The following is a 71,058-nucleotide window of genomic DNA, read 5'->3' as shown; positions in this document are numbered from 1 at the left end:
AATTTTTAACTTTTTGCTTCATTTCAACTTTGTATGACAAAGAGCTCACAGATCTTTTGTCCTACAAGTTTAGAAAAGCGGGAAATAGAGTAGAAGTTTCTCCATTAAAATCTCTCATTAGGAGCACAGGTATAAAACACAGCAGATTCCACTGGGAAGAGAGCCCTCATAAATGGAAAAAATATTTCGGTTGGGTCTTGTGCTGCCTTAGATAACCAAAATCAGTTTGCTTTTGTACACCAATCAGAGGTGGTTGCAGCTGCTTTAGCCGAGGTGCTCACAGCACTACCTAATTACGTATCACTCAGACCACTGTCATCAGAATTATGTCTCGGAGGAGTGAAACCAGGGACCTTGCACCGTGAAGCATTGCAACGATAAGATGTTGCCACTACTGTGCTCTGCCTCTGCTCCAGCTTCCATGAGGCTGAGGCAACGCTTCTATCAGCTGCTGCAGTAGGAAAAGGGAGGGCCTGGAAGTGAGGTGTTTTCTCTCCTTTTATCCTGCTCATCCATGCCCTGGGAGCACACTGGGGTGGGGCAGGGCCCTCAGGCAGGCAGAGGGGAGTGTTTGGGTTCATAGAGGGGAATGGGAGGTGGAAGATCCTGTGCTCGGGCAAGGCTAGGTCTGTGGGAAGAGAGAAGAACCCAGTATCGCCTTCTGCTGGTCTGTTATCGTAGGGTGAGGTCCCCTTGGAAACAGTCCCTTCCCAACAGAAGATGGAACTGAGTGCACAAAGTATGTGTGCGTGTGGAGAGGTTGGAAGAGGCAGCAGGAAGATGTTAATACCGGGAGAAGAAGAACCTCAGCTTTCACCCAGAGCTTTCCCAAGCCCCATGGATCTTTTATCCAAAGCTTTAAGTAATACTGTAGATTTAATGGTATCAAGTTATCTTACAAAAGATTTCATGATACACGTAAGGAAACACCTTTTCTGGGTAAACTGGTTGAACATGAAATAAATTCTTCCAAGCAGAGTCTTTCAATTGTGTAGCCACTCCCATCACTAAAGTATATTCTAACCTGTGTTTTCAACCCTGTGAATCTGCTTTTCCCACAGCTCTTTTGCTGATCCATGCATATGTCTAATATTAAGTATACACAGTAAGGTTATGAACAAGGACACAAATGGGCTTGTGCATACACAACCCACATTTTTTCTGTCTGCATGTTGTAGTTCAGGTTGGAAACATTCAGGCAGGATGTGGGCAGAGCTGAGATAGTGGCCTGGACAGTAGCACAGGTGATCCTGCCAGGCAGTGAGTACAGATGAGCAATGAGATATGGTATGGTGCCAACGGTGTTTGGGTTCTCCCCCAAAGAATTCAGCGTAATGCCAAACCTGAGCCACTGAATGTCATATCAGTTTGGAAGCATCCCTCATCTTTTCTGTGTTTTCTTGGTCAATAGAGCAGAGTTGATAATAAGAAAAGGCTAAAGATGGTATGAGCCTCTTTTTCTGGCTCTGGCAAGCTCTTGCCTCTCCTGTCTCTTCATTTCCATAAATTATATATAAGGACTCAGCTGAAGATTGATGTGCTTATACTAAGTGGGGGATATTTGGGAGCCTGGCACTTTCTCACTGGTCATAACTATGTGTCCACCTCCAAGATTTTATTTCTGTTGCCTGTTTCTACTGGTCAGTCAGAATGCAGAGTCCTATTGGCCATTCGATGGCTTTTCAGACCTGCTACACTGCCTCATGCAGTTCACAGTGATTTACTGGGGATTCCTGCAGAGTACTAACTGATGATTTTATCAGTTTTTTCACAAAACTAAGTCCCTTGTTTATTGCGACTGGCAGCTGTGTGAAGAACACTGCAGCTCCTCTCTGGGGCATACACCCAGATTTACTTTGCATGAAATCCAGGGAGCAAGAATTAGGAGAAGCAGATGCCCCTGAGTCTTGTCCCATTTTGGACTCAAGTCATAACTATGCTGTACTTTTGGAACCAGAAATGGGGAAATACTCCTGTACACATGCATAGCCAAGTGGCAGGGTTTTTATGAGCTCTGACAAGAAGGCAGAGCCAAAACATTGTGAGATTAAAAATAAGGGGTGGGGATGTGGGGGGAGAAAAATGGAAATCCTTGGGGCGAAAAGCTGTGCCAGGAACTCTTTTCCCCAGCCAAATCAGGTTGCAAGTGCCAAATAGCTCTCCCCTAACATTAGAACCAGTGTTGAGAAAGCTCTCTGCTGTTGCGAGTGACAGTTTCTCTTTGTGTCGACCCAAAATTAACATGTTTAGTAAATCATGTGGAAACAGAGTCTGAAGTGCAGGCTAGCATCAGATAATACAAATGAATAACAATACTTTTTGAGTGATAGAGTTATTGTAGCTGTGATTTTTCTAAGACGTAGGCAAGACAAGTTTTGTAGATAGAAATCTTTTGTTAAACCACCAGTAGTTAGAAAAAGTAGTGCCCAAACACTGCTTTTTCCAACAATACCAGTTGGTCTAATAAGAGATATTATCTCTACTTACAGAACCAGCCTTACTTAATATTATTGAAACAGACCAAAGAAATACTTTTTTAAAAAATATTTCCATATAATCTGTACTTAAACTTTTGAAGATTACCATTACAGTATATCATTAGACAAAAAAAGAGCAAGGTTTGCAAAAACACAAGCATGATCAGAGTCCACAGTAATATTAGACAAGAATCCAGCATTTATTCATTTATTTTTTGAAGGAAGGGTGATAAAGCCTCATTGTTCAGGATATAAACCAAATGCTGTCTGAAGTCTAAGGGAGATTTCCTCTCCTGAGGAAATTATTCCACAACATGATTTTTTTTTTACCTTCCTCTGAAGTATTTGAGACTGACAAATATTGCAGTCAGGATACTGGATTGAATGGGGCAACCTGCTGTAGTAATGCTTGTGGGTCCATAACAAGGCAAGTCTTTGCTAACAGTATTGTGGTAGAAACCAAATGTTGTTCCTAACAAGATATCCATTAACATATAAAAAGAAATTCACTTCAACTCAGTGAAGTTCTGAATTCAAGTCAAGCAGCAAGTCAGGAGTTGACCCTGGAGTGCTCCTGCTAACACCTAAGCTATTAATGTTTTGGGGGGTGGAGTGGGGAGGTCTAGCCTTAGGCTGGAGTTCATATTAGCACAACTGATAAAACAGCAGTCTGGTGTCAGTGTGCTGCTAATCCAGTCATGTGGTGTAGCTGGAGAGTTTTCTGCCTTGTGGCTACTCCCACTGGAGCTGGTTTTATCTAACTGTTGCAGTGAAGGCCAACCATAATGTGACATAACAAGGATAAAATACTTGGTAACAGAAGCCACTGCCCCACGGGGAAAAAAAGAAAATCCTGTTTACTCAGGAAAATGCTTTACTGTCCTGCAAATTTAGTCCTCCACCCCCAGTTCAGCATCTTTAGAAAGAAGTTAATATGGTGGATTTTATATATTTATTTTGACTACATCCAAGAAATAGGAACTATCTGAATTAAAGACATCTTTCACAGCAGCTTTTAAGCTGAAAGTATCACATGTATATTGAGACCTCTGACCCCAGATCAGCTGAATCACCAGCAACAGATTCTGATACTTACGATTAAGAAAGTTAATGTCAGTTTCGACTTGTATGAACCACTAAAAGGCAAAATATGACAAATGAAATCCCAGTAGCTTCCCGTGAGTGCTGCAGGTGGAAGAGAAAACATAAAGCAGCTTGCTCACTTGCAAATTTTAAATCAGAGGACAGACATCCACTGTTTAATAAATATGTAACAGCTCTGGCAGGTCATGGCCATGCCACCTCACTGCCAACAAGCAATAAATTACTGGGGTAGATTTCTGGTAGTTTCAGAATAGAAGCACAAACTGTCTACACCCTGGTTTCTAAGTGCAAAAGCTATATGTAGGTGTGGTGCTGAAGGAGACGGGACTAGTGCTTGAGCAAAACACAATATATCAGTGAAGGTTAAAGAAAAATCAACCTGCCAGCCAGGAAAGCAAAGACAGAATAAGAACTCTAAAAGCTTGTTTTTTCCCTGTCATGTCATGTCATTTCCCAGCATGTCATTTCCCTGTTTGCAATGATTTCTTTAAGGCTTGTGGGCTTCCATTCATGTTTTAGGTGTCTTTTTCCAAAGGTGTCGCTCACTAGTTTTCAAATCCTTTCAGCTCCTTCCTTTGCACTGCATCAGATACAAACTTGTCTTCAGCACCAGAGTACAATGTTATTGCCTCAGTCTACATTTCTAAGGCAGTCCTGTAAGAGATCATGTGCTCATCTTAGCTGACAATGCTGGCCTCAATGCCATTTCCTCCATTTCTCCTGCAACTACCTTTGGGACATTTTCTACAGCTTCTTTTAGATGTGACATGTCCCCCTAGTCTTGGTCCATCTACATTTTTATTTAATCTTTCCTGATCCAAAAGAAGCCATTTAACAAGTATCAATACCAAAAGATCCATTCTAGATAAAGTCTCAGGCAGGTTTCTACCAACACCTTCTGATGTTGAATTTATTTGCTTACATCCAAGCTCTTTGGACAGAGATTGTTTATATTCTGTATCAGTGTGATTGCAGAGTGGAATCTTGGTCCTTAGCAAGTAAAAATATAGCAATAGGATGAATAATAGTGCATAGTCCTGGAACCATATTTCCATTTTACCTGCAGCTAATCAGCCATGATGATGAAGAGGAAGGTATGGTAGTATTTGTGAAGAATGTCCTAGTGATGCAAAGCAAAGGAGCACTGGTGCCACCAGATGACAGTTCCAGGAAAGCTGCTAGGACATCTGAGTTTCCCTCAGACCATAACAGTTCCTTCACACTCCTGGCGCTGCATCAACCCCTCCTTTTCCTCTGCCAGCACAACTGGCACCAAATTTGTCAAGGAAATCAGAAAATCACAGTCATACCCCAGTCACTCCCCTCAGCTGTCAGTTATAGCTGCCCTCCTCAGAAGGGTGTAGGTCAACCTGGCAATATATCAGATCAGCCTTTAGACCTGGATCCACTCTCTGTCCTGGGGATTTGAGTATGGTTGTGGTATCTGGGAAGATCTGCTTGCCCCTCTGTAATGACCTGTTGCGATATAAAACAGGAAGCTTGTCTGAGACAAGCAACTTTAGAGACAGATGGTCTAGTTAAACCCTTGATTTACCAACAAACAGGAAACAGTGAGAAAGAAGAGCGGCGTGTATGAGGGCAGATGCTGGTGCCACGCTCAGAGTAAGGCAAAGTGAGGGCACGCGGGCATGTCCCTAGAGGCCCGCGTCTGCGGGTGAGTCTGGTGGCCTTTATTTTTATCCCCTAGACAAGTCATCTGTGAAACGACTTCACGGCAGCTGTGGCTAAGTTTGAACCTTCCCGTGGACAGCACTAGTTCCCCATTGCCTCCTGCTGCAGCCTTGCTCCCCCTCCAGGTCACGCATTTCTGAACAGGGGCAGCTGGTTCCTCAGCAACCCCTATGCATGCAGCAGATCTGCTGGTGGGGACACTGAAGTCAAGTGTGCATCAGTCACCAGAGGACCAAGCTCTCATCCAGCATTAAAAATCTCCCTCCACTCAGAATGACTGATGCAGCAGGGTATTCCCACGTTAGAATTTTTTTTAACCCGCCTCTTCAGGCTGGTACCACCACTTGCTGTTCCCCTCACAGATACCAAGATAAATTATGCGGACTGTCAGCCAGTGTGCAAAAGCAGAAACTAAGACTGCTTCAAAAATAAGAATCGAGGTGGGACAGCAAAAAGTCAGCTGCATCTGATTTACCCAAGAAAATAGGTTTCCGTAGAAGTGTGAGCTAAGGACTAAAGAGGCAGAAAAAGCCTCAGCTACCAGCCCAGGACTAGCTAGCCTGGCTTGCGCAGTGATCCTCTCAACAGAAGGAAGACGTTCCCCGACCCCAAGAGAGGCCCCTCTTCTCCCCCTGTCACAGCCATTTCCTTCAGGCTCAGGTCTCAGCTCCTCACTTTTGAAGAAGTGGTTTCATTGTGGGCAGTGACGTGCACCCTTAAGACAACCACCTGCACTGCTGGGTTTCACTCACTTGGGTCTGGGGACAGCAGGGCACAGCCTGCCTGGCCACCATGGCAGCGCACTGGCCCCCAACCTGCCCCTCCAGGAGCCCCTCACAGCTGCTGGGTAAGGTCTCTTCTCCCTGCTGCTCGGACCCTTTCCTCTCTGCTTCCCATTCTCTCACTCCATCCCCTCACATTTTTCCTCTTTTTCTCCTTGGACTTCTTATCTGTTAGTTTTCTCCTGCATCTTTACTTCCTTCTCCTTCACCATCCCACCTTTCTTCTCTCCTCTGGGTCTGCTCTTTTCTCTCCCATCATCTCAGTCTGTCCTTTGCCCAGTCCAGCTTGGCTTTTGCTCTCAGTGCACCTGAGGAATTTCACATGCGAGGCAAAAAGTGTCAAAATACTATTTGTTTTTTTTTCCTGGTGTAAAAGGTACTAGCTTGATCTGATCACTTTAAAGAATATATCTGCAGTTTCTCGTAAATAATCTGTGAATGAAGTACCTTGGTAGAGTGAAATATTACAAGACATTTGTGTCTTATTTGGTTTTGTTGTTGTTGTTCAGTAATCTAATTAGGAGATGGCATGATACTAATATTTAGAAAATGCCTCTGTATTGTTGTTGTTAGACTGAAGATTTGGGGATTTTAAAGCTTGATTTCCTCTTCTGAAAAACTTCCCAACATTTTAACTGCTAAGAGAAAAGGAAATGACTTTTTTTTCCATCTCATATGCCTGAAACTGTATTTCTCTGGCTTTAAAATAAGTGCCTTGCTCTTATCAAACATGATCTTGCTGTTTCAAAATTCAGGACCGAGACAAAAAGAGAGGGTTTTTTTTCTAACTGATGTAGTTCTGATGCATTCCTGGGAAAGCTATTTTACAATTTGTGGTCCAGTTTCAGTTCCATATACAATGATAATAATGTTTACTTCAAAGACCAATTGTTAGATATGATTCATTCATGGTTGAAAGTCTACATGAGTCTATTTGAAAGTCTGTTTGAAGAGAAGGTTGAGTAAAAATGAAAATGAGTATTTTATGATCTCCTGCTTTGCATGACTACTGATACCACTACCAAGCAAACCCCATCAAAGATGGATTTCTGTGTTTTCTTCTTGAATGAGCTCTGCTAGTCCTGTAGACTGCGTAATAAAGTAAACAAAAATTATTAGTATCTGGGATGTGATAGTGCCCAAAGGCCCCTGCAAAGAATCATATTCCATGGGGTAAGAGGGTCGTGAAGAGAGAGCACAGGGTGTGTGAGCACCGAGGTGTGGTTATTCTCCAGGAGGACTGTTGTTCATTGTGCTGAGATATTATTTAGTGAAGGTGAGGTATAGAGGGAGAGGTAGTATTTCTTATAAGGCCATCTGAAATAGGGGGGGAAAGCAGATGCTTTTGGACATACAACCTGGATAGCGTTTGGAAGTTCAGAGACATAGCTGACATCAGAAATCCTGGGGATTGCTAGCTCCATAAGTCTCTCTCTAGCAGATGACTCTTTAAGAGTAGTTTTAATGTAAAAATGTTGATAGTTTAATGAATTGTATGTAATTTCTTGAAAAAGGGAGTGTTTCCTTTAAGGATCCACTTATTGTCCAGAGGTAGGACCCAGTAAAAAGTAATGCAGGCAGACAGACTTTATCCATATGATGAACCAAGATCATCAGAAATTGCAATACTTAGTCAGCAAAAGAGAAGCTAAAATGCAATAACATCTAGAGGAGAATGTCCACAATATATATATAGACTTAACATGCCAGCTCTGTCTTTAAATTGCAAACCTAGAATGGCAAAAGTTGCAGGACAGGAAAACCATCTTGCCTGTGTCATCTGATGGAAAAACTGAGCCCCAGCAACAAGGAATATAATTCCAGAAACTTTAGAAACCAATATATACAATATGATATATATGTACATAGAGCTATAGACATTAAAAGCATTATTCCAGTTCCTCATCCTCTTACTTTTTCTGGTCATCCTAAACAAGAGCTTGTGGTTAAAAATAATATTATCTAGAGTACAGTTAGCCTTGCTTTAGTGGAAGGAATGGGAGGGTGGATGAGGCCTGGGAACTGGGGCAGTCCTAGTTTCATGTTTTACAAATTGGAGAATTCTGTGATGAAAAGAGACTTTCGGTGACCTTTCTCATTAGGAGGAGTTTTCCTTTAACAAGAACCCTTGCTCCCTTTATTTTTGTTGCACCCACTCTTATTGAGAGCTGTTCACAGGATCACCTGCAGTTTTGGGCACCTGAGAGAAATCAAGTTATGAGTTGCTGACAAAGATGTCAGTGTGGCTGATAAATGAGAGGGAATTTTATCTGAGCAAGACTGCAGACTCAGGCCCAAACAAGCTCTGGATTAGATTACGGTGTGTCTAATTGCACAAAAACTAAAGGACAATAATGTTGAAAAACTCCTCACAGAACATACAGATAAACAAAAGTACAAGCCTGTCACGTTCCTGCAGCAGACAGCCAGGAAATATGAGACGGGCCAACACACTTCTACTTTTTAAGGAGAATCCCAGAAATGCTTGGGATGCAGCTGTGTGCAGGATCTGTCCATCTCACAAAAATACACTGATTTCTCTCCAGCAAACCAGCCGTCAAGCATTCCAGAGCATGTTCAGGCACTAAGCCCTGCCGCTGGCAGAAAGGTGAAATCAATGAGCACCCCAGGGTAAATCAAGTTTGATCCTGACCAGAATCTCTTTCCCAAAGCTTGCAAAAACCTTGGTGCAAGCCAGCTGTGAATGCTGGATAAGGCCAGTATGCAATTTGCTTATTCGGGGAAACACAGTAGTGCCCAGCAGAACACATTTTCATGGTCCTCCATTGTCACGTATTTCATGGATCAGAAGATAAGCTATAGCTTTTGAAGTGAAGATTCCTGAAGGGGAAAGATTGTTCAAGAAGAGGGTTATTTTCCAGTGGAAGTAAATGCAACTCCAAACTATTTATGTTTTCTTTCTTTGGGGAGTTGACCTCATTTGCTTTTTCCCCCTCTTCTGCAGCAAATTGCTCAGGCTGTTCCGCTTTCGAGCTACTGAGTAGCTGGAAGATACCCAGAGCAGGCAGACCAACTGCCCGCACAGCTCCTGTGTGCCTGCACAGCGGTGCAGCGGTACAGTGGTGTGTGCTCTGTGCCTGTGCACAGCAGCGGCAGGTTTGCCAGAGCTGCACGCTCCCCTCTGCAGCACCCACTTCAAGAACCTGTCCCATATTTATTATCCCAAAGACAATATAGCACTGGGTTGAATCCAAACTCCCTCATCTCCTCTCGTTCACAGGATTCCCAGAATATAGCTTTCAAAAGATCTGAAACTTCATGGCATAAATTCATCCATATGTTTAGAGTCTGCACTGTTAGCCAAGGAGCTATTTTGCCTCATTAGGATGAGTTAGGTTTTCTGAAAATCTTAATGGAGATGTTTGCTGCAAAAGGTGGGGATGAAAAAATAAGGCAAACATAAGTGGAAATGAAATTGGAGAGTAAAACAGTTACAGAGCAAAAATGTGGAAGAGCAGGAGTGGATGACAGATGAAGGCAGAAAGCAACTTCAGTTTTATATATCAACACTAGAAAATGACAAGGTCTTCAGTCAGGATGATCACACACTTAAAATGAAAGTGGGGACCAAAAAGTCAGCCCAGGGCCAACAAACAGCACCTTTTCTCAGTTGGGAAGGAAGATCTTATTTCCCATATGGCTTAACACTAACCCTGTTAATAGGAATACATTTTAAAAGATGCTGTAAGACTCTAAATAGAAACATGGTGCAAAATGCTTGCTTAAGGAATATGTAACCCTTAAAACACAGACAATCTCCTAAAAATTGCTGATGTGTTTGAAGGATAGACTCTTCTTTTCTTTTCTATATTTCATGTGCCATAAGAGGATAACAAAGCTAGACAGATATCTGGATAAATGTATGCCCATTTCCCATTCAAGAGAAGGAATTTAATTTTCTAATTCTTATTTTTTTAAGATCTTTCCTTAAAAACTGCTGAAAAAAATGAACAGGGTGAACAGGCAAAGAAGCAAACACAAAAACCAGTATATTACCTAGATAGTTAGTTCTATTACTGTTGTAAAAGTAGGACATTATTTACCCCCTCCTTTGTAGTCTGGGCTTAATTATATAGATAAGATTTCTAATGGGTGAGATACAAGGGCTGGTTTGACAAACACTTTGTTATTACAATGTACTCTTTAAGGAATGAGTATACGAGAGTTTACATTTATGCAACCACTTGGGAATTACAATTGTTCTTTAACTCTAACCTTATAATGATACAAATAACACTCACTAGTATTTATAATCTTCTTCTGATTCCTCTTTGTCTTTTCATATTTTGTAGCAAAACCATTCTCTCCAACTCTCCCTCTTTCTGTCTTTATTTCCCCCACCCACCTTTCAGGCCTTCCCTGTTCCCTCCCTCACCCTCTCTTCCAGCAAATGAAGGACAGTATTATATACCCAACTGTGGAATCTGTTCTTTTAATTTAAAAGGGAAGTTTTACAATACTAAGATGACAAGGAGTATTATTTCATTATCTGCAATCTTCTGTTTTCATTTCTCTTTTGGGCAGATCCTTTTCTCTTTGTTGATGAGTTGCCGGGAATCTTTCCCTGAAACTACTGAACAAAAGTAGCTCTTGCTTGCAAAATATTGATAATTCAGTAGCAATGCTAGAGTATGTCAGATAATAAGACTGGAGTGCTTAAACATAGAGCAGTTAAGGAGTTAAACAAAGCAAACTTACTTATGCTGTTTTATGAGATGGATCTGTTTGTATGTTTTGCTGCAGGGTTATCTACCCGCTTTTTTTATGACACAAACATGTGTCATCCCCGTGAGTAAAGATCCTCTAGAGGACAGTCAAGAACAAGACAGCCCAATGCCTCTTTCTGATTAGTGGGAGACCTCTGCGGTGGCCTCACAGCCATTACACATTTGGGAACATCAGCGTTCCTTTGCCCACAAAGTTATCGCTTTGGCCATCGTGCTCCATGGGGAGGAAAGGCCTGGCTGATGTGGGAGACAGAAAGAAGCTCCCATGTGAGGATGGAGGATGTGGGTGAGAAGCAGAAGAAGAACCAGCCACAGTGTAGACTCTTCCCCAGAAAGTAAGGTTGCCATGACAGCTGAGGTTCATTGTCTTTTCAGCCACTTTTCAGCCACTTCCGAAACTGGGGTATCTTCAGCAGCGTCACTTACTCTTTGTTGCAGTAAGGTGGGCTGCAAGTGGCTAGTGTGGTGTGAGCTGGGGGTGGAAGAGCAGGGGTTTCCCCTGAGCGCATGTGAGCTGCCCATGGAGAATTCAGCATGGGATCGAGAGCTAGGGGCTCGGACCTTTCTGCACAGGGGAAGAGCCGTCATTCATTTAGCCAGGCCCATGCAAAGCTCGTTTGGATAACAAGCAAAATAACAGTTCAGCTGTTTGAGCAATGTCTTTGTATCAGACTCATAGGGAAAGCTGGTGGAAAGTTAAAGGCAAATAAGGGTTTGAATACAACCCTTCAGTCCTTCCTCACGCAAACCAGAAACAGAAGAGGCAGGGCAGGAAGATAAAATGAAGCTAAATATCTCATTTGCTTCAAGCTTCAGCAGTTGCTTCATGCTAAGGAAACGCATTGTTTTCAGGTAAAAACCATGAATCAGTGGCAGAGACTGAAGACTCAAAGAGGAGACTTCAAACCAAATCTATAGATTAAGGAGCAACATGGTGATGAGACCAGTCAGTATTTATCAAAGAAGCCTGAAGGAGCTAAAGCGGTTGGACTGATCGTGAATGTATACAATCACTCATTAAAAGCAGCTCTGATTCCCAGAGGAACAGCAGTTCTGTTGTACCCAAGAGGGCAGAAATGTGACTAGAAAATCTGAAAACTGAGAGAAATATAAAAATAATTCAAAACAGATTCTTATTCTTTCTGGCCTAAATGAATGATGAAATAGCAATATTAATGATAGAGCATGAATTGGATATCTGCAATAGAAGTTAATGGCAAAAGTAGTCAATAAAGTTTGATATGTAATGGTGCCATGTGATAAATATGCCTGGACTTCATGCCATCATTAGCTTCTTTTTACTACACAGGGCACTGAAACAAAGAGATCTGTAGGTAATCAATAAAAGAGCAGGAGCAGCTTTGCTGACTGTCAACTACTTGTTCTGTTGAGAAAGGGTTCTGTTTAGTTCTGCTGACAGAGCAGCATAAAATACATCCCTAGTGTAATACCTGATTTGAAATCTTCAGCCATCCCAATTATTCATTAGTAAAATCTCTACATAATTGAAAACCTGGCTGCAATGAGCCATAGGCAGGGCTGCTAGCCATCCTCCTATAGGGGAAAAGATATTAGCACTGAAGGGCATAATTTTATCCCAGAAAAATGAAATCTGCTGAAAATCTGTACCAAAAAATATGTTAGGACATAACAAGATGGAGGACAATTTATTGGAAACAGTGGCCAGGAAGAGAAGTCATTAGATATAAAAGGAATGTGGAAGAATATAATTGTCTTCCTTTCAGCTGTTTTCATCTGGGACCTGAGAATGGAAGGTTGAGGAAATGGTGAAGAAAGAATTAAAAATGTAGAAAATTAATTTATGGACAGTATCTTCCCTATCACATGTAGCAAACCGTGTTGTAGTAGGCTGTAGTAGTCTTGGCAGTGATGTTCCTGGGGTAGACTGGGCAAACCTCTTCCTTTTTCTTCACCTATGTTGAAAGAAGATCTCTTAGATTCAGGCGTAGATGAAATTTTGAAGGACGGGGGAAGCAAAGTTCTTAGGGAGAAGCAGTGAGTTTTACTACAGAAGTTGACATAAAGTGGACAAGTTGTCAATGAACAGATCCCTTTGTTGGCATTTGCACTGGACAAATTAGAAATGAGTCTGAATCCTATCTGAACCATGCAAGGCTGGCTGTGGGATCTTCACAGAAAGGGTCAATATTTTAAGGTTTCCATCTTTCATTAGAAAATCAGAAAATGTTTTCTGGAGACCACTAGGTAAAAACACCACTGTGGAAGAAACAGCTATTTGTCATCAGTGATTCGATTAATTTAAGAGAGAATTTACAAGGAATTTTTGATTCATGTTTCGTTTACTAAGGATAAAATAATAATAATAATAATAATAATAATAATAATAAGGAATGCTGCTCCGTAGCAAGCAGCAGGAGCCCGAACTGGTTGAGTTGGTTATTAGCTGGGAAGATACCCCTGTACTTCAGAGAGCGAAGCGTATGTTTAGTGCTTTATTCTTTTGCCTAACGCAAGTCCCAGAGAAGGGCGCAAAGGGCGTTTGGTCGCAGGCTGCGCGGTAGCTTTCGCCTACCGCACTCGCCGCGCCGGCAGCGGGGCGGCAGCGGGGCGGCAGCGGGGCGGCAGCGAGGCGGCAGTGGGGCGGCAGCTCCCTCTCGCGGGGGCCGCGGCGCCTCCGCCGGCCGCTCCGCACCGCCGCCGCGGCCCCGCGGGAGGGCGGCGAGGCCGCGCAAGGCTGCGGGAAGTGGGGTGTTACGGATGCTGGGATTTGCCGCTGTAACGCGTGCGGGAAGTCTCGCAGGAGAGAGGCTCCGCGGCAAGTTTGGCAACAGAAGTCTTGAGAAGAAACGGCGCCGAATGTCACAGCCTGAACAGCTTCAGATCGGGAAAATAGCGGAGAGAGTGGTGCCAGCTGGAGAAATAATTCTTAGCAAATGCCAAGTCAATGCTTTCTGTTATAAACAAACGAGATTGGCAAATGACTGTAGCGTTCCTGGATGCTGTACAATCTCAGTGTTTCTTTTTACTCATTTTTGATTCAGTGCACAGAGCCTAATTAGGCCATTTCTGAAAACATATGACTTCCCTGTCTCCTCTCTTCTCACTGGTCTCCTGCTCAGATAGTGATTCAAGTTCAGAGATTCGTTGTACCCTTCCACTAAATCCTCCTGAAGGGCAATTGCACTACATAGACCTCTTTTTCCTCGCAAATCCCAATCATGCTTGAACTTGACTGTAAATAATCAAAACAGTTTGCATGATGTTTACTGTAATTAACTGGTAAGACCAGATAAATGACTAGTCCTAACCTGGACATATCCCATCTAGTATTACAACAACTAATCACAATTAGCATGAACTTCATCAGAGGCATCTTGTTGCCTAGCTTGTTTGTTAAACCTTTTTCAAATATGGTTATTATTCTGCAACACAGAACGACACCCCCTGCCTCATCATCATGTGAGAATAAACTCTCACGAGAGTTGCATTTTTTGGAACCATGGAATTATTTAAGCTGCAATGATGAAGAAGACTAGGAAGGACAGTGTACTAAAAGGTGAGCAAAGAGAAAATAAAGTTTTACTGGAGAGAAATAACATTTGGGTAAAAGGTAGAAATTTGGCAGCTAAGGTCAGCTCTTGCTACCTGTCATACTTCCCTCTGTTTTTTGTCATTTTTTTATTGAGTGAAATTCTGTCTTCTGGATCCACTGCTTTGGAGGTGACGTGGGGGTGACCACACATGCAAAGGTGTGGTTTTCTCAGAGTTAATGCATGTGCATCAGGCTCATCTGTGGTGCCACTTTTAGAGACTTTTGGTGAGGTTTTTTCAAAACCTTGAGTTATTGGCAGCACATGACTGTGGGAAAACTGTAGCTTTCCTGGAAAAAAAAGACTATTTCTACTTTCCCTGATCATGAAGAAGATTTTGGAAAGATGATCCTGAGATTCTCACCCAGAGAAAACAATCAGAAGCCAAATAAGAAACAAAACATAGTTTGTTTGCTTTTTGTAAATCTCCCGACCTGTAAAGCAGAGTGGGAGATTTTTCTGTGTCTAAGAAAGGTTTGATTGCTATTTAAAATACAAAGCACACTGAGCTGAACACAATACACAAGATGCATCTGTGAAGAGAAAGGTTCTCTCTTCATCTTTCAAAATGCTCCAGTTTCTCAGCTATTCTTCTTTTGATAAGTTCTTCCTTTAGACCATTAATCTATTTTGGAGTGACTTTCTCACTTTTTCAAAGGCTGCTTTGGTCATCGCCCCATTTGAAAATAAAATTGCATAAGTAGTTCTGTTAGGCCGACCATCTGACAGCTTAACTAGCTTAAAATACAGCATCTTGTTTTGATATCTGTCCAGTAGATTTATACCTTTCTTCTCAGTGCCAGCACTGTTATATGCAAGCCTGCATTTTGACTTGTGTGGTCATTTCCCCATGTATGTGCCTACACTTCTTGATGAAGTCCTGAGTTTATGGCTGCTAGAGGTTTATCAGACTTCAGTGAGAACAAGATTTCTCCTACTGCATTTACTTTTGTATAACCTATAAAAAGATGATGAAGAAGAAAAGCAGACATGAATAAACATTTTTTAGGGGCAGCAATTTGTTTCTATTTCAGTTTCCATAGAGTTCAGCAATGCAAGATATGCATGTTACAAATTTGGTATTCTTTGCCCAGTGCTCTGTACAAATATTTTATATCTCTGCAGTTCTTACTTTGGGCTTTAGGGAGGATGATTGACTTGCAGACAGTAACAGCAATCTGAACAGGCCAGCTAGCAGCTGAAGAATAAAGATGGTGAATCGGGCTGTCGCCATTTCTCAATATTTCCATTCTTGATTCCATTTCTGCTGTAAGGCTCATGCATGTTCTCATTTTCTTCTAGATCAGTGTAACATATTTCTCTAAGACCTACGCAAGTTTAGACCACTCAGTGTCATCTCATGTAACTACTTCTGCCTATCTCCTCATTCTTTTTTTTTTTTAATTGTAAAGCAGTTGGAATCATCTCATGTTCAAAATATCCTTTCTTACCCTAAAAGCCTTCCTGGACTTGCTCCAGGTCTCCTGTGTTATGGTGGAGTGCACAGGAGTAAAGGTAGAGGACAGCAGTGTCAAACTCTAGCAGTCAGCAGGACAAGGAAACCTGTTTTCTCTTATACACCAGGTTCTCAGGATCTTCACTACTCCCCCTTCCAGCATGTACTCCAGCATACCCTCCTTTACAGATGCAGTGCCAGCTCATCAAACATCTAGTTTGCATGTCGCTGTCACAGTTTGGTTACTACATCCGTCTGCTTCTGCCTACATCTTAGCTGAAAATGTTTTCCCCATTGGCTTTTATCTTTAAGTTTCTCTTCCCCTTTTACTACTGAGGCAGTAGGCATCCTGCTAGCAAGGAGGTACTGCTGTGAGCAAAGTAGAGTAATGCCAAGGATAAATTGGCTCAACTTGTACGATCAGAAACTAAAGCTATTTTCAGATCAGAAAGCTGAAGTGAGAGACTGCTCAATATGCCCTGTGAGTTGAACTTTTGAGGCCATATTTTCAGCTGTTTTCAGCTGGTGCGTCCTTGAAATCAGTGGACCTTGTCTGTTTTCCTTCAACTGAGCCCCTGACTGTGAGTCTCTTAGATTTAAACAGACTGATTTAAAATGGAAGGAAGGTAAAGTGGGCAACAAACCAAAGTGGAGCAAGCTGAACCAAGAAGGATTTAGTGAAAGGCTGGAGAGAGAGCCTGGAAACCTGGCTTGCATCGGTGGAGTATGTATGATTAGTATAGACAGTATGCTAGTATGTGGACACCTAATGCATACCTACATTTCAGCTGCCTTCCAGCACTCACTGCCTCAAGAAGTGCCTGCATTATCTTTATAGTCAAAGAAGGAAGATATGTGCTTTTGAAGGCCTCCACAAAGGAGTCATGTACACCTTTCTTAAGGATCAACTCACAGGCAGACAGGACCTTCTTTGGAGGTTTGCGAAAACATGTACTCCATTGACTGTATATACTCTGGAAGGGTAGTGTCATTAAGTATCTAAAATTAAGTTTGTGCTAGGTTCCTGAATGAGAAAGACTGAGTTTTAAGCCACATTTGCCAGGAAGGCTGGAAAGAGGTTGTCTGAGCTGTTGTTTGGAGCTCAAGCAGTTCCAGTAGGCACAAAAGTCAAAGAGATGGCAGGAATGCTTTTCTTCCTTCTCCAGTTCTGCTGTGTCCATCACTTGCAGAGGCAGTCTCATTACTTTCTTCCTTCAAGCACTTCCTGATATATTTACCTTTTTCCTCCTTTCAACTCTGCTCCTTGCTCTATATCCAATCATCTCAAGAGCTGAGGGAAAAAAAAGAAAAAATATCAAGACCCTGGCGCTGGAATTTTTTAAGTCAGCAGCAGAGAGATGTTATTTTGTGATTCAGTGTTTATTTGTACTGTTACGGGCTGGCTTTAGGGGCTTATAGAAAACATACACATTTTAGCCAGCCAGTTCTGTAGTCTTACTTCTCTCTTTCTTGTTTATAGGCAATAGTGGGGGCATGGTTACTGTTTTGCTCCTTTAAGTCTAAATGATGACTTTTCAAGCTGCAGTCCCTACAGAAAGGCTCATATGAAGCCCTGCCAGAGAGATTATGCCTTTGAGGCAGCAGAAGTTTCTCCACACTGCACCTTATGTATAAGGCGAATGACATCTGCTCCATCCATCAGGGCAAATCAGGCTGGTAGCTGCCAAGTGAGCTGGCCAGACTGTGTAGGCTACAGTGGTGTGACAGAACCAAGAAAGCAGAGAGGAGGGAGAAGGCAGGCAGAGGCCACAGACTTATTCTTCCTCACTCTCCCGCCTCGCCTTTCTGTATCTGCTTTCCTCAAAAGAGTGGGCATTGCTACCTTGTTTGCTTCCTGGCAGTGAAACAGCCCAAGGCTGTGAATGACCGCTCAAGGGAAGGAGCATCTAACCAGTGTCTGCCTGGCTTCACAGGGCCCTGTCTGAGATTTGGCTGCAGAAAGAGCTGCAAGAGGGAGCCTGTGATTTGTAGGCTGGTTTCTAAATGAGCTTTCATAACACATAGAAGTTTTTCATCTTTAGACATTTTCTGCAATATTTTATGAGACATACTTCTAAACAGTATGCTTTTGAGAGGTTCTCTGCATAGCTTTTTCACACAGTTTTAATACACAAAAGCAGAGTGTGCAAACGCACATAATATAACTATGCACTCCTTTCGCCTTTTCTTAAAAACATAAAACCTTTCTAGGGTTTTGTTGTGTTTTATTTTTATTAAAATGGTTATCCGTGACCAAAGAGATAAAGATGATTATATTTGTTTTCTATTTTTGTTTTACAGTTCTTGTTATGACAGCACTAACTTTCACTTCTGCAATGAATCAAAATATATCTGAGATTACATGTGTATTTATCAGCCAGAAGAATGAAGGTTCAAGAACACCAGAGACATCAGTATCTCCTAAGGTGAACTAATAGAGAATGAGTTGCTTATAAAATATTCCTGTCCATTCCAGAAATACCTTCCCAGAAGCTTACAACACCCTGAACCTTTAGGCTATGGGGATGTCACAATTAAAATAAAAAGGGTTGGGTCAAATATGGCTACAGAAAGTTAGAGGGAAATACATACTACATTTAATATTTTTGAACTAGAAATAAGATAAGTATCAGTTTTCTCTAAAACTGATCTTTTAATTGCTGTCCTGTCTCACATCATGCCTTATTACTGCTAAATATTGTTGGAAATGTATCAATTAAAAAAGCTATATTCATTTAAAAGATGAATGCTTTGCAAGGATTAAGAAGGCCGTGATGTGAACTGGTGGCCACACACAGCCCAACCGAATACTTGACATGGAGTGTGTTTGCCACAGCTGCTAAGGATGGCTGGGAAGCTTTCTTCCCACCACCACACCCTCAGAAATCCCTACCTGAGCTAAACCTAGGCTTAGACACTAAAGCTACATAGGTAATCAAATAAGAAATTTCATTCTTCTCTTCTGACTCCAAGTTTCTAAATGGCAGAAGATCAGTAAGAGACAATGTACAGCTAAATTATCAAGAAACTGAGACCTACAATTAAAATATCTCCTGAGGACTGGTATTCTGAGACAGTCTTAGGAAATCTTTCTCATTTCCGAGCAAATAATCAATAATTCTGATATATAAGAAGCAGAGTAACAAATGCATGGTATTGCGGTTAGATTCCCCCCAACCCCTACCCGCCGGCTGTGCTGATGGTCTTTTAAATGTAAGAACATAATACAGTCTCTCCCATCGTAGCCATATGCATGAACATCTCCTGGCTTTCTCTGGACTGACAGTTCTATTTCTGTCATTTTACATATTTCTTCCACTGGAGGTATGGTGCTTTATGCAATATTTCACCAGCTTTCATGATCTTGTCTGTGTAAAATACTTTTCCACTTTCCAACCACCTAATTCCTAATGTGTTATTTCTATTTTGTACACCAGGGAAGACTGTGCTTTCCTTGTATCTGGCAATACAGAATAAGGCTGTACCCCTAGAAACTTGTTAGATCAAACAAGGGGAAAAAGAAGGAGCAAGGAATGAGCAGAACCATAATCATACCATTTCCTCATTACTCTCACTGCCAAGAGGCCAAGCACAGTGTGGGGCATAGGAGGAAATGAACTGGATCCTTTCATAAACTTACACCAGATACATTTCACCCTCCTGGTAATGGAGAGTTTTTAGGGCTGCTCTTCAGATGAAGCTATTTACATGCCACTTTTTGCTCAGGCTAAGCCTAGAGACTCAGTTGTCCCTCAGTGGTTTTCAGAATGATTGTAGAATATTCTCTTCTTGCTTGCAATTTTCCTTTAGCCATATATGATAGTAAGGAAATGAAATGTGTGAACGCTACCAGCCTACACTTTGTGTACCTGGTAAAGCATACCCAAAGTTGAGGGACATTGTAGCCAGATGTCACAATGACATGCAGCAGGATGCTAAAAAAATATTCTGGCCCTGCCTTTTGTTTGAAGTCTCAAAAAAAAATTATAGTATAGAATCACAGAATGGTTGAGGTTGGAAGGGACCTCTGGACATCATCTAGTCCAACCCCCCTCTTCAAGCAGCGTCACCTAGAGCACATTGCACAGGATCGCGTCCAAGTGGGTTTTGAATATCTCCAGAGAAGGAGACTCCACCACCTCTCTGGGCAACCTGTTCCAGTGCTCTGGCACCCTTGCAGGAAAGAAGTTTTTCCTCGTATTCAGATGGAACTTCCTGTGGTTCAGTTTGCGCCCGTTGCCTCTTGTCCTGTTGCTGGGCACCACTGACAAGAGTCTGGCCCCATCCTCTTGACACCCTCCCTTCAGATACTTGTACACGTTGATAAGATCTCCTCTCAGCCTTCTCTTCTCCAGGCTAAACAGGCCCAGCTCTCTCAGCATTTCTTCATAGGGGAGATGCTCCAGTCCCCTAATCATCTTTGTAGCCCTACACCAGACTCTTTCCAGTAGTGCCATGTCTCTCGTACTGGGGAGCCCAGAACTGGACGCAGTACTCCAGATGGGGCCTCACCAGGGCTGAGTAGAGGGGGAGGATCACCTCCCTCGACCTGCTGGCAACACTCTTTCTGATGCACCCCAGGATACCATTGGCCTTCTTGGCCACAAGGGCACATTGCTGCCTCATACTTAACTTGGTGTCCACCAGCACTCCCAGGTCCTTCTCTGCAGAGCTGCTTTCCAGCAGGTCAGCCCCCAGCCTGTCCTGGTACATGGGGTTATTCTTCCCCAGGTGCAGGACCCTGCACTTGCCTTTGTTGAACTTCATGAGGTTCCTCTCCGCCCACCTCTCCAGCCTGTCCAAATCTCTCTGAATGGCAGCACAGTCCTCTGGGGTATCAGCCACTCCTCCCAGTTTTGTATCGTCGGCAAACTTGCTGAGGGTGCACTCTGTCCCTTCATCCAGGTCACTGATGAAGAAGTTGAACAGGGCTGGACCCAGTATTGACCCCTGGGGGACACCACTAGCTACAGGCCTCCAACTAAATATAGTATAGTTGTTCTCTGTCTCTTCTTATGGTTCTACATGAAAGGAAATAAAAATGATAGTAAAGGACAGCCTATTTCACTAAGCGAAATGATCATGTTCCTGGCTGGAGTTGTTCTGTGACATCTGTCTGCAAAGCAGAATGAACTAATTCAACAGGAATCCTACAGTGCTTCTTCACGTAGTAGAATTGAACATATTTGTTAAATAAGTTAGAGAGTAGAAATGAAAACAGAAAGGGAAGTATGATGGAGATGTTACTGTTAGTATAATTTCTATTTAGAGTAGTAATTTTATCCTCATGCGATATATCCTGATGTGATTTGGGCATTAGGGGGCATTACTAATTTATGAAAGCTTTTTCCAGAAAAGCATCCTTTGAAAATATTTAGATATGAAAAAAAAAAAAAAAAAACCTATTTACTACCAAGTACATAGCAATCTGTCTTCTTGCATTACAGATTTCTAATATTTTGGAAGATCTTGGTTGTTATTTGAATTCTCAAGGAACAGAGAACATCTATGAACCGACTAAAAATGTGGAAGTCAATGTGTTTGAAGATATTGAATTGAGAGTGATAATGAACATTTCAGAGATCATTTCATGCCTTTGGTTCTTTAAAGACAAACAAGCTTGTAAACCCTCACTGGACTCGGAGAACCGGTAAGTCAAGGGATGTACTGAATCAAAAAGCCTTAAAGAGATCATTTCTTCTAGGATGCAAATAGGATATTTTCTGTGGGACTCTCTCTGTGTTTAATATCCTGTTATACATTATTTTCTTAAAACTTCTCGTCTTTCTTAACTATTGTCACTGGGCTGCTCTTTGCTGATTGTCATGTAAATATATATTCACACAGCATCTACACATAAGAACCTTAAAGTTAGAATAGTTTGAAATAAACTCATTCTTTTAATTTATTTTGCATCATGCAGTGGGTATCTCCAGGGACTTATTGGCATTGATCAATCCAAGCTTTGCAGTATGCATGTGAGGCAAATATCTTGATTTTAAAGTCAAAGAAACTGAAGCATGGAGAGTTATATGACTTGGCAGGGTCACACTGCAGATCAGTAACAGCACCAGCAGCAGTATCCCAGTTCTCGCAACCAAACAACTGAAGTGAAACCCAAGGCCAGATTATTCCCTCCCGCAGCAGGACATGTAGGATGGGATTGTAGATAAAGCATTTCCCTGTAGCTCTCGTCAGCTGTCCTAAGCTCAGGAAATCCATCCATCTCGAGGACAGCTCAGCATGTGCTTAGGTACCAGTGGTGGTAAGTTCCTAAGTGCTGCTTGTATAGGGTGATACATGAAAACACTTTTGGTTGAAGGACAGTATGTAAACAGTGAATGCTAGTATCTCTGATTGGTATTTTCATGCTGCCAAGCACAATGTCAACTATTTCATTGTATCTATCTTCTGCATACTGCCTTCTAGATAACAAATACAACTTTATTTTCTGTTTTATAGATATGTTACATCCTTGGCTTTTTCCCAAATAAGAGAAACACAAGCTGGAAAACACACTCTCTCGGTCATAAGCGAAAACAGTAATTACACAATAATATTTACTGTTCTTGTCCGAAGTAAGTATATCTCAGAAGAAAGGAGTCACTCCATCAGCAAGTTCAAAGGGAGAGGTTGGAGTTCACTTAAAGCACTGAAGCTCCCTCTTTTCTTTATAAGTCTTCTGTCTTCCCCAAGCCCCCTTGTCTCTGCCTTTTACTTCCCACATTGTGTGCCACTTCTCTCGCATGCTGCATTTCAAGCATGAGTACCTCATCTTCCTAGATTTGCATAGGACTTGGAGCTGTCTTGAGAGACTGAAGTCAAAAACCACAGATTGAGTTACCGCATGAGAGCCAACTTCCACTAGTCAATAAAACATGCAAATGAGCAAATAAAGATGTAAATGTGCATCAGTCCCCTTCTCTCCTATGCAAGATTTCACTCTGTGCCAAAAGGGACAAATCAAGGGTGACTTTTGCATGCTCTCAAATGCTGCGGGCTAGATTTGTTTGCTTGCATCTTAACCTATTTTTTCCCGTATTGTTGGCTGGGCTTTTCTCCATATCAGATTAAACCATTCTGTTTATTTTCTGGCTTCCAGCGCTCTGGGTCCCACTTTGTCCCACCCCACCACTTCTCCTCTCTGCATTTCTGGCACAGCCTTTCCGTTCACACTTCTTTGGGCCGGCAAGAGACTGGGGGAACGGGAGAGACATGGTCCCTCTGCTCAGCGCCAGGGTTTACTCACGGCACAGGGCAGCCAGTAGAGCTGTCTGGTTTTTCCCTTGCAGCCTGGGCTGGCATGTCCTTTCTGGTTTTAGCGGTAAAGTGCATCTGCACTGCAGCTGCTCAGCACAAGGGTGCACGAGAAGTTCATATTTTAACTGCTGAACTCAGAAAGTCGTGGCAGAGCATGTGTCAGGTGTGACTTTTTGAAAGGCTCACAGCGTGTGCAAGTTTAGTTGAATTTTTTTAAGGACCACACAAGAGACATCTCTGACACAAAGGCAACTCCCACAACAAAGTTCAGTCTTCTCTTTCTAAGTAGGGGTGTCCAAGAACTTAGAACAAAAAAGACACATATATAGACATATTTTTTAAAGAGGAGAAATACCATATTCTTTGCCTGTAAATAGCCAAATTTAAAATAAAATTCAAAAAATTTAAATAATTTTCAAAGGAAAAAAAAAACTCCAAACAGCTAAAAGCCTGGCAAAGTAATTAGGACCAAACCCTTCAAGAGAGACAGGTTTAACAACAAACATCATAACTTGCCTTGTTTTTAATAAAGTGTCAATAATCAAAGTTTTTCATTCCTTCTTTATTTGTTTTTAAGGCATTTGTGCTTGATTTTTTTCTTGCTCAAGTGTTAGAAGTGTCACCTCCAGTGTCTCTTTGTTTTATTTGAAGGCCTATTGTATGCCTTGATTACAATTTTAACAACTTTACTGAGGGGACAGGGTGTTAAGTGTTTATCAAAAATGTACCTTCTCTACCGTATCAGTGAGCCTTCAGAAGTAAAAAGTGTTACTACATGTGCAAGCAAAATAGTTCAGAACAGTCTTGGTAAAGATCTTTTCCATATCAATTGTTTGGATTTCATTCTCTTCGCTTCTGTGAATCTAATATCATAATTCCATCTGTCATCAAGTCCTTCAGGCTACATGAGATGTGAATCTCTACAGCTGAAAAATACCTTCTAGGCCCAGTTTATTAGTGATAAACAAAGAAATTCAAAAGCCAAAAGTGTTATTGTTGCCTTTGCATGTCACCTTTTAGGCAATGAAACTATGAATCCAAAGAAAATGTGAGTCTTCTTGGTGAAAATTGTAATTTCATTGTACGCCAACTTTAAAATAAAATCGGTAGTTTTCATTTTAAGTCAGATCTTTAGCAGTTTTAAAGTGTTAAATTTTTATATTTAGCTCAAATATGAGTCTGACAGGGTCAGAGGACTGGGAGTGGTCTAGGAAACTTTTCACCTCCAGCTTATGGATACAAGATGGAAAAGTCTGCTAATTATCAAAAGTCGTTATCGCCTCTTGCTTTTCCATTGTGTATCTGATCTGACTGAGTAGCATGTAATGATCCCATTTTGCAGTCTCAACAGATGTGATTTCTAAAGGTGTGTGCACTCCTGCCCAGTGAAGTGAATAGGAGCCACAGCAAATTAACACCTTGAGTATCAGCCTCAGGATGACCCTCTGTTGTATAGAGGCAGGCCTTTGATATCAGGGAAGCTGTATATTTAACAATCCAGGCTGAGAAGTTTCTAAGACTAACCCACAATATCCCTAGGGCAGAATAATTTTATTTTCCCTGAGCACTGAAATCGCATGAAATAAATTACAACCATGTCAATTAATGCACTATTTACTGAGCAAAACATTCTGTTTCAAAACTATTTCAGCAGTTCTTAAACATTTGCATGATTCTTAACAGAGAAACCAGGGAAACCCTATTTCAGGAAAAATGAAAAATTAGATGCTATACAGTGCATATCGGAGAGCTACCCCCAGCCATCTTTGGAGTGGATATTTTGCAAAACACCTGAAAAGAGGTAAGGCATGTATTTATTTGCTTATTGAAGCTCATGATTGAAAGCTTACCATCTCCTGAATAAGAAGGGGGAAGCTTTGTACTCTTTAGTGTGCCTAGTGGTTTGACTAGATAATTGAAGAAGAGCTATTGGGTCAGGTTTTGGGGGGAAGCATGCAGTGAGCTCTGCTAGGTTGCACACCCATGTGCTGTTTGAAAACCTGTGTCTGCATGACTCACTTTTGGAGTGCTGCAGCATATTTTTTTTAGAAAGGTTGGCTGTTGTGCTTTTTTTGAAACTTTCAGCTCTTCACTTGGAAAAAGTTATTCCAGATTCTAGTATTTTGATATCACCAAAGCAAATCAAATGTATCTCATTCCCCTATAGTTTTTCACATTTTTTTGAAATGTGAGTGCCTTAGACCTGTGGAGATGTTACAAGAAAACATATTTTTCCTAGCTAAATGATTGTTCCATTATGTTTACACATACAATTGGTTGTATTATGAGTGGGAATATGCTCAAATAAGCAGCAAATAAGCTCAAATAAGACAGTCTTGAGTGTGTTTGGTGGCTATAGATGGTGCTTTTCTCTGCAGTGTGGCAGTTTGAGGATCTGGATCACATAAGGCCACTGCATTTGCAGTAGCCCCCACCATCAGGAATTCAGAGGTGTAGTGTGAAAGCCCAACCTATGATTTCACTATTTTCCAGATTACAGCCATAGAATTACCTGTTTGTGAGCCAGTCTGAGCATATTCAGGTCATTCAACTCATTCTGCTGCCTAAATTATCTTCATTCATTCCACAGCTGTGATATTTTTATTCTCTTATCTTCACCTTTCCTAGTTCCTTTTTATTCAGCTATGTAAGATCCAGTTTTCCCACTATTGTTTGCATATTCTCATGGCTTGGAGATTTATCAGATTCATTTGTTTGAGCTTCACCAAATGAGTCAATGAATAATTATGCTTGTAATTCCAGTTGCCCTAACAAAATGCACGAAGAAACTGGGGAAATACATGGCATACTGAAGGTACAACATGGATTACATGAGGATGAATTATTTCAAACATACATATGGTGCTGTGCAGTTAATGAGCTGGGCAGAGAATGCACCAGCCTGTTTACAATAGGTAACTTCCCTCTAAGGTTTACTTTCATATGAGCTGGATCCTGCCATTGAAGGTAGTTGCACTACTCATCTGAGTAAGCTTCCCAGACCAAGCTATTCATTTGTAATCACTGGAACAAATCTATCTAGCAGTGAATATGATTGCTCTGTCTCACATTTAAATCCTAAATTCTAATAGCTATTTGTGATCCCTGTAAAAAATACCTTGCCCTTCTACATTTTCTAAGCACCTGTGATATTTTTTTCACATGCTTTTGGGACTACCTGGCAGTGAAATGCATTTCAAAATGTTCTTAAAATATGTAAATGCTGGCTTGTTTGTCTTTTTATAAACCTGACCTGGGCTGAACTGTGCCCTACAGACAGCTTGTAAACATTTGGTCTGAGTCATTTAAATCCACCAAATTTACTGATTTCATGTTTAGTGAGTAATTTTCCAACATCTAAGTATCTTTACAATATAGTAATAGATAGAGTTGGAAGAAAAAATCTTGATCTAAATAAGTATTTTTCCAGAGAGAGTAGCAGTTGTTGTTTCACTGGTTATGTATTCATTTTGTAGATTTAAATGAAAGACATGCAGCACCTTTACCTGAATTACTTCTTAAAGTTGGAGAACCATTGCTGATCAGATGCAGAGCTGTTTATCCTAATTACAGGTTCAGAATTAAATTATCATTTGAAAACAAAGAACTACAGCAGGTAAGAAGACAAGGCTTATTTTAAAATATGTATTATTGAGCACTAACAACTGATTAAATGCAAACCTCTGTTGAAAACTAGGATCGCCGTTTTGAAGGATTAGAATATCAAACAGATCACTCGGCGGTTCGGATTCAGTATGCCTTTGCTTCAGCAGCAGGAAGAAACGATAGTGGACATTACACCTGTTCTTCTACAGTACATCCAAATCAAACCGCTCTGATTACAGTTTTAGGTAATTCCAACCCCAAGTGTTAATTTTGTCCCATGGTTGGTTGTTTTGCTTTGTTTTCAGTGTGTCAGTTCTTTTCTTGCATGTATGCAGCATATGTTTATATTGATTTCTAAGATAAAATCCTATTTCCACTTACTGGAAGTCTAGGGAAGCCAAGAGATTAATCTCAACTGAGTTATTCAGGTACCTGAAGATGATACTTTTAGAAGTGAACTGAAATGTCACTATTTGGAAGACTAGTGATTCTTTCAATGTTATTTCTAGAAACACAGGCTGGGATTTTCCTCACATTTCTGTACGTAACTCCAGCATCCCCAGGAGTGTGTGGCTGGGAGCTCCCTGGGGGTTCCTGGACACAACAAGGTCCCGTCACTGTGCCATTCTGCCCTTCTTCACACCTCTCTTTGGGCTGAGGCCACTTGTGCCCTGCAAGTGGCTCTCCTCTCCGAAGGTATCTAAGGCCACCAACTCATATGTAGGCAGCTACAGCACAGATAAAAACAACCAGAGGTAAAACACTGCAGAAAACACATTTTCAGGAGTTGGTCAAGGATATAAAATGCTTGACCTGCCCTGCATTTTCATCTATTAATGCTCCATGTATTAGTCTGTCCACAGTCTGGAACGAGCAATGACTGGTGTCAAGTAATGTGAGACAGGACTGTCCTGTTATAACTCTAGTAGTGCAAGTGGGTTTTGAAAAGTTGTAGCCATGGCCTCAGTTGCCTCCTCACCACTTGCTCCCACTACATATCCCTTTACGCTCACATACAGGCACTTCCACCCCACCTGTGCTGTTCCCTCAGCAGGGCTGAGGTAATGCAGAGGGTCTTGCAGTCCTCTATCCCCTGCTCTGCAGTTTTGTAGGGTCCTTTCATATGCTAGTTACTGTAATACATGAGAGGACAGATCTGTATCAGGCCTGACCTGGGAAGGAACCAAATAATTGCAATGTTGCTTGCGGTGGGATCACTCTCTCACAAAACCCTGAAAAATGGGATCCAGAGAAAGCACCATTTCTTCTTATGGAGAAGGAAAAACTGACAAGTGGCCGTTTGAGTTTGGCAAGTCAAATTATTTATGGAAAAGTATATCTGGGAAAGAATTCTAGCTCACTAACTATGGAACCAATAACAGAAAAAAATCCAAACATTTGTGTTAATTATAGAAGCGCACAGAGATTATGAATAGCTAGTGATGACAGAACTAGCAAACTGCTATACAAAAGTGTGGCTACAGCTGAGACAGATATGAAGGAAAACCTGAAACTATAGAGAAAATAACTCCAGTGTTACTGGTTGTTCCACATCTTCTACTTTCCAGGCACCGAAGGGAACTATTTTCTTAGCACCAAGCTACAAAAGTCCTTATAATTTACAAAATCAAAAGCAAACCAAAGAAAACTTCATTCTGTTTAGGTAAAATATTAATTTAAAAGCAAGTAGTATTTAATTTAGTCCAGACCGGTATCAGCAGCAAACCTTGTTTCTCAGATAAAAAATAATATAATATACTAAACGTATCGTTTCCAGACCTTTCCCAATGTCTGGAAATAAGACATAAAAAAGAAACTTGTAGTCAGGGCCAAGCTGCTAAACTAGGCACAGTGACTAGGTCTCTGAGTGGCGTGCAAGGAGTCAGGGTGTACAGCCTCAAAAACTGAGCTTTCTGAGGCACTCACCACACGTTTGACCCTCGATGTAGTTGACCTTTGAGTTTACAACACCTAAGCTAGGCAGTGATAGGAAGTGAGAATACTTACCCCAGTCTCTCCAGAGTTGAGTTTCACAGTGCAATATCCTCTTTTCAGCTTCTGCCTACTACAGAGCAGGAACTTCTGTAGCAATTCACGGTAGCCAAGTATGATACCTGGCCATGTTTTCTACACACAGTTTCTTAGCAAACAGGAGGGTAAGTGGGAGGGGGTTGTGCAGAGATAGGGCAAAATCCTCCTCTTTCTTCATATTAGTGACCATAGCTCAGACATACTGGCTTCTTGGATCCCTACTAAACTATCAGCTTGAGTAGGTATCATATTGATGGGGGATGTTTGAATCTCTCTCCCTGGAGGGTTATATTTCTGAGTGATGTCATTTATAACTGAAGGGGTTGGAAATTACATGTACTATGTCTTTCTTAGGCAGCAGCATACAATTTTGTCTTCTTAACTTTTTTGACTAGGATACCATGGTGATTTTCTGTACCCTCCCTAAAATGCCTTATGCCAACAAAACCTGTGAGTGTTCATTGGCTTTGCTGATGAAAAAAATCAGTTTATTGGCTTACATGGTAGACTGCTGTGGGGGAATATTGCCATGCCTAGCTATCAGCTGTGCTTCTCTCTCCAAAGTTATAAGGGGACATCATGTGCAACACTTCAGATCCATCACAGCTTTTAGCCTAATGTACTAATGAAACCCTTTGTTGGTGTTGATTTGTGCTAACACTCCAGATTCACTTTCAGCAGTGATATGAGTTTCATTCAGTTGTTCTTATCATAGGGTAGCAGTCTCTGAAATGACCACTGGCTGGACAGGCAGAAGTCATAACCACTTTGCCCTAACTTTAAACCATCACTGTCCATGAGTCAGCAGCCATAGCTTCACTGGGAATGGTGGTAATGTAACTTTACAAAGAGAAAACCTTGTCTGCTTGGCTTACTCTGCATTGCCTAAGGAGCTTGGCCAACATAACTACATTTACAGGTGGTCTTCTAATGCCTAATAATGCCCTGCAGCCAGACAGCTCTGGTTTACTCTTTGCTACTTGATATTTCACCAACTTATCTCATTTTGTTTAGCTGGTTACATCAGGCAGGGTGGTTAGCCAACTTTAAAGCGCAACAGAGATCATGAGAACAGCTGCAGCTGCAAAGCCCTTCATGTCTGCTGTTCCTATATTCAGTTTCCATCAGCAGTGAATAAAGAGTTCTTAGTACTATCCAATCTTTATTCAGGAATATACAAGCTATTTTGCAACATGTTAAGTTTAAAGGCAAACACACAAATACACTAAATACAGAGACATGAAAGCTTCAATTCCAGTCTCAGGAATTTCAACTCACCTCTCTATCATTACGAAATAATCATGTTCACTATTTCTATGATAGAAAAACACTTAAACCTGCCAAAAAGTGGTCAGCCAAGCAAAAAATGTGCTATTTTCTTTCTGCTTCAGAAAGAAACTACTTTTTTTCTGAGTTCTTTTGCAGAGAAATGGCATACCCTGTTCCAGGCCCCTTCACACTCTGGAGAAAAAGCCTTTACACTTGGCAGATTGTGTTGCTAACAGTACACATTCAGATGACTTTCTGTCTGGAAAGATGAGGTCCAAAAGAGCATTCTAAAGATGAAGGTCCACATTATAAAAATCAGTAAGCCTTTAATATCAAAAAGGAGGAGAACAGGCATGAAAGGAATTGCTTCTTGTTTTAAAATACTGAACTTTTTTGTGGTTTCTGTGGGAATTTCCACATAGTATTTTTAAACCAAGATGTTAGAGAAAAAACATTGCAAATAATATAGAGTTACAACCAGAAGGAAAACACTCAAGAACTGTGTGAATACACAGTTCAGCAATGTTTCTACAGCTCAGTTTTTCACCATGAGGCTGACTAAACACTGGCACAGGGTGCCCAGATGTTGTGGAGTCTCCTTTCTTGGAGATACCCAAAACTCAGGTGGACAAGGCCCTGAGCCACCTGATCTAGCCAAGCTTGCTTTGAGCAGGGGGTGGACAGGAGACATGCAGAGGTCCCTTCCATCCTACATGATTCTGTGATTTTAACAGAGCTGATGCCTTTAGAAAGGCCTTCTTCCACTTTTATGTGCTGATCAGTCTCTTTGGGTGGGATTCGTTTCGCCTGGTGAGTCACCTAGCCCCAGCTGTGACCTAAGCTCCTTCAGCAGTCAGTAACAAGAGACAGACATTTCCAGAATTTACTTCAGTACATCTTTTTTGGAGGCTATTTTAGGATTAGATAAATTCAGACACGTCTCATTCCACAGAATGTAGCAGAGGTCCAAACTAAGAGTTTGGTGGGTCGCTGAACTTCAGACAGCTCCATTAGGTGAAACTAATCCCACCCTGATGGGGAAGTACCAGTGGCTCGTGATTCTCATACATTTTCAGAACACTTTTCCATGTTCCTGTAATCTTTCAGCAAATACTTCTAATTTAGATTGAGAAATAAAGGAGCAGCTATGAGATTCATTTGCAAAATCTTCAGCTTATTTCAGGGAAGGAGAAACAACTACAGTCAACATCTGATTATGCTGGCAGTGCTGCATGATTTCATTCCCTATTAAAGGAAAGCCAGGAGATGCAGGTGTTAGCACCTGGAACACATACCTAAAACAAAGTAATAATGGAACTGTTGGCCACAGCTCTGGAGGGTGGTCAGGGGAGAAATGGTTGGAAGGGCTCTGGGTCTGACCAAATCTGCAGCTCTAGCAGATTTTACACAGGCTCAGATCACCGGTCTGGAGCTGAACACAGTGACATCATTTCAATCCTATTTTGAAGCATTATCTTCTTTCTGATAAACAGGATGCCTTTTTGTGATGTAATACAGTGCTTTTTTTGCTTGTGATAACTAAAACTAAAAGCATACAGATATCAAAATTCCTCCATGAGGCAACAGAGTGTTTGTAACATAATACCAATTTTTTTTTTTTCAGAAAAGGGGTTTATAAACATAACGGACTCTAGAGAGGATTTTGAAATTGGTGAAGAAGAGTTTTGCTTTGAAGTTAATCTTACAGCATATCCAACCATTAGGTGCATGTGGCTATTTTCCCAAAAAACATTTCCATGTGAGCAAAGTTGCAGTGTGGATGGACTCAGGTACTTGAATATTTTGGTATAATTTCACAATGTTTCCTCCTTCTGTCTCCTTTGAACTGATTACTGTCCTTATTTCGTAATCTATTCATATTTTTAACAAATGGATGGGCCAAGTGATGAAGCAGTGTTACCAAAGGGTACTCAAACATTAATTTGGCTTTCAACGGCAGTTCATGTAGATAACTTACAGAATATTTTTTTCTCCATGTTATAACAAACCCCTTTATAAGTTATGCATCTCGCAACCCCTTTAGGTTATATGCATTTTGCTATTTGCTTTGTCCCTGACACAATTTTGCAGTTACAGATCTTTTGCAGTTCTCTGCCTGAAACACAAGTTCTACATGTTCCCCTTTTGTCATCCTGTTCTTGATGATGTTCCCAGTATCCTTCAAATAGCTAAAATCAAATCCAGGGCCCTGTAGTTTCCCAGGCCCTCTGTAGATCTATTAGGCTCTGTCTGTGCCACAGAAACATACCGTTCTGCTAATTACCCAGGTCATGTATTCTTCCGCTCTTGCAAAACATGTTTTGAATAAACCTGTTAGTTATCTACCTTTTCTGTTACTTCCTACAATGAAGTTCTGGCATGAATCCTGTTGAAGGTTAATGTTTTCTCCATTCCCTAGGCTTTCTAGTTTCTTGATAACATTATCTAATTTCCTTCAGAGTTTCTTTCAGAGTAGTCCCATAGCTTTCAAGGTAACAGATCTTATTCACCTTAATGAAAATAAAGCCATGCTGCTCTTTTAAAGTTTTAGCTTTAAAACTAGGCAGAGACAGGCAGGAGTTAATGCGTCTACATTGATTTCTTCCTTTGTATATTCTTAAACCTCTCTTATCATTTGCTTAAAACTGTCTTGCTAGCACTTTCTGTACTTTCTTTCCTTAGTGTTTTGGTATACTTGATTTTATCTGCTGGCTTGTCAAGTCATCTTTGCAACAGACTGGCCTTTTCATCTGGATCAGGTGGAGTGTTGGAGTCAGACCTTCACATGGTCCAGAGACAGCTCCGTTCAGATTGGCAAATTATCGTGTCCTGGCAATGGACACAGGAATTCTGTCCTTGCTGATAAAGCGAGGCCTGTCAGCAAACTTCGATAGCGTTTGATAACTGGGTTGGTGACTAAACTGCAATGCCTGATGTGGCCTAGGCAGATCTGTTCTTGTGGTCAAATCTGATTTTGGAAATGAAGTGTCACAGGACAGTCATGAGCATTTGCTCATCCTTGTCCAATAGATACCTCCGTCAAGCTGATAATGCCTAGTTTATTTGCTTTGCAGCTGGTATGGACTGTCTTTTCACTGAACAAGTGGGAGAGAGTTTTGCTTGGATGATTGGCAGCTGGTGGAAATTCAGTCCAGATAAGAAGAAGGTGCTATGGAATGGGCCAACAATAACAATTTTGGGAACTCTGCAATAGCTTAGGTAACCGCCATTAATCAGTAAGGTGCAGTTGCAGCACGGGCTGGAATTTATGAGTCACTTCAGATAGCCTTTTCAGCACAGAAATGACTCTTGCTTTCCTGAGTGGTGATCACCATCTGCTGGACAGGGAGAAGTCCAGCTGTGTCTCCCTAGTGCAGCGCATCCTGGGCTGGCTCAGCCCTGCACCAGGCTCCTGCTGCTTAACCACCCAAAGCATCACTTGAGCTTGACCTGGAAGCTGCTTCAAACAGACAGCTCAGCCATCCATCTGACTGTGGTGTTGATTAAGCACTTTTTTTCTTTTTTTAGGTTCATTTTAGTAGTTATACTTTGCATTTATTTAGCACTTTACATTTTCAAAGCACTACATAATTCAATACCTATGTAGGCAGCTAAGTTAATATCATTCTACTGATTTTATGGAAAAGTACGATAGGGAGAAAAGTACATGAATTTGGTTATTACTTAGTCAATACACAGCTACCCTCCACAGCTATCCTGTTTTGATTAAATACTAGCATTTTATAGACATATCTCACTTGAGAAAAATGAGTAGGGGTAGATATTTCATTCAGTTTGATAATGTCATCAGGAGCAGCAATGGGTAGTAAGGTGACAAGATTCTGCCTAAAATGTAACACTCCATGCTTGTAGTACAAATGTAGATTTGGATATGATTTTAAAGCAGAAAGTTTCTCAAAACAAAACAAAAAAAAAAGGTCATCACATACCTTAGCGTATTATGATTCTAATTTTGCATATTTTGGTTCACTTCTGAGTAATCCTGTGTCCCAACACTTCTACTTTGTTCCTTTCATATCCTTTTTCATTTCCTGTTTTTTCCCTTTTTTGATTTCTGCTATTTCCTTATCAAATAGTTCCTCCTGATTATAGATCATATTAAATGTCATTAATTAGCTTTGCTGCCTTCTTTAGTTTTTAACTTCAAGGGTTCATTTCTGTCAGTGTCCCTACATGTTATCAGAGATTCCTTCAGAACTTGAATTTTCTATGTGCTCTTGTTGTCTCTGTGTTTTAGGGCACTGTTGATTTTCACTTCCCTCCTGAGAGCAAATGAGTTTCCCTACACAAAATGACCTCTTTTAAATATATGGCTTGTTATCCCACATCCCCTTGTGTTTTTTATGTTTTCAGGTATCAACAACAACTTTTCATAAAATGAATTTGTCATTATTTCATTAGGACTTAATCCTTCAGACCTAGGATTTCAAAAGTGATGAATGATTTGTGGTTTCTCCTGTCTTAGGTATCCATTTTGAGACACCTTAGAACAGATCTGATTTTAAGAAATCTCTGAGTTCAGGCACATCTTTAAGGCCATTCCAAATGGAGACATTCAAAAGTCAATAATTATGTATGGAGATGTTGCCTTAGGCAGAAGGTGAAATTCCCAGTGACTCCAATGTGAGTTTTCTTCCTTTGGAAATGCAAGGTGGTGCTTGGTTTCTTAATTCACTCATATGTATCTTGTTTAATAAGAAACACCCTGTTTTTAGGTTTCTTGTTCAAACCTCGTTATTGCTTTCTCTTACACCACAGATTACCAGTATGGGCTGTCTTTTTTCTGCCTGTTACAGACTCCCTGATATGTCTGCTTGCCTTTAATGCTAAAAGCTAGTGAAGGTTTTGTAGCCCTATGCTCTCAACCAAAACATCTGCCCCCAAAATGCCAGCAACCAAATTCTTCTTAAGTGCTATTCTAATATCCGTAAACTGTCAAAAGCTGCCTTTCAAATCTGAAAACAATCCTGACAAAAATAACCTGGTGAAAAAGAATGGAAATAGGATGCCCTCTCCATAAGATGATATATTGCCTCTTTCCTGTCCCATAAACCAGTAATTCAACAGGTCAGTCATGCCTGAATCTCTAGGTTTCCCTTGTCCTCTGTCTCTAACTTTTGCCCACAGACTTGTTAGGACTCTGCCCTCACCATTTTGATTGTCTCAAGCCTCTTCCTGCATGGTTTGGGTCTCGGTTTGCTACCATCCGTCTGGCCAAAGGCCGTAGGGATTAGTAGAAGGCCATCCTTCTTCCTGCAGAAATACTTGACAGTTGGTGCTTTGTCTTACAGATGTTGAACTTTTGATGAAGATTTAATTTCTGAGTATCCATCAGCTCTTTCCTTTCAGAGAGGTTGATCTTGTATAAGCCTATCTGTTTCATTGTTATCTCCTAGTACTATTTATTGTATAGGCTAGAAGCTCACATCAAAATCTTTTGTGGAGCAGAGCATTTGATTCCTTTGCCACACTTAGCATCTGTACCAGGATGCATTATAGACCTTGTCTTTCGATGGATTTGTTACAAAATCACAGCCTTACAGCCCAGATGCACTCCAGGAACTACAAGGCAAATTGCAGAATGAAATTGATACTGCAGGAAAAACATGTCCTCTCATTAAGGCAGTAACATTTGGGGATTTATATTGTTTAACGAGAAATAATTTAGTCTGGATTCTTCGTTAGAAGATGTTGAATTGTTTCAAACATAATCTTCACTGCAGTCTTCACTGCATCTAAAATCATGCTCAAGAGAATCTTTTGTCCTTTTCCTTCCTTCTCTTTGTTCCACAGCATTTCTTCAAAGTTCTGCAACCATCAGCACCAGCCTGGGGTATATGTGTTTTATGCAGAAAATGATGATACAATCATGACGAAAAAATTCACTTTGTATGTGAGAAGTAAGTGCAAAAAAAAATCCTTATAAAGATTTGGCAAAGTCTGGAGGTGAGAATCTTGATCTCTTTGGTGTCTCTCACTAGGGATTTTGCCACTAATGTAAATGGAACTACTACATTGTTTTTACATGTATTCCCTTGCCTTTTGCTATGTCTTACAACAGAGGAGATATAATTAAATGTTCATTTTCTCCAACCCTTTTGGACTAAGGTGACTGAACCAGATTCCAGAGTGATCTCTGACTAGATATTGAATAAGGTTGTCTTTTGTTTTTAAAAATACATATATACTTGAGTATCTGAGCATTCAATTGAATATCTGTTTTCACCAACAGTAAGGCACTTTCCTAACATCTCTCATTTAGGTGCTTTGAATTGTACCTTATATAATCAAGTCCCATATTCTCTGTAAAAACTCTTTGACTTCCTGTACCACATGTCAGGGGGCAGCAAGATAGCCTAATTGAATGCATACAACTAGATCACTTGAGATATCCATACAATTAATATAATAAGATGTGAACTCCCAGTGAGAAAGGTTGGGGCTTGGGTTTTAAAATGCGAAATAACTCTAGCCTATCAGCAAAGGTGACTTTGCTCTCAGTGAGTATCCTCAGGGCCTGTTTCATCTCTGGTCCTGGTTTGCCCGAGGGGAGCACAGGATCTGTCCCAGGATTCTGAGAAAGATCTTTGGGGTGCTATTTTCTCCCAGGTTTTCACTGATATCTGGGATTTGTCCTGGCTACTCTTCTTCAGTGGACCCCAGGAGTTGCCACAGGAGATCAAGAGACAAGGAGACCTCAGTCCCAGCCTTGGTCCCAGACCAGATGTTGGTTTGAGTTAAATAACGCCACATTGGGGATGTGGTCTCCATCACATACCCTGTTAACCAGAAGCCCTGTATTGGGGTCACGCAGCCTCACACAGAAAGCCTGTTCTCCATCCCTAACCAACACAGGAGGCAGGACCCATAAACACTTAGCATCCTTCTCCAGCACCACTCCCTGGATTTCAGTAGTGCAGTGTAGACATGAAGAGAATCACTTTTTTTGTCTTGCATTCCTTCATTTTTAATAATAAAGCCATGTAAATGAAGTGGGGAATGCCAAGGAAGACTACCCTTAACAAATCTGAGGAAGAAGCGTTTGTTTGTTTTTTTACTCCTCCCTTTAATCTGCCATCGACAGTGAAGACAGAATAAGAGAAATTAGTCATATACTGAGAAAATGAACATTTCTTAGGAAAGCCACAAAGCCTATGAGGCCTGTGAAATACAGCGACATTGCTACAAAGAGTCAGAAAGTGGGACTGCTGTAGTGACCACGTGAATGGTGGAAATATAAAGTGAGAAGAAACAGTTATACTCATTAGGTGTTAGCATCCTATAGTCCATTTGTGGCATTTTTTTTCCTAATGACATTTGTTAGTTAATCCAGTTAGTCTGCAGACCCTTTGACATGCAATACATATGTTAGGTCTTGCATGCTCCTGCCCATGATTTGCAGATGTGCACAGCCTTGTCCAGCGTTCTCGGTTATCTCAGTTTTGCCTGACTGCAGCATCTTGCCATTGCTTTAGGTTAATGAGCTACAATACAGCGATCCCCTATGCACATTTTGTATGAACAAGACAGAATTTGGCTCTTGACAGAGTCCCAGGGCACAGAGCTTGTTCTGAGTTGCAAAAGCAGAAGTCGGGACTTCTAATTTTGGCTCTGCCACTGTTTGGCTCTGGCTGCCCGTACACAGAAGTGGGTGCTCTCCTTGGCTCACCCACACTCCTGTCCCACAGAACCGATGCACAGGGACTGGAGGAAGCAGGGGAACTGAGGTCTGCACCAGCTCACATGGACTTGCGGGTGGGTTATTTTGGAAACACAGGGCAGATCTTGGTCTTAGCAGATGTAACATCATCATATAAACATGATGGTTTTAGTCACTGAAGTGTTGATGAAAACTGTCTTGTATTATCTTGTTGCAGGGAAACCTAAAGTAACCATGCAGTTAACATTCAAGCAGATCTCCTGCATTTCTGACAGTTACCCTGCCTCATCCTGGATTTGGAGGAACTGTCCTGAACTGAATTCATCTAAGTAAATAATTTTCTTTCCCTTGGTTTCATTGCAAGGACTGTATCTGAGCTATCCTTGACTAAATGAAGACTGGCCTGTAACAAGCTAGGTGTAAAATGCACTCTTGTTCACTTGTAAAATGGGAAATTGTGGCCCAATCTACAGGGACCCGAATCACCAAAACTAGGGAAAGTTCTCAATTTTTTTTGTTGGAATCAAATTAAATCTATCTAAGTGTGTATTTAGGCTCTTTACACTGAAACAAACCCCACTGGGTCTATATCAACAGTTAGGGGGTTACACAGTCCCACATAAGTTTTTCTCTTGGTCTGTCAAAGTTACAAGACATTCAGGAAATGTATCAAAAAGCTTTGGGTGATACATCTGTACAGTGACCTGAAGTTCATTACAGTACAGTTAGTGAGAATGTTTTCAGTGAAGTTAGTGAGAGTGTTTCCACTTCCTCTATTTATTAAAGGCAATGAATCAGGCACTAGTATTTCAGGGAAGCTGAGGAGGCTTTAAGCTGTTTAATGAATTCTGCAGTTTTTATTTTTAGATACGCCAAAAAAAAATAATAATCTCACAGTTGTAGAAAAGTACTAAGTCAAATTACCTTCTGGAAGATTATGAATGAGTCTTCAAGTATTTTAAATAGATTAAAAAAAAATCTGGACAATTTTCTCATCCATACTTCTGCAAAGTCTTCCTAACATCAATCTATTTGTGCAGAAATGGAAGAGGAAGAAAACATCCAGCTTGTGAATTTAAAATACTCCTTAAAACAGCCTTCTGTAAAAATAAATAAAAATTACTATAACATTTCTTTTCCTGGGAACTTCCACATGTAGAAGCTAATTCTATGTGTAGAGCTGAATAAATTCTGTGTATTTACTTATGGACACTGGTGGAACATGGGAGTAGCTCAGTGGATGGGAGGCAGAGAGCCCATTCCGCCCCTGCCCATGCTGCCATGCCCATCACGCTCTCACACGGGAAAAAGTGGCGTACCAGGAGCCGCAGCAGGAACCAGACCAGTGGCTTTAAGCAGTGATGGGCAGGGCTCCCTGATGTGTCGTACTGACCAAGACACAGCAGCAGGTAAATTGGTGTAACTCTACTGAGATCTGTTGGGTTGCAGCAGCTGAGCCTTTAACCCCAAATACCTCCAAATCACCTGCGCTTGGCACCAGGGAATTAAAAGTGAGACTGGCAACTACTCTTAAATCTCACTCTAATAGTGACAAATAAAACCCACGCCCATCCATCCATCCTCCCAACACAGATATAAGACACATTTTGTAACTACCCACCTTCCCCCATGAAAATGCCAGCATGAGCCCAAAATCAGAACTGGCCTCCTTTCTTTTTCAGCTGTACAGAAGAAATCACTGAGGGGATTCAGAACTTCTTGCCAGAGAGGAGATCCCTGGGGTCATGGATTTCAAGCAGTACTTTAGATATAAAAGAGACAGCAACAACCTTCTCTGTTGAGTGCTGCGCAAAAAATTCCGTTGGTTCAGCCTGTGAAAAGAGTTTCATTAACCTGTCAGGTACTGTAAGCCAGTGTTTTAGCACAGGCTTTCTCAAGTTTATTAAAGATGGCAAAAGAGAACTTACGGTAATATTTATCTGGCTAACTAGCTGACAACACAGTGGCTGTTGCAGGTAAAATGCAAGCACTGTGCATACAACATGTGGAATGGTGGATGAATGATGGATATGTGTCTCTTTTCTTCAGTCTCAAAGCAAGGGCCTCACCCATTAAACCAGCAGAAATTTCACAAGAACAGGAACTGCAGGATGGAGCCAAGGCAAAGTTGGGGCCTGCTTTTTTATTTTTTCTTTGTAATCCCTACCTGAAACCTAGAGGCATCAGCTTTGGAAAAAGCTGAAGCTGCTTAGGTAGCTGGTGCCAGGTGTTTGCTCTTGTTCTTCTCCTGGAGCTCACTACAGTGCTACCATGCTGCCCAAAATGGGCCACGGGAGCTCTGCTCAGCCCACAGAGGTCGTTCTGCACCTGCTGCACAGACAGTCTGTGCTTGAGAAACAGAGAGGGGGAACTGGGGTGAGGCCTCCTTCAACTGCTGTAGGCAGGTAGCAAAAGACTAAGCCCTGGTTTGTGAACTGTTGTGCAGCCTCTCCTTTTTTAGGGGACACAAGAGATTCTTTCCTTGTTGAATAAGAAAAGGCAATATGATTATTTGTTTGTGTACTTTATATTTGTAACACCGTATACATTCCATAGGGCAAAGCATTTCAGCTATGGGAAACGTGCTGTTGCACTTGGGAAACGTTAGAAAGATATTTGTGTTATTCATTCGGAACAAGGGATTTCCTTTGTCATGGAGGGACAAGCTGTTCTCTGCTTTTGACCACAGCTGATAGAAGCTCTGCCCATAACTGAGAGAGGTTCCCTGGAAATGCGTCCCAGGCTCCCTGTGTGATCCCAGAGAGGATATAGGAGCTACTGGATCTTGAACTTTGGAAGACAGGCAACAACTATAAAAGAAGAGAAGAAAGCACAAAGTTTTCTGAGAAACTCTCACCTGCTTTCCCTTGGAGGATTACTGGTAGTGGAAGGGGGAAAATGCAAAGAATTCAAATTTAGGACCCTTTCCTTTGTTTCTGGGGTCAGGCAGAGAAAGCAGCAGGCCTGGGCCAGGGCAGTGACTTGCAGCAGGACAGGCTGCAGGGGAGCAGAGAGTGACAAACGTCATCAGCTGCTGCTGCCTTCCTGAATAGGCCATGATATGAACACAGGCCTCGTGTAAACATTTCACCTACCCACCTGTGCCTTCTTATGTCCTTGGCTAGATAAGCAAGTTCCTTGCTGAGCAGCAGAGCAATGCTCTGAGCAGGTTTTGTATAGCCAGTCTGCAGATAAATGGTGCTTTGGTATCTAACATATATGTCTTGGGGGAAGGCACACGGAGAGAGGAAAGAGAAATGAGCAGAAGAAGAAGCACTTATTCCTCTGTTTATGCTCACAAAGCCCAATCCATGGAACACAGCAGTGGCTCAATACGCTTAGATTTATTGGTTCATATAACACTTTTTTGTAATGAAAATAAATGTCAGAATTACCCAGCACTTAACAAGTCCTGCCCAGTTCCTTGCATTGCATGTGGCTTTATCTCATTTACAGTGTTGAGGAGGCTCAGCTGTGAGAGGACTGCAATTTGGCAGAACTGATAAAACCACAATGGGTTTCCTTACACCTTTAGCTTTACACACACTCTGATTCACTGTTTAGTAATGTGTATCTTTTAAAGTTGCAGGAGCTGTTTCTTCCCCCCTGGATAATGCTGCATTCTATGCCTCTGCTGGATTTTTCCTCTTATTTATTGCCTTTTTGCTTTTACTCATTTTTCATAAATACAAAAAGGTAAAAGCAGACATAAATACTTGCCCCTTCTTTTGCCTTTTGTTTTTACCAAGCAATTTCTTCTTCTCTAAGACTTAATCAACTTTTTCTTTTTTTTTCAAAGCAATTCAGATATGAAAGCCAGTTGCAAATGATACAGATGATAGGCCCATCGGATAACGAGTACATCTACATTGACTTCAGTGAATTTGAGTATGATCTCAAATGGGAATTTCCCAGAGAAAATCTGGAATTTGGTGAGCAATCCACAAGGTAAAGCATGCTGCTGGAGTAGCACAGCCTGTGCTGTACCAGTTACAAATAACATTGGCATATTTTGTTTTGTAGGGCAGGTCCTTGGCTCTGGGGCTTTTGGGAAAGTGGTGAACGCAACAGCTTATGGAATTAGCAAGGCGGGAGATTCAGTCCAAGTTGCAGTCAAAATGCTGAAAGGTATGATAAACTCTGCCTTTCACAAGCAGTGATGTGTTTTAGTGGCTCTGAAGCAGAAGCAGTGCTGGAAATCCCTTCAAGTACAGACTTTTATCAGTTGTATCTCACAAAGCTTGGTTTCTCCTTCAAATATTTCAGTTCTAAAAGGTACCACTGCAGAGTATTCTTAGTGCAACATGTTGTGTTTTGTCCTACACCTCAGTGAAGATCTGTGTTGTGTGGGGATGGTTGGAGCTATGCTGATCTAAAAAGGAAGAATGTCACTTTGTAGTGCAAATTAGCCTGGGTGGTTACACTCGTGTCTCTGTCCCAAGATCCCTTTTCTTGTAGGGCTGTCTAGCTGTTGCACTCCTTTTAGCTACCTAACACTGTTATCTTGCCTCCTTTATCCGAGCTAGCTTGTTTGCAAAACTTTCAGCACATCTTCCTGCAGCCTTTTCTTCCTGGCTAAGCAAAATAATTTCTTTCTATCCTTCCTTGTAGGTCAGGCTTCTTAAATCTCTAATACTCCTTCCTGCTCTGCTCTGGCCTCCCTCCAGACCGTCTTCACCTCTCATAAAAGCAGTGTGCATGAGTGAGCCTCCCTGGCTCCAAGCCGAACAGGAATGTTACTGACTGAGTCTCACATACCACTGTCCTGGTAATATGTAGGAGACTGAGCCTCTGCTGCAGCACCAACACTTTGGTGACCCATATCCCCAAGCAGTCCCTTGCTGCCAGCCCTGCTTGCCAGCCTCCATACCCTGTTTGCACATGTGCATTAAATTTACTCTTCCTTCATCCATGGCTTTGCAGTCATCTGTATGGAATTCCATCATCTGGATTGTTTTGGCCCATGTCTCCAATTCACTGAGACAATCCTAAAGCTATTAGTGAAAACAGGATGGCCTTCTTAGCTGTTGAAATACAACCTCTTGTGTGCCATACAACTGAGGAGAAATCTTTTTTCCCTTAGCATTTCTCTCCCACAGGCTTCACTGACATTTTTTCTGCACTTGTGACAACCTTACTTACGCTACTCTCATTCCTTGCCGGCCTAAGAATGACAGATACTAACATTTTAGAATTGCTTTCCCAAGCATAAAAAGATCCACCCCCCACCTTATCTTCCATGTTTGACTTAATTTTTATACTATACCACAATTTTCTAGGATGTTCCTAAACCTATTGTCAGGTCAATTAATTTGATAGGAAGACTTGCACTTGACAAAGCATCGCAATAATGGTGTTTTGAATTCTTTGCTGGAGGTTTACAAGTCTGTGATGTTACTACCTTTACAGAAAAATCTGACACTTCAGAAAAAGAAGCTCTGATGTCTGAGCTGAAAATGATGACTCACATTGGAAGCCATGAAAACATTGTGAACCTGCTAGGAGCTTGCACTGCATCAGGTAACTAGCAATTATGGAAAGGTACCAATTAAAATCATCAAACTAATGAGGACTCCTGAACAGAAGTATCAAAAATTGACCATTGATAGCAGTGTTAAAAATATCCAAGTCATAACAAAATATGTATCCCTCGGGCTGCTGCTCCCCTCTTCTCCCTGCACTCTCTCTTTTCCTTCTCTTCCCAAACAATTTTGTTGTTCTCTCTGGCCTAAAATAAGCTAAGGATGACATGAAAGCAAAGTTAAGGCCTTGTGTGTGTACAAAAATGAATTCTTTCTAATTGTACTGACATGCAGTGATACAATAGTCTTTCAACGAAAGAGGTTTTCCTTGAGCAGAGATAATGGCACTAATACAGGCCAGTTCTTTAAGAGAAAAGGAAAAACACCTCTTGTGTAAGGTACCTTTGTACCCACATAATTATTTTCACATAAGAAATCATAGTTCAAAAAAGAAAACAAAATCATATTCCTTATCAAACTGTGAAGTTGTAGAAAATGACCAAGGGAATGACATGAATGGAAAGAAAATGAAGAGTAGGAAAAAATAGAGAAAGAAAAAAGAGGGAACAGAATAATGAAAAGAGAGACAACTTTTCAAAGGGATTGAGTGTAAAAATAAAATGAAGATGGGAAGAACTGAGCAAAGAAGGGCTAGGAGGAAAGTAACAGGATATTATCATTAATTAATTATTGTGTTTCTTGCCATATCATTGAAGCAATGTACAAACATAGTTCCTGTGCCAGGAACTCCCAGTCTAGCTAGTCTAGCAGTGCACAGGAGTGGGAGGAAAAGGTCTAAGGATTTTACTCAGGGTTCGTCCATGACATGGATCGTAATACCTGAGTTTTATTAAGTCAGAAAGAGCAAAGGTATCAGCTACGTCTAGTTTCCCTGGTGTGCATCAATAGCAATACTGTCACACAAAGACACATGAGGCATAAGAGAAAAGCAGACAACTAGATCATGACTGGTGTTGAAATTACATAGCAAGTTTCCAGGCAATAGCTGACGCTGCCTTCTGCAGCACCCTACAAGATGTGATCATGTAGGCTGGAGAGCTGCAGGGAGTGTGTGCTCACTCTGGCAGGGTAGGACAGCAATGCTTTCAGTCACGTCCAAATCCCATGTACAAAAACACTTACATTGTCATCCTTCCTCTGAAAAAATTTACATTTTTTTTTCCTGGTGTGCCTTATCTTGCTTGGCAGGGAACCTTCTGGCAGGAATATCCACAATTTGTGTTTGGTCTTTCTCAGCCAGAAGCGGTGATGTCAATGTAAGACTTTGCAGGGTGGTGTGTGACCACTCTGAGCACTTCTAGGGCCTTTCACTCTGCTGGCTGGTAATGGCTTGCTTCCAGGCCTGTCTGGTCAGGGAACTGGAGTTATTTTTCTTTTCTTTAGAAAGTAGCCTGACCAGTGCTCCACTCGGACACATTCCTTTGTAAGGTCCTTCTCCCCTTTAGATCCCATCAGCAAAAACACTCAAGTCCTAAGTGGCCTTCAGGAAGAAAAGGATATTTCTAGAGCATTAAGCTAATGCAGGTAAATGAAAGGGATTAATTTAAGTCAAATGCCGCCAATTCAGACCACCAATTCAATTAGCAGGGTGTCATCTTTTGCTCTAACCATGAGTGGTTTAGATATTATGGTGCATCTTCATAGCCTTTGCTCTCTTCCCCAATGCCATTAGTTTGGGGAGGTCTCTTTGTGCTTTCATAGGGATTTGCAATCCATCTTGGGCAATGTACCAGAGGCAACATTCAGTTACACAAATTTTCCAAAGGGACACCCCACAAGTCAATCAGTACAGGTTATTTACCTGGAAAAGGAAGATGGTTGGGATGTTTAATACAGATTAATCCTGGGAGAAGGTGAGGCCTTATTAGGGCTTTAATGGGGAGACTGCTATAGATAGTAGGAGGCATTTACATTTCAAATTATTTCAGGACCAATCTACTTGATATTTGAATACTGTTGCTATGGTGACCTTCTGAACTACTTACGGAGCAAGAGAGAAAAATTTCATTGGACACTGACAGATATCTTTAAACAGCACAACTTCAGCTTTTACCACAATATCCATTTGGATCAAAATTCCAGGTAAAGCATTCAGCAACAGTTTAATAGCTCATGAAGCTACTATCACTTTTTAAGCTATGTTCTCAGCTCTGGTATAAACTGGTATAATTACTGAATTCTTTAAGAGCTGCCTTCATATACTACAACAACCAAGGCCTAGGGAGGAACTGAGATTTGATCTCTTTGTAATGAAGTTCTCACTCAACTGCAAGAGACAAGAAATCTCTTGTTTATGTTTCCAATTTTGAGAAGACCCATGTCTGTGCCCAGACTCTTAATAGAAATAGCTGATAATGCTTTTCATTGTAAAACAGTTTACATTTAGCGGATTATGTTATCCACTATATGTAATGTTTGAAAATGTGTCACCCTCTCCAGAAAGGGAACTCCACTAAAATATAGTGTGAATATGACTCTAAGCAGAGAAGATGACTTTGGAATCACACAACCAAGTGAAAACATAAATGTGGTTTCTGGATCAAATGGAATCATGCTGTATTCTGAGGAAGGTAAGAGATTAATTGCTGTTATCTCTAATAATTCTAACTATTACTATTGTATTTACCATATTATTGATCTAGCCAGACTAGATTTAGTGTCACAGGAGGCCCCTTTCTGTCTTATGTCTCTCTTCACTTCCGATAGAAATTTTGTTGGAGAAGGATTCAGCAATGTTTAAGACCTCAGCCTTATGTTTCTGATGATGCTAAACGTGGCATTTGAGTATGAAAATACCCTTTGCTTCAGTTTGTGTCTGAGCAAAAGATGAAAAAGATGGATGCTCTTTGTCATGTTATTCTTGGTAGCATCATGTAAAAACTCCTTTAACAGTTAATAGAATTAAACAGAGAGCAAGGAAGCCCGTGGAAAACTTGTACTCCCGGTTATTTTTTACAGATGAAATTAAACATACAGACAGACAGATGGATGAAGAAGAGGATTTTAATGTGCTCACTTTTGAAGACCTTCTTTGCTTCTCATATCAAGTTGCCAAAGGAATGGAGTTTCTTGAGTCCAAATTGGTATGGTTAAGGGTAGAAAATTGTTTAAATAGAAAAGGTGGCAAAAACAGATCAGTTTAGTGAAAAGCAGATCGAGGAACAGAGCCACGCAGTGGCAGGCTTGAAGACTAGATTGCAATTTTAGACATGGCCCTGTGCAAGAAGTGTGCATTGCACACTTCCTTCTGCTCTGGCCCCATGCCTTGCCGTGAGCAACTGGGGGACCATCCAGCTTGCTCATTCATAAAGTAGTTGGAGTGGAAGAAGGTACCAGTTCACAGAGCTCTGCATGAAACCATGAGCCAAGGAAATTCTTTCCTTCTGTTATGAAATGCTGCAGAACATTAACCCATATTTTCTCTGTAAGTGCATTCATAGAGACCTTGCTGCCCGGAATATATTAGTGACCCGTGGAAAAGTAGTGAAAATATCTGACTTTGGCCTTGCCAGAGATGTAATGAATGACTCCAACTACATCGTCAGGGGCAATGTAAGTTCCTTCCTGCTCTTTATTTTTCATGCCATTTTAAGAGTGATAAGGAATCAAGATGGTGAAGCTTTTCATTCTCAGATTTTTGTTAGCTTTATAGATATCTGTATAGACAGTGCAGAAATCTTACTTTTCCTGCGTTTGGCAAATACAAATTCTTGGCGTATAATTAACCAAATCAAAATAGTAATAGCATTGTAAATGAGATGGTACTCATGTCCTTTCAAAAGTACACTGAAATCTATTGATGGAAAATGCTGGGTATTGTTTACTGTTACAGAAAATTACAGCATAGGGACAATAGCATATGTGTGGGGTATGCCAGATCCTCCATGAATATAAAGAAGTACAGTGTGGACATCTCCATCTGAGCTGCTCCCTCTAGAAGTCAGAGATGTGAAATAGGTTCTTCTAAAGCACAGCTTTTTTTCTCCCTAAATAGTCATCTAAAATGAGTCAGATGAACTGCTCTTAGTGCCTATTTCTCTCCATATAGGGAATTTAGAGGGATTACTTAAGAGAGGCCCAGCTTTTCACTTAGTGAACATGAATTGATTCTGTTCAAGCAGTGAGAACTACAGTGAGTCATCTAGATAGACTGTGTCAAAACATGACTTGACATCCTTTCCCCTGTCTGTACAGGCTCGCTTACCGGTTAAATGGATGGCTCCTGAAAGCTTATTCGAAAGGACGTACACAATGAAGAGTGATGTCTGGTCCTATGGAATATTACTATGGGAAATATTCTCTTTGGGTATGTTCTGTAACACAGCAAAAGAACTCTGCTTGTCTTTGTTGTCTTTTGAATTTTTGAATTAACGCATATTCTCCAATATTTTCCGTAGGTGTAAATCCCTATCCTGGTATTCAGGTTGATACCAACTTCTACAAATTAATTCAAAGTGGATTTAAAATGGACCGACCATATTATGCTACAAAAGATATGTGAGTGTATTTTCTGAATGGTGCATAGCATGGGGATTTAGGTTTACTTGGTCACTGTTTTTATGACTTTTTATTTATTATACACTGTTCCCTGTTTAAAAAAGTTTCAACAGTTGAGATTATCTTCTTCCAACTCTGAAAAAGGCTTCTTGATCATGCAGGTTTTGTCCTAAAGTAGAAATGATTAACACTCAAGATTATGTATCTTTGAAAGGACTAATTTATTATCTGTGTTCAGTTGTGCCTTTCTTTCTCAGAGAACTTCTAATTTTCAGATTAAACAAGATTTTTTACATTTTCTTCTTTTTCCAGAAGCAATGCTATATCATATTCATTTTAGATATCAACTAAATCGTTGGTAAATTTTCTCTCCATTTTTTTTTAATTGAGCTTTAGCATCTTTCATTCAATTCCAGCAATCTAGGGATCTTGTTAGGAAAAAAAAAATGCAAAGGAAGATCTGGAGGGAGATGATGTTCCTGTGTTTTCAGTGAAAAAATGCTTTCCAGACTGCTTCTCAGTCTCTATATGACTCCAGTTGCCCTGATGGGTTCTGCCTAGAGAAGGACTCCTAGGGGACAAACTGAAAGAGGAGGTGGCAGGGAGCTATGAGACCTGGAGCATGGAGGAAAGGGGAGGACTTTGGGTTTTCTGAGATCTTCTGGCAGACATTTACAGAAACAGCCTAGAGACTTGGTGCCTTGATGTAGCACTATTGTGTTCTAAGGTTCTCCACATAGAGACTGCAATGTCATTAGAGGTGCAGATCTATCTGACGGTGCCTGGAAACCCACAAAGGATTGCTGTGGGGCTTATAAATACCAGGGAAGCTATTGACATAAGTCTGCAAAGGACTTCTGCAGATAGGCATTGTATTGGTTGGAACTGTAAAGTCTCTAAGGTGGTATTTCAACTTCAGAAAGATTTTTGCAAGGTCAAATTCTATAAAGAGATTCACTGTGAAAAAGTGACTCTGTGCAGTGTCTCTTTAAAGAGACTTCACTATCCCCAAGATGAGGCAGTCCACAAGGAGCAGATTTGGCCTCAGAGTCAGACAGGAATTGTCTTCCAATCATTTTCTATACGGAAGCTGGAAAAAAATGTTAGCATGCCAGGAAGTGTCAGCCAGGGTGAAATCCTGGCCATATTTTAATTAGCAGGATTTTGCTAGGGGCTCCAGCGAAGCCGCGTTCTTAGTTTGACCCTTTTTCCTCTTCTTTCTTTATGTTTTTCTTAGGTGCAACACACTCTAATCTGGACTCTTTTTATAAAATGGTTCTGGTGCCTCGTAATTCCCACCAAACTTCCACCTTTCCATGCAGTCACTTACTGTAGACTCCAACAGCTAATATGTTTCTGTTTATCACCTTTTTGCTCCTGCAGCTATTACATAATGCAGTCCTGCTGGGCGCTTGACTCCAGGAAAAGACCCTCTTTTTCTTGGCTAGTTTCCTCTCTTGCCTGTCAGCTGGCTGAGGCAGAAGGAGCAGTAAGTAAACATGGAAAGAAGAAAAATGTTTTGTAGCCCCGTAGACCACAATGAGCTTTAGTGGGTGCTGTAGTACATTTGTAAGTGGGCGCCCAAAACTCTGGCTCTTTCAGGAGAAAGGGAGTCTTCTGGTTTCCATTCAAGTGCACCATTGTGTTATGGAATTATTCCCCATGGGTCTATTTAAAACTTTGGGGAAACTTCTGCAAGAGCATTTGTGCGTTGCCATCAGAAGGAAGGGTGACATCCCTGATGAGATTTTATTTCCTGCCATTGTCTGCACCATGACTCTGGGTGGCTAAAATCTCTCTCCCTGTGCCCACAGAATTGTGCTTTTTTAATGCAGAAGCCAGTGCAGTTGGCTTTGGTAATGCTGATAGCTACCAGGTGGGAGGAGCTGAGCCTAGGTCATGTTCCAGGGATCTCAGAGGTGGGGACACTGCAGGTATGTGCTGCCCACGTCCTCAGAGAGCAATGGCCAAATGTCATTCTCAGATGTTACCAACTGCCACATTTTGTCTGGAGGGTCAAAAAATAAGCAGGATCTGAGGAACCATATTCTGTCCTTACTGGACTCACATCTCCTCCTCAAAGAAGACAGACAATTCCTTTCAAAACTACAGATTCCTTTCTGGTTGTCTACTCTGGACTAGACACACTATTTCTCAATACACAGTGTCCTTGTTAACCTTTTGGCATGGCGGGTGGTTATAAATGACTCTGGTCTTTGCAGCCTATTAGGCTGCCAGAAGCTGTCAACCATACAGGGTCTGTTCTCCTGCTCCCAACAGATACACAGGGTTTGTGTGCTGGGCAGGGGCTGCATGCGCTCCTGTCCGTATGACCACTGCCAATGTCAGTCAACTCTGGTAACACTAAGGGGCTCCCTGTTTGCTTGTCAAATGATGGGCAACTTTGATGATGCATTGTAGTTAGAACAAAATCAGTGCTTGCTGTCCCATGTCCTTTCTCAACCCCACTCTTTTTGGCCAGATAAGATCCATTTCACTTAACCAGTTGTCTGGACTGTGTTTAGAGTCAGTGAGAAGTAACGGGCAGGTCTGAGTGTGGCTATCCCACAGTGTGCAGGGATGTCTCCTTCAAGAGGAGATGGGCTGTACCTTACAAGTGCAGGTTTCTCAAGGAGAAAAACCATTCTCTATGCACAGCACATAATAACAGAAGATATAATTTATTTTCTCTTCCCAAATTGTAGGTTTACCAAAATACGGAGAAAAGCGTTTCTACACACAGTTCCAATTACAAAAATAAAACACGTGTAAGCAGGGATGAGGAATCTCTCCTATCTACAATTCTGCCCCCGAATGAAGACTCTCAGGTTGAACAATAATCCAGGGTCTGGATTTATCTTGGTATTTTCATAAACTCTGTGTAGCATAAATATTTTATATCACCACTAAGAAAGAAAATGTTACCAGCTGCTGCTGTATCCCCATTTCTTATGGTCCAGTCCATATTTCTATTATTTTGAGGAGAAGCCACAAAAATTCGTTTTTTTGAGCTCAGCCAATGCATCTATTGCAAGACAAAAGCAGTTGTCTTTTTGCTGCTTCTTTACAACTGGAAATTTCTTATTTCTAGTTTTATGTAAACTGTATCTAATCAATGTGTTGAATTCAGACTGTTCTTGCCAAATTGCAAGAAAACACATGAATATCCATGATGTTTTAATCAACATTTACAAACATGGGCTATGTATCTAAAGAAAAATGGTGTTATTTTCAGAAGTGCTACACACATCTTGATCTCGAGATGCCAGTGAATGCTGGAAATAAAGCCATTTAAGTAGCTAACTCTAGATGCACTAGTTTTAAAATATCAGCCTTGTTTCTCAAAGATCTATAAATGTGAGTGTGCATGACCATCTTATCCTGAACATTTCAGTTCCTGTAAAGCGCCTGATAGATGTCCAGTTCAGGTGAGTTGATTTCATCTAGCTTTAAGTACTTGGGCGGGCTCTGGTCCTCCAGGCTGTATTTTATATTCACTGATAAGAGTTAGACACTTTCAGGGAGTGATTCCTTCTGCCTAAAAATCTAAAACATGCAGGAGGAATGACGTTTGAAGATGATATTCTGCCTCCTTGATCTAGAAAATTCAGATGACTGGCTCTGACTGGAAGTCTCACTTCCACTGAGTTACAGCTAATTCTACCCTTTGGGCTTTGCATGTTTTAATGACAAATACAAAATTTTAATTTTAAAGAAATTATCCTCAGTAGCAACTTAAACGTGTAACATCGTCACTCCCAGCTGCTAGAAGTCTCAGCCTGGGTGTATGAACCCCACTGCAATAAGATGAGAGTATGCCTCTCTAACTTTCTCTTGGACTATAATCAGAGGCTTGACAGTTTTTACTATAGATAAAAAGACACATTATTTTCCTGATGGTGTTTTGAGGATTTATAAATACAGCTTTCATAATGACTAACAGGATACGTTCGTATTCCAGTGAATCAAGATGAGAATATATTGGTTAATAGTTTTCTTCTCTATTACGTGTTACCAAATGCTAGCCATGATTAGGACTTCCAGTGGCAATTGTAATAACAATAATTGTTTGGGTGGAATATGCTACCATATAAATTGAACTGCTCTTTACTAACATTGTCTGAAAATAATTAATGTTTTAAAACAGCAATTATGAATTGTATATTTTGGTTAACATTGCTGAACTATCAATAAATCATTGCTTTTTTATCGGATACAAACTGCTGAAGAATAATTTGCAAATATAAAAATAGAAATAATACTTTAACACTGCATTTTCTGGAAAGTATGTATGAACTTTTAACATATTTCTAAAACACTGTTTCAAAATGTTCAGCAAAGAGATGTCACTGTTTAGAATTGTTAACACAGTGCCTGCAGCAGCTGAAAAGAGAGAGTTGAGTGTCTTGTGCAGACATGAGTTTTCAGCCCTTCTAGCCTTCAGAGCTAGAGAAGCTAAGTGCTGAACTGTTTGCATCCAAGCTTAAGTTGGCCTTGGAAGCTAAGCAGATGAGAGCTTGATTCACACCTCGGTGGAGGAACAGATAGGATTCCCAAGTGCTTTAAGACAAGCCAAGGAGTTGTGTCAAATGTTTTTCCACAAGATAAAAAAAAATAGTCGACAGAGATCATTTGACCTCATCATCACTACTGAGCTAAGACTCGGGAATAAAAAAACAAATAGAGAACCTCAAAGCCTAATACATACCACTCATGATGCACATGTAAAAAAGCAGCTTAGGCAAGACTATGACCAATGAAGAAATGCAATGAGGAGAAAGAACTTCTTGTTCTGCCTGGACACTCAGAGGATTGTGTGTCTGCTTCTCCACCGAGCAGAGTGGGGGGGGGAACAAAGCTACAGGAGGTACACAGTGGGAAATCACATCTTTTAGGAGCACATTCCCTTCCCGGCCTGCTTCAAACACAACTTAGCAAAGCATCAGACCATTAACAATGTTTGTGCAGAGCCATAGTGAGTGCTGCTTAAGGAGCAGCTTTGTGATTCTTGCAGGAAAATGGCCACGTTTCTCTCATTAAGATCCAGACTCCTAGCCTGTGTCTCCAGGAGCAGCTTCTGTGGAGAAAGTGCTAAATTCCCCCTGTAATCAATGGAAAGAGGTGAGCTTGTCTGAAGACCTCCAACTGAGATGCCATTAGCCTAAATTAGATGCATTAAGTCAGGCAGAGACTGACAAAAATTCAGTAATCATTAAGCAAAAAGAGCAAGAATAGAAGGGATTCGGCTGCAGTTAATATCTGGTAAAAAATCAGCTAAAACTGCTAAATCATAAGGGGCGCCGCACTCTCCTTGAAGGAGGGAAGGAAAGGGAAGGGAAAAGGGGGGAAGGAAGGAGAGGGAGGAAGGAAGGAAGGGGACAGAAAGAGGAAAGAAAAAAGGAAAGAAGGAAGAAAAAAAAAGGAAAAGATTTTACAAGCCAAATTAAAGGACAAGACACCTTCAGGAATTACCCCTGCCTGTGGCCTGCTAAGAGAAAATACACAATGACCCTTTCCAAATTTACCAGACTTTTAGATACCCCTATAAGAAAGTTTAGCTAGCATCAGAAATGAAGTTTCCCTCATCCTAAAATATCTACAATACATCCCAAACTACTGAGCCGTGATTTTCCTATGTGCTTCCGGCAGCCGGGCGAGCCCGAAGCACACCTCGGAGACCCTCGGAGACCGCAGGAGAGCCGCCGCCGGGGCCGCCCGGCCCGTCCCGCTTCCCGGCGGAGGGGAGCTGGCCAGCAGCCCCCCCCGGGACGGCGCTCCCGGACGGGCCCCCGCCGCCGCCGCCGCCGCCGCCGCCGCCGCCGCGGCGCTCGCGGGCCCGCGGCGGTGCCGCCGCCGTGCCGGCACTAGGTGGAGCTCCGCGACCGCGGTGCGGGCGCGCCGCCCGCAGCCCCCGCCGACGCACCGCCCTGCTCCGCGTTTTGTGGACGCCTGGAGGTCCCACTGCCGAGGGCAGCAAGCGAAAGCGGTGCTTGCTGCCCTCAGCCGGGGGCTGGGGTCTCAACACTATTCTGTTTCCCCTTCCCCATCAGGAGTGACCGAGGCGGGCAAAGCCCGGCCTTCTTTCCCTCCTACAAGTTGGCTATTCAGCCGAGCTCGTGTGGGGCTCAGCTTCCCCTTGCTCCCACCACAGAAGTGGATGATGGAGAGCAGACAAGGCCCCAGCTGCCCCAGCCAGGGCCAGGCACTGTGTCTGGATCAGATCTAAAAGAAACCTGAGGGAGCAAGACTGGGGGTTATGGTGCCTGACTTCAGCATGTCTTGTTATCAAGGGGAATCCAGGGCCACAACACTGACATTTAGGATCCTCATAGCACCAATAGGATGGGCCAGTCACCAGTGCAAACTAGCTAGCTGAGCAAGCAGCCCCCTCTCTCACACTGCCCGTGTGTCACTGAAAGCACGTACCAAAAAACAGGAGACCCTTCTCCTCCCAGCCCAAGGGGATCCAGATGTGCTTCTCTGATGCAAGTCCAACTGTCAGGCCCAGGGTACCTGGGGTGGACTCTTTGAGGTCCCTCTAGGAAAAGCTGGGACTTATCATGTGTTGAACCAGAAGAGGAGAGCAGAAGTGACTGTCATGTAGGAGGATTAGTGGTCCATCCTTTCAGTCCAGAGGTCCATCTGTGAAAGGTGATTAAAAAATCCAACGTCTTATTCGCTACAGAGAAATTTACAGATATGATAGTTTTGAAGAGGCCACACTTCCACCAGGAAATATTTTAGGGGTGCAGAAATCAAAGCAGGCTGATGGATTAGGGCATTCTCCTGGAACTGGACACACATGTTCTCAGCTCCTTCTCACAGATGTTGCGTTAGATCAAGTACTCACTGGCCAGGTCTCTCTCTTCCCAGGTGAATGCACTGCTATACTAGTGAGTCACTCTCTCCTTCCCTCCCTTCCCTCTCCCGCCCCCTCCCCCTCCCCCTCTATCTCCATGGCTAATTTTTTAAGCCATGCGAAGTAAAATAGCTTCAAAAAGAAGCACTAAAAGAGCCACCCAGACCCACCCAAGCCTGTGGTTAGCATCCACAAATCACTTCAGAAAGAGGTGGGAACTGAGCCCATCTGCTCACCCTCAGTGAGTGTCCTGACTACTGAGCTGTTAAACTGTGGGGAAGGAAGCCTTTCCAGCCAGGTTTTGAGACCTGATCTGATACATGCTTTCTGAGATGTTTCCTGAATCCAGTCTTCTGGAGGAGCTAGGAGAGATGCTTGTATCCGGGATCCTGCCTTACAGGTCACACCACATTAAGATTTAGGGGTTTATGACTGTGCCTAAAAATTGGTATTTAGGGACATGGGAAATTTTTCTGGTAAAAATGAAGATGTCTTGGGATGTTGGATATGGTCTGTATTGGCTCACAGCTGGGCAGGGATTTTAACACCTGTGTTCTGGAGTGGGGTACTCACTGTGGCAGTAAGGTGATGCTTCTGTGGCCAGCTCCACAAAGGCACATCAGACGAGCTGGAACTCCATTCATTTATATACTGCTCAGCTGGGATGTAAACCCAAGTTCATGACTGTGACTTACTTCTACTGCATGCTGCTTAGACCCAGAGATGATCTTCCCAAGCTTCATCACTTACCTGTAGCTGCCCGTATGTGCCCCAAAGCACCTGTTCTGGAAAGGTAAGTCGTCTGTGCCCCATGGCTTTGCTGGATTTCAAGCTGATGTAGACAGCCTAAGTCCTTGCAGAAATCCTAACAGAACAGGCAGGACTACAGCTGACAGTGCTGTTCAGTCTTTTTGTAATAAGCTCATGGCTGAATCACTTATCTTCAGGATACATGGGTGCTTCACAGCCTAAATAAATGTGACCCCAAACCCCCGAGATACCCAAAGCCCCAGGCCATGGTGTATCATCAACACAACACTCTTTACCCACCTCTTCAAGTTTGACCACTGAGAAACACAGCCTGGGAGTCTTGTGGGCCTGGGAGAAAAGCCAAGAGAGAAACAGATCCTAACAGGGCCTCATGCTTTAATGAAGAAAGGCAAGACTAGGGAATTAGTTCATGTTCCCAGACTTGTCTTCACTTTTATTCCATGTAATGTAATGTAAAACACAGCCTCAGTCCAGGGGCTTGTTTCTGAAAGCCTGATACTCCTTCCCTGGTCAATGCCTTGGGCACTAGTGTCCAATTAGACAAGTGTTTGCCCCTTCTCTGTCCAGCCCAATGACTCCTGCATTCCTGCATGCACCAGGGTCCCCCCCACTTCCTGGGGGCTGGTGGCAGTCTTCCTTGCACCATGCCCTAGTCTAGTGGATAGTCCACTCCCTTGGGACATGGTTGCCCTCCAGCTGAAGAAAGCCTGGAATTTGGTTCTAAGAGGGCTGGAGGCTTCATATCCTAAAGAGAGGGAGGTGCCTACAGCTTCCCCCATTTTTCTCATGGAAAAATAAGTACTTAACTGATATGGACTGGAATATCCTTTAGAAAAGCCTCTAGAGTCACTGTGCCAAAGGAAGTAGACTGGAGGTGGCCTGGGCACACAGGGTCTGAGGGATTAAACCAAGACAGAGCCAAACTCCTTTTTTAAATGTTGGGACTGTGATCTGTCTGAACTATCCTCTACTGAGAGCCAGGGATGAGCCAAAGTAGTTCAGCCCATGAAGTGAGCAGCCAGAGGAGGGCAGTGTGGGCCAAAGCTATGAACCTGGCCCTGAGATCTGGGCCCAGCCCTACCTTTAACTCTTTCGGGGGGCTCCAGAACCATGTTTGGCCACAGTTTTCCAGACCAGGAAAATGAGATGAGGGGCCACGACAAGACTGCTGGGATCAAACAGGAGGTGGTGGAGAGACACCAGTCTCTCCTTGGAGCCAAATGGAGTGGGGTTTTTTGCTTTGGAGGTAAGAGTTTTGGAGATAACATCAAGAAGTCTTCTCCTGCCTTCTTATAGCCCTAGAATAAATAGAGTTGTTTTCAGGAACAGGCAACAGAATAATGGCATGAAAAAGTGCAGTCCCAAGGAGGGTATTTTAGGAAGCAATGAGCCAGGGCAACCCCTCTGACATCCCACAACAACACTGTGTATGGGAGCCTGGCTTGCTCCCCATCAGGCCAAGGAAGGGCTCTGCAGCTGCCTTTCCTGGACTCCTGTATTGCCTAGCAGGACTTGGTGCTTCTTATTCATGAAATACCATAGACCTGCAAGATTGCGTGTGTTTACCACCTTTGTAACCTTCGACCCCGCAAACAGTCTACACAGGCAAGAGTCACTTCATGCCTTTGCCGGCTGGACTGGTTTGCTGGATTGGGCCCACTGTGAAGCATGGTCTGAGGGAGATGGCATTATGGGGAAGGCACCGCATAGCTTCTCGCCCTGCAAGGTCCTGGGGAAAAATAAATCAGCAGTACTAGCGCTGTCAAGACGTGTAGGAAGACATGGTTCCGGACGTGCATCACCTCTCCATGAAGTTTACATTTCAAAGCCAGGAGATATAGGAAATGAATCAGTTAGGGAGACAATGAGGACATCAGCCTTTAAACTGCCCCTAGGGTGGGGGTGGGGGGGGCATTGGCCGGGGGGGCTTGCTGGTGGTGACTGTGTGGAAATCATTTTGCAGCTGGAATTTGATGTTTTTCTTAGGGAAGGAGCCAACACAAACATTAGCAACATCGTCCTGTCAGGTGGGCTGGGGCTTGCGGTTCCCCCAGGAGCAGCATCGCTCTGGCCGAGGGACGGGGCGGCTCGGTGGCACCTCTACAGCCAGGCTGCCTGCAAGACTCGGTGTCCCCTGCTTTCTCTTCCTGTAAAGCTGAACGCGTGCAGCTGAAAAGCACCGCGCTCCTACCAAACCCTGCCTCGCAGGGAGCCCCGAGGGCGCTGGGCTCCGCGCAGGCGAAGATAACAGCCGCCCTGCGTGCTCTGAGGAGTGTCCGTGCGTGGATGGGTGTCCTGGGGGCAGAGGGGCGATAAGAGCGGAGCCCTGCGCTCCCGGTGACCAAACTCCCGCTGCCCGACGGCAGCGCCCCGCCTTCCCCGGCAGCGGGCCCGCTGCTGCCACCGCACGCCGCCGGCAGGGCTTGCCGCGCCGACGGGGCCGCGCCACGGGCGACCGCTGCCGGGTGACTCACGGCTCCCGTGAGCGGAGCAGCCGCGGCCTTCCCAGGCGGGACAGCCCAGCAGAGGCCGGGCACAGGCGCTTTGCTCCCGGGCTCCTGCGCCTGGGCTGGCCTCTCCCTCGGGGCCGTGGGGGCATTTGCTCTTGCAGCGCCCGCCCAGGCGGCTGCGCCCTGTCCGGGAGCCAGGAGGGGCAGCCGCGCTGCTGTGTGCTGACTGCTAGGATTTGGGGGGGGTCTTTAGGTTTTGGTCTGTTGGGGTTTTTTTTCCCCCCCAGTGCCCGGAAAGCAGAAGCAGATGCTGCGTGGGTAAACGCAGATCTCCCGCGCTCCTGCGTGGGGCGGGATGGGGGGTGCGTTCCCCCTGCTATCCATTTTTCCTCTCTCCCCCCGCCGACCTAAACCTGGCCGGCTTTCCTTTCCATTTACACTCTAAAAAGCGACTCAGGCAAAAGCTGTATTTCACCAACCAGGAGAAGCTAGTGGCCCAAAGGGGCTCCAACACCAGTGACCCGTACACCAGCGATTCCAAGGGAGCAGAGCAACGCCCAGCCCATGTAAACAGGCTCGGGGAGTGAGACTAGGATCAGCCTTTGGCCCCCCTACTAGGACAAACGGAGCATTTCTCAGACAGGGATTTAAGAACAAGATCTGAGCGATAGGGGAAAATCCCAGGTGTCCTATTGCTGAACGAAATCTCTGACAAATAATCTGGCTTTTTCCCCTTCTCCCCCCTCTCCCCTCACACACTTTCTTTATGTCCTTGATTCCTGGAGGGAAGCCGGGGCGATCCAAGCTCAGGCTCGACAGCACCTGTCCGAAGGGCCGCGGCTGGCCGGGGCCGCTTCCTGCCGGGACGGCAGCGGGAACAGCCCGCGGCGGGGCCCGGTGCAGGGCCGCGGCCCTGGGTGCGAGCGGCCATTTCCCCTCCCCCGTCTCTGTTCCATCCCCAGCAACGCGAATCCGCTCAGGAGCAAGCGTTTAGCATCTAACCCGCTCCTAGAGGCATGTGCTTAAACAAGCCGAGTATCAACCCTACGATAAAAGTATTGGGTTATTCTGCAACGTAATCTACATCAAAGCCTCGGGGGCTGCCGGCTTGAAAAGATCCAAGATGTTTTCTAAGTCCTTATCATGTCTGTGCTTAGGGGGAGTCATAAATTCCACAGGTCAGACTAACTAACACACGATTCCTTCTTCCCTTCTCTCTCCTTGGCCACCAAAGGGCTTTCAAGCAGGCATTTTTTTAACCTTGCAAACAAAGCTCCCGGTTCCGCGTCGTTAAGGAAGGGGGAAAGGGAGGTTCTCTTTCCGCCTCCGAGCTTCTCCGAAGTGGCAGAAAAAATATCTTTAAAATCCGAAAACAATCCGAAATGAATAAAAGGGTGAATCCGCATCCCTGCAAGCGTCCAGTCCAGGGAAAGCAGCCCGGGAAGAAGCGATCGCCGGGGCTGCGCGGCGCTCGCCTTTTCCCGAGGCTTACGGGGGGCATCTCTGCGATGGGGGTCCCCGGGATGTGCTGGGAAAGAGGCAGCTGCTGCTCTCCTCTGTATCCCGCAGTCCACCCACAAACCCTGGGGCTAGAGGCAATGAAGATCGCGGGCTCGGAGCCCAGGTCTCCGCTTCAGACCGGGCACCTCCTGCCCGGCTCCCTCGGGGTCCGAGGCGCCCTGCCCCCGGCACTTCGCACCAGTCACATGGCTGCTGACCTGCCTCCCCCCGAGGGCAGGCAGATCCTCTCGGAAATGATTATTTTAGCTCAAGAATTAACTATGGGGCTGAAGGGCGGAAGGCGGGGAGCCCCCAGCGAAAAAACACTCGAAGCTCCCGGCCCTGCCGGCCGGAGGGGAGCGCAAAGAGCCCCGCTCGGCTCTCGCTCGCTTGCCTGGGCGACCGCCTCTCGTCCCGGCTGTGCTGAGGGCTGCCGTGACCGGAGACACCGGGCGAGGGGTTTGCACTGGCTGCGGTGACGGACCGCATCTTCCTGGGGTAGGATCCTTGGGTGAAAAAGCAGTCCGGTGAAAATACGTGAATCAGCATGAAAAGAAATCCGCCGTTATTTCCCTGCAAACAGCCGTGCCGATTTGGCACTTGCCAGCTCCGTAAGCGTCGGGTCGCTTTTCCCCACTCAGGATCTAACGAAATAGAAGAAGGCAAGGAAAGCAGAGAGCGAGAGCTGGGGGCCTCGCCTGCACTCCGGTGTCGGGGTGCGGGCTGGCCCGGCCCGGCCCGGAGCGGATGGCAGGGCGCTGCCTGTTGCGCCCGGGCCGTGCGGCCGCGCCGGGGCTCCCTGATGGGACGCGCTCCGCTCCTGGGGCTGCGGGTCTGGGCCGGAGCCGGCAGAAAATCCCGAGAAGGAGGCAGTGAAGGAGCAGGCGGGCAGCTAGGGCCGGCTCGGGAAACCCCCACGGCCTCCCGCCTCGGTCGTGTGCCAAACACCCTCCGCTGCCGCCGGAACAGCGGGGAGAAAAGGGGGAAACCCGGGCGAGAAAGAAACGGCTCGAGGCCCTTCCCCTCTTCCCAAAACTCCGCGTTTGGAAGAGATCGCAGGCACCGATCGCTGCGGGGGGAGAATCCTGCCCCAGTCGAAAGGCGATGAAACCCACCGAGCGCCCAGCCACGCAGGAAAGGCTGGAGAGCGAGTGCCGGGCTCGGGGAGCTGCTGTCCCCGAACCCGCTCTGGGCACGGAGGGGCACGGAGAAAGCCAAGGAGGGAAGGGGACAGGGAGCAAAAGACCCCTCAGGTTGTTCCTGCTGAGGGGCGACACCTCACCCCCCGGCCTTCAAATAGCACCCATCGGCCCGGAGAGTGCGCTGCGTCCTGCCCAGGAGAGCTTGAATCCCCTGTGCGCTCTCCTCCCCCGGCTGCCCCCCCCCGCCCCCGGGACAGCCTGCTCGGCGTGTGTGCGGGATGGGGAAGCCCTTATTTTAACAAGCAGGCTCGGAAGGTCCCACAGGCAGCTCATTGCGCCGGGCTCGGAGCGAGGCAGCTCTGCGCGGATCCAGCCGAGGCGCCCGGGCCGAGCCGCGGCCGGCGCGGGGCTCCGCGGGCGCGTCCGCCCCCTCGCCGCGCGTCCCGGGGGAAGGCGGCCGGCGGGACCCGGTGTCCGAGGTCAGGGGACGGCTGGGGTTTCTCTCCGGCAGGCAAAGGCAGAGTCGGGACCGGGGAGAGCGGAGCGGTGCGCACCGGGCGCCCCCCGGGCAGGCCGGGAGGCTGCGGCGCCGCCTCGCAGCCTTGCCCAGCTCCTCTGCAGAAGCCCCGGGGCTTTGATCCGCTCCGTGATAGATCTCCTGCTGCCCGTAGGATCCCTGCCCGTGTCACCTCTCTGGGCTCCGTCACCTCCCGCCCCACCGCCCTCGCCCCTGTGCTCCGACGCCGCCAGCTCGGGCTGGCGTCGGGTCTCATCCCCAAAGCGCTGCAGTCTGCCTGCCAGGAGTTCACCGATGGAGCCTATTCCCTGCGGCCACCGTGTGCCTCAGGCACCGGCCCGAGCTGATCTGGGGTTTGGCTGGGTTTCGGTGCGTTTTAATACAACATGTTCAGAGTTTTGTCATTTTAATGGCCCCGTCTTCCGTTTATGGCTTCATCAAATTCACGTATGCATAGATCGGTTTTGTCGGTGCTTATCAGGAGAGGCGATTACACTGAAGGGACACAACATTTCTTTTCCAGAGTTACATGTCAGTCGCTGGCACAGAGAGTGCTGGGGGTTGCAAGCTCTGCTCCCTCTCCCCGTTCTCCCTCCTGCGGGGGGGGGGGGGGGGGCGGTAAGGGTTGGTGGTAGAAATCCGCAGCAGACAGAGAAATCATCTCCGGAGAAAGCGGCTGGCAGGCATTTCTCCCGTCCGGGTTGTTATTTCGTTGATATTGTAGGATCAGAACCACGGCCGTGAGAGAAAGACTGTGAACGATAAGTGACTGTGTGGACACTTATTTATTGTGCATGCATTGAATTCACTATATATATATATATATATATATATATGTGCGTGTGTGTGTGTATATGTGTTTGTATACGTGTTTCTATATACATATATATATATATATATATACAGTACTCGCGCGCGATATGATAAATACAATAAATCTATACAGACCCTGTTTGGTGAGTGTATCACATTTCTAATACCCGGGCGAGGGCTGCGCCAGATCGGAGACCTGGGCTTCGACTGGGCTTCTCCGTGGTGTCCCCCTGGGAGGAGTGCTCCCTGCTTCCCTAGTGATCCCACAGAGTCACTGGCACGGGTCTCTCCCGGATCCCTTCGGCAGACACGTCAGGAAATGTTGCTGAATTTTTCCCACTCAGATTTTTTAAAAAAGCTAGGAGGCATTCCCACGCTCCGCACCAAAGGGATCCGTCGGAGCAGCCCTGGGAAGGCGGGGGATAAGACCGAGATTTTAAAGGAGCGTGGCTCGGGAGGAGATCTGCAGCTGCAGAGCTCAAAGCCGCCCTCAGTTGCAAACCTCTCCGTGAAAATGACCCCGGGAGTGTCATTTTTTGTGCCTGCAGAACAGTCACCGCTGGGGGAGGAAAAATACCCTTAGGACAGAGAGAACTCGAGCTCCGCAGGGAAGCCAAGGGGCCGCGGACCTCGCGGGACCGGCACGGCGCGGGGCTCCGTGGGGCGAGCCCCGCAGCACCCGCCGCTGCCGCTGCCGCTGTCCGCCCGACGGCACCGGCGGCCGAGGGCGCCGGGAGGGGCCCGGCGGGGAACCGCTGCTGCGCCGCTCCGGGCTCCGGCGAAACGTGGTGGGAAAACAGGGGGACGCGCCCATCGCCATCCACTTTTCTCTGCGGGCGAAAGGTTTCGTCTCTGTGTCAGAGGAAGACATGCAAATATGCAAGCGTTTTCTTGCATTGTCCCCGCTCAGGGTGAAAAGTTAAGGCATAAAAGCGACGGGGGGAGATGAGAGGGGGTCGCTTCTTCAAAGGGGGCTCGCTGGGCCGGGGAAGCCGTCTGCCCCTCGCCCGAGAGCCGCTCTCCAGGGAGAGGATTTCGAGTGGGTTTCCAAGGCGTCGGCATAGGAAAAAACCGCTGAGTGAAGAGGGGCAGGTCGCCGGTTCCCCCGTGGGCTCGGCGAGCTCCGCTTGCCTCTGGCTCCCCGTCCACCCCGGCGGGACGCGCACCCGCGGGAGCCGGGCGGCGGGCGAAGGTGGATAGGAGCGGGGGAAGCGTCTCCGCGGGTGCCCCAGCGCCGCCGGCTCGAGTGTCCCCGCCGGATCCGGCACCGGGACGGAGTCAGCAGGCCCCTGTGAGGCTCCTCTGCGGCCTAAAGATGCTCCGGCCTCGCTCAAGCGGCGCGTCCGAGGGCGGCCGCCGTTTTAGGCGGAGGCGCACGTCGAGCCGCCGGGGCCATCTGGGGTGCAAAAGAAAGGCGTCCCCAGCCTTCGCCCTTGCCCAGCATCGGGACCAAGGCTTGGGCGGGTGGGAGGGAGGGCAGCGCCTCGCCTCGAAGCTCTACTGGCATAAACGAGAGAACTTAAGCTGTTGCCTTGGAAGGGGTGGATTTCTCCTCTTACCTCGCCTCCATCGCCCATAACCGACTGGGAGCGGGAGCGGGAGCGGGAGCGGGTGGGAAGAGCGTTAGAAAGAGAAGTAGGCCGTCGCGGTGAGGTTTGTTGCTTAAAACAACCACGACAAAATTGCTTTGTGGATTTTTAATCAAAACTCCCTCCTCCTCCGCCCCTTCCCCCCCCCCCAACCCTAAGCACGGAGAAGAGCTGGTTAAAGTGCTGCCTGCAGATCGCCCGTGATACACGGTTCCCATATTCCCACCCTCGCCCTTAGATCTCCCTCTCTGTCTTTTGCAAGTCTCTTGATTTCATCCTTTGAACCTGTGATTGGAGGTTAAAGTGCACCAGGTTGCAATGGAAGGAGGAAGCTCTTAAACAATAAAGGCTTGAATATTTAGCTGTGATCAGGTCGCTGCCCTCTCCTTATCTTTTTAAATGCAAATCTTCTTTTAGGGGTAGTAGCTATATACCCAGCGCCTCTCCACGTCACCTGCCTTTGGTGTGTCTGGGCCATTACTAATAGAGCCTTGTAAACAATCGTTAATCATGTAAGTGCTGCCGGCCATTGGATTCGGACCGGGAGCGGGAGCGGGAGCGAGGGAGCGCTCCCGCGGCGAGGCAGCGCGGGCCGCGGCCCCTCCGCCTGCCCCCTCCCCGCCCCGGGGAGCCCGTCCCCAGGCACCAGGCGCGCAGCTCCGAGAGCCCCGAGCAGTATGTGGAGAGCTGCCGCCGGGGCCCCGCCATCATGTACGTGAGCTACCTCCTGGACAAGGACGGGCCCATGTACCCCAGCCCCGTGCGCCACTCGGGGGGGCTCAACCTGGCGGCGCAGAACTTCGTGGGCGCCCCGCAGTACGCGGACTACGGCGGATACCATGTGAACCTCGACAGCGCCCAGTCCCCCGGCCCGGCCTGGCCGGCGCCCTACGGCGCGCCGCTCCGCGACGACTGGGGCGCCTACGGCCAAGGGGCGCCGGCGGCCGCCGCCAGCGCCGTGCACGGCCTCAACGGCGGCTCCCCCGCCGCCGCCATGGCCTACAGCTCCGCCGACTACCACCACCACCCGCACGCCCACCACCACGCCGGCCCCGCGCCCCACTGCTCCGCCGGCGTCATGCAGCCCCTCAACGCCGCCGCCGCCGCCCCCGAGCCGCTCTCCCCCGGCGGACAGCGGCGCGGCCTCTGCGAGTGGATGAGGAAGCCGGCGCAGCCCCCGCTCAGCAGCCAGGGTAAGCGCGGCCGGGAGCAAGGAGCCGCGCCCGCGGGCGGGCTGGCCCGGGGGTGCGCGCCCCGCGGCCCGCTCCGCCGAGGCGCCACGCCGCGCCGCGCTGCGCCGAGCCGGGCGGGCGGGCGGCGTCGGGGCCGCCGCGGGTTCCTGCCGCTCGGCGCGGCGGCCGAGGGCTGGATTTGCTTGTGGCGGACCCGTCTGCTGGTGCCTTCAAAAAGTGGGTCAGAAAAAAAACCCCAAAAAACAAAAATCGGAAAAAACACCCCGAGACAAACCGGTTTAAGAGACGATCTTGGCGAGTCCCGGTCCTGTTTCACTGCTGGCTATTGCTGGAAAAGAGCGAAGGCCTCTGGGCTGAGCTGACAGCCGACCCGCGCTGCGCGCTCCGCGTGGGGCGTACGGCACTGCCGGGCCGGGGCTCCTGTGCGGGCGGGCTGGGGTAGAGGTAGAGGCAGGAATGGCTCTGCTCGGGGGAGCCGCCAGCCGCGCCGAGCCCCGCGGGCAACGCCTGGCCCCGCAGGGAGGTAGGACGCCGGGGGAGGTCGTGCGCCCTGTCGGGGGAGAGAGGACCCGCGGGTGCGCTTTCGCGGAGTGGTCGGAGCAGGGCGGAACTGCCGGGGATCCCGGGGAAATGCTCGGTCTTCCTCCCTCTGCTTGGCTCGTCCACTTATAGCCACTTAAAAGATTTTTATAACCAATTATAGTCATATAAATCATCGGCCGGTGTCGCTTCGCATTTGTTTCTGAGTGACTGGGCGCCTACCCTTTATTAACATCTCCGCGCGGCCGGGCCGGGTTTTATATTTTCCCCTGCATGCGGTGCCCGCCGCGGCCCCACGCGGATCGTGCGGTGGCGGCCGCAGCCCCACGCGGGCCGCGCGTTGCCTTGTCGCAGCCCCACGCGGATCGTGCGGAGGCCGCCGCGGCCCACGCGTGCCGTGGGGCGGGGGCGGGCGGCGCGGAGGCGTGCCCTGTCCGGCTGCTGGCGGCGGGAGCCCCGACCGGGCCGTGGCCGGCGCCGCGCTCCCTTGTGATGTTAATACCCCCGCAGACCAGCCGGGCTCTCTTTTATATTTGCCCCTGCATCTGCGGCGCGGAGATGCGTGCCTGCCGGCTTTGATATACCCCTTCACCTACTGTTGTCTCCTTTTCTTTTTCCGTTTTTGTCTTTGTATCTATTTATATTTTTTTAGTGACCGAAAAAAGGGGTGGCGACTTTCGCAGTAAATAGTGACTTCTGGCATTCCCCTTCCATCCCCTGCCTTCCGCGGAGAGCGGCAGGGGCGGTGGGTCCCGCCGCCGCCGCGGAAGCCCCGGTCCCTGCCGGCCCCGGCAGCGCCCCGGGACGGCGGCGGCGGAGCTGGGGTTCTGCCGGGCCCGTCTCCCTCCCCACTCCAGCTCGTGGTGTTCCCACAGTTTGGGCTTGTACTGCGGTGGCTGGTCCCTTGTCTCCATTCAAATTCTGCCTTTGGAGCCAGTGTTTATGTTAATGTGCAAGGCCGGGGGGATGAAAGCGCCTGCCGCCATTTGTTCAGTAGTGGTAATTCAAACAGAATGTGTCTGTCATTAAGGCTTTGAGAAGGGTTTTTCTTTGATAAGATCTCCTTGTCCTGCATTGTTTGGGACTGTGTTCCCTATTCACTGGCTCTGGGGAGTTTTCTCTGATCAGGCTTGTATCTTTACAGGGTGCTTTTGTTGTGGTTTGCAGAGAGTTTACCTGAACAAAGTCAGCCTGCTAGCCATTAAGCACCTAGGGGGCAGAAACTCCCCACTCCTCAGATCTCTCTGATGAACGAGAGGGCCGGGGATATAACCAGTTAAACAAGAAACAATCAGAAGAAAGAAGGTCAGTTGATGCAGCAATGCATACTCGGCGGGCATTCGCTTGCATTCGGCTTCGTATTTATTTATTTATTTATTTGGAGCGCTGATATTGCATGTCGCCCTTCCAGGGTCACCGAAAAGGCGCTTTGGGGTCTGCCCCGACCCCGCCGGGGCAGCAACCGGGGCGGGGCTGGGCTGGGGCGAGACCCCACCGGGCTCGGAGAGGCCCCCGCCGGGTGCTCCCGGTTTTCGGCACCGAGATTCGTGGTTCTCGTTGAGAGACGAATCCCCCGTCAAATCCGCCATGTCCGGAACGGGGCTTTTCTTCCTTCGTTTCTTTTTTACTTTTCTTTATCCTCCCTTCTCTTTGTAAAAGTTTGTCCTCGGTAGGGAAGGCAAAACAAAACGAGCAACAAAAACCGCGCAAAATAAAGGTGTCCTAAGCGAAATAAGTGGAAGTGCGCTGGAATACGGGGCTGGCTGCCGGGGCTGAGAGCCCGCTCTTGTCTTGTGTTCACAAATGACATTCCTGCAGTTTTTGCAATATTTCCCCAAGGTCTGAGGAACTGTTTAACTGCTACTCTCCCCTCTGTTTGCTGTTCTCAACAAAGCTCTGTGCAGGGAGAGGCGAGCAGGAAGACGAGGTGGCCTGATCCTGCTCGCCCTGCATCGGCGAAGAGCTACCATGGAGAGGGGTGCTCGGGCGAGGGGAGAAACGCAGTCAATCCGTTTGGTTTTGGTTTTGCTTTTCTAACCCTGCCTTTCTTCTCCGCAGTTAAAACCAGGACGAAAGACAAGTACCGCGTGGTGTACACAGACCACCAGCGGCTGGAGCTGGAGAAGGAGTTCCACTACAGCCGCTACATCACCATCAGGAGGAAAGCGGAGCTGGCCTCCAACCTGGGGCTCTCGGAGAGGCAGGTCTGTCCCTCGAGCGGGGCTCCCGGCACCAGCCACGTGCTGCCGGGCTCCGCGGGGCCGGCGCCCGCGGAGCGGCGCGGAGGGGCGCGGAGGGGCGCTCCCCCGGCCGAGCGCACCCTCGGGACGGTTTGCAGGGCTGGGGTGGCGAGGGCAACACCTCCCCACCTGCGGGGGGGGGGGGGAGGCATTTGGGGCGGCCCCCCGCTCCAAACCCCGCTCTCCCCTCCGGCAGGTGAAAATCTGGTTCCAGAACCGGCGGGCGAAGGAGAGGAAGATCAACAAGAAGAAGCTGCAGCAGGCGCAGCCCGGCGGCGCGCCCGGCCCGGAGCCGCTCAGCCCCGGCGCCCCGCTGCAGGGCCCCGCGGCGGGGGCGGCCGCCGCGCTGGGCCCCGCCGCCCCGCAGTGACAGTGGCAGCGGCCGCGGCCGCGGCCGCAGCGCAGAGGACTGCTGGAGGGCGCCGGGCGCCGCGCCGGGGCCGCGCCGGGGGCCTCGCGGGCACGGCGGGCGCCGAGACCCCCCGCCTATGCACTACGACGCCCCGCGGGGCCGGCCGCGGCCTTGTGTACAGAGTGTACAGTGTCTGTGTCTCGTCGTCCGGGGGAAGCGTGGCCATGGCTTTATTATTATTATTATTATTATGTTCGTTTTGTTCCGTTTCGGGGTTTTTTTTGTTTTGTTTTGTTTTGTTTTACCCTGGAGTTTGCTAGATAACAGGGGAACGCGGGCACTGCCTGTCAGTGCTCCCCCGATGAATCTCAGGGATTGGTCCGAAAGGTCTTAGAAATGTTGTTGAGCTAACAATGAATTTTAATAGGAAAAACAATTAAAGCACATTTATTTTATTTTATTTTATTTTATTTTTCTTGTAACCGTAAATATGCAAAATGTTCATCCTGCCCTAAGGGCCAGGGCAGACAAGATAAGGCAGTGCTTAAATGTTCAGAAGTGAATTGCTTAATGTCAGATACTTGTAAAACAGCCCATAAATCCGGTGCTGATAGTCATCCAGCCAGATTTATTAGCCGCAGTGCAGAGAAATTGGAAGAAGGGAAGTCTCCTCTGAAAATTGTGTCCAGTTGTGTGCTGGAGTGAGGATCCCTGTTTGTGTGTGCAGAGTACTATTGCAAAGTGTCTGGTGCCCTTTTGCACTGCTTGTAATGTCCCATCATTTAAATTATGTGCTTTTTTTCATCTTATACTTTTTGACTTGTCTGGAGTTTTTTCCAGTTGTTAGTTTCCGAAAGTCTCCTAGGTTTTATCTGCTTTATACAGACTTTGTAGATCACAGCCTCACCATGAGCAGTTCTTGTGCTCTAACAGAGCCTGCCTTGCACAGACTGTGGCCCATTTCCACTTTCTGGTTAAATGGTGGGGACAAGGGATAGCAATATGAACCAACTCACCAGTCCTGGCCACAGATGAAAATAAGAAAGGTCTGATCAGTTTGGCCAAGTTGCCCTTGCTTTTTTCTGCGTGTACTTCGCACTCTCAGCCAGAAGAAACCCCACTGGGAAGTGCAGCCGTGCAGCCAGGCTGGGGACTATATCAAGCCCTGCCAGCGGGTGCTCTCGGCATGGGTGGCTGCGCTGCAGCTAGTGCCCAGGACTGGGTGTGAGACCAGTTTGCATGGGCATGGGCCTGGACCCCACCAGGAATGGGAGCACTGTCCAGCCCCAGACACTTTTGCAAATGTTTTATTGTTTTTTTTCTGACTTCTTCAGCGTTGGGCCCCATGTCATTCTGTTTTTCTCATCAAATTTATTTAAAAGTTTCTATTTGTCTTCTTTGGGGCATTTTTTTTTCTCCATGCTGACCTTCCTCTCCTCCTTTTGCTAAAGACCAAAGCCAAATGCCAGCATGATCAGCAGGACTGCACAGGGTGCAATAGTTTGCCAGGGCCTTGCCCAATGGGCAAGGAGAGGACAAGGAAGTGGTGAGCACTGGCTGCAAAGCCACTGCGCTGCATGTGAGCACTACACGTGCTCTGCGGCTTGCTGGGCCAGGGGCTGGGTGCTGGCTGGCTGGCAGGCTGACAGCATGGCTGTGCAAAGCCTGAACCAGGGCTCTTGCATCTGGGGGAAGGCCATGGTGGGACACAGCATCTCCAGTGCAAGGAACTTACTTCATTTTCCATCTTGTGCATAGCCTCCAAGGCAGGTCTGGCAAAAGAGAGTGGGTGCAGCACTTGAGGCAGTCATACTCCTTGCAGGTGGGCTTGACCCACACCACATCCTACTGGGTCCAGGCAGCATGTCCGTGACTCACTCTGGATCGGGGGAGGCAAGAGCCAAGTCAATTTTCCCTTGCCTTTAAAGGATTCTTGGGTCTTTCTGGAGCAGTTGCTTCCCAGGGTTGCCTAAGACTGAACAGTGATTAGTGCCCAAACCAAGGGTCTGAGCTCCTCAGCACTAGCCTTAAACCGGAAAGAGGACAGCAGTCGCGTCAGGGAACAGGAAGGATGACAAAATATTACCTTAATAGGGCTTCACAGGCACTGTAACACACTCCTTCCTCTGAGCTGTCCCCACAGGGCAGAAGGGCTCCCCAGGGCTGGTGGCCATGCCCAGGGAGCTGGGGCATGGGCAGGCCCCGGTTGGGTGCCATGCCTTCGAGGATGCCCTCTGGTGCCCAGGGCCGCCCCCACAGCATTGATCTCCAGGCCCTGCTGCCTGAGTTGCTATGCGTTGCTGTGATACACCTGTCAATAAACCCTGTTTGGATTGTGGAGCAGAGCGCAAGGTTTGTTTGTTTAGTGGTTAGAGGTTCAAAAGTCGGCATTGTCCCACTGCAAACGAGTACAAGTTTTTTCTCCCTAAGGAAAAGCTGGCTGTAGCGAGAGGGAGGGAGAGATATCAGTGGGCCCTTTTATTTGCTTCCAGGAATAATTAATGGCAACGCGAAAAAAGATGACCACAGAGTTATGAAAGGCCATCATAAGTAAATTAATCACAATGGATCTGTGGGTGTAATAGGTGCTGCTTGGCATGATTTTGCTGGCATTTCTCCATGCCTGTGGAACTGGGGTGGTGCGGGGCTGGCAGGGCATGGGACTCCCCACTGCAGTGGTGGCAGCAGCCGCTCCTTGCACCCGCCTAAGCCCAGTCCCCCTGGGTTGGGACAGTTCCTACAACCCTTCAGCAGCATGTTCCCAGCTGTCTTGAACACTGAAAATTTTAGGATTTCCAGCTCTTGCTTGTAGGACTTTCCAGAGAGTTGCTTGCCTTGACTGAAGCAGACTGCTCAATGTGCACAGTGGTCTCATGTCTCCAAAATGTTCATTAGAGATGAATAAACAAACCCAACACATTTTAAACATCCCTATTCCAGATCTATTTCCCTCTTTGCTAGTGAACATTTATTTTCTGAGTTCTCCTCAGATTCTTGATGATTTCTAAGTCATCTGCATCTTCCAGGCAATGCAGAACTCAAAATTCTTGGTATTAAAAAGAAGCAACCAAGTAAATTATATCCACACTCAATTTCAAACATTTACCCCCTCCCATCCCCCAAACAAATAAAACACCAACCTTCTGCCTTCCTTTATATTCCTTGTGCACCATAAAGGAGTGTAAAAAGGCACAAATTAGCTATTTTGTTCATTTGGGGGTGATAATTACATGAATCTGGATGAGTCCAGTGACTGGACTATGGTGTTGAACCAGAGGCACCGTGTGGAAGAGGCAAGCTGGTTGCAGTGACCCACTGCCTGAGCCCTGCAACCCATGGGCGTTTTCACCACCCATGCAGCTCCCCACCTCTCA

General features: G+C 45.3%; 2 protein-coding genes across 2 annotated transcripts; both read left to right on the top strand.

Moving 5' to 3' along the window:
- The first annotated feature begins 14,304 nt into the window (after nucleotides 1-14,304).
- FLT3 (fms related receptor tyrosine kinase 3) lies at nucleotides 14,305-50,558 on the top strand. The gene is made up of 24 exons (XM_067289847.1): nucleotides 14,305-14,341; nucleotides 18,133-18,257; nucleotides 21,279-21,481; nucleotides 22,294-22,409; nucleotides 24,775-24,892; nucleotides 25,855-26,006; nucleotides 26,568-26,707; nucleotides 26,789-26,942; nucleotides 31,622-31,787; nucleotides 35,812-35,918; nucleotides 37,896-38,007; nucleotides 39,361-39,539; nucleotides 41,262-41,374; nucleotides 41,478-41,610; nucleotides 41,702-41,806; nucleotides 43,088-43,198; nucleotides 45,150-45,303; nucleotides 45,661-45,791; nucleotides 46,180-46,304; nucleotides 46,651-46,773; nucleotides 47,416-47,527; nucleotides 47,619-47,718; nucleotides 49,102-49,207; nucleotides 50,424-50,558. Exons 1-24 carry the CDS (start codon nucleotides 14,305-14,307, stop codon nucleotides 50,556-50,558), a joined length of 3,057 nt encoding a protein of 1,018 aa, XP_067145948.1.
- Nucleotides 50,559-63,818: 13,260 nt separating this feature from the next.
- On the top strand, nucleotides 63,819-67,702 carry CDX2 (caudal type homeobox 2). Its single transcript, XM_067290778.1, has 3 exons — nucleotides 63,819-64,552; nucleotides 67,151-67,296; nucleotides 67,529-67,702. Exons 1-3 carry the CDS (start codon nucleotides 64,069-64,071, stop codon nucleotides 67,700-67,702), a joined length of 804 nt encoding a protein of 267 aa, XP_067146879.1. The 5' UTR covers nucleotides 63,819-64,068.
- Nucleotides 67,703-71,058: the final 3,356 nt, after the last annotated feature.

The sequence above is a fragment of the Apteryx mantelli genome, chromosome 1, assembly GCF_036417845.1.
Source record: "Apteryx mantelli isolate bAptMan1 chromosome 1, bAptMan1.hap1, whole genome shotgun sequence".
Lineage (NCBI taxonomy): Eukaryota > Metazoa > Chordata > Aves > Apterygiformes > Apterygidae > Apteryx > Apteryx mantelli.
This window is presented reverse-complemented; position numbering and strand designations above follow the sequence as displayed.

Coding starts and splice junctions, on each gene's coding strand:
- FLT3 (XM_067289847.1), top strand. CDS start 14,305: ATGATGAAGAAGACTAGGAAGGACAGTGTACTAAAAG. Junction 26,708..26,788: donor AAAACAAAGAACTACAGCAG/GTAAGAAGACAA, acceptor GTTGAAAACTAG/GATCGCCGTTTTGAAGGATT. Junction 31,788..35,811: donor TGCAGTGTGGATGGACTCAG/GTACTTGAATAT, acceptor TTTGTTCCACAG/CATTTCTTCAAAGTTCTGCA.
- CDX2 (XM_067290778.1), top strand. CDS start 64,069: ATGTACGTGAGCTACCTCCTGGACAAGGACGGGCCCATGTACCCCAGC. Junction 64,553..67,150: donor GCCCCCGCTCAGCAGCCAGG/GTAAGCGCGGCC, acceptor TCTTCTCCGCAG/TTAAAACCAGGACGAAAGAC. Junction 67,297..67,528: donor TGGGGCTCTCGGAGAGGCAG/GTCTGTCCCTCG, acceptor CCCCTCCGGCAG/GTGAAAATCTGGTTCCAGAA.